Source organism: Mytilus trossulus, chromosome 9 (genome assembly GCF_036588685.1).
Source record: "Mytilus trossulus isolate FHL-02 chromosome 9, PNRI_Mtr1.1.1.hap1, whole genome shotgun sequence".
NCBI classification, from domain to species: Eukaryota; Metazoa; Mollusca; class Bivalvia; order Mytilida; family Mytilidae; genus Mytilus; species Mytilus trossulus.
Window position 1 is genome coordinate 51,670,334 of NC_086381.1, and position 62,409 is coordinate 51,732,742.

At 32.5% G+C, this 62,409-nt stretch overlaps 3 protein-coding genes across 5 annotated transcripts in view; 2 read left to right on the top strand and 1 right to left on the bottom strand.

The window, feature by feature from the left end:
* Positions 1-3,240, bottom strand: part of LOC134684741 (probable glutamate receptor) — a 19,373-nt gene extending 16,133 nt beyond the window's left edge. Inside the window, exon 1 of the mRNA XM_063544047.1 lies at positions 3,192-3,240. Within this exon, the coding sequence (XP_063400117.1) occupies positions 3,192-3,240 (49 nt within the window). The remainder of the gene's footprint in view (positions 1-3,191) is intronic.
* Positions 3,241-30,504: 27,264 nt separating this feature from the next.
* Positions 30,505-60,462, top strand: LOC134683084 (uncharacterized). 3 transcript variants are annotated; one of them, XM_063542145.1, is made up of 3 exons: positions 30,505-30,599; positions 56,429-56,513; positions 58,644-60,462. In XM_063542145.1, the coding sequence occupies exons 2-3, from the start codon at positions 56,443-56,445 to the stop codon at positions 60,400-60,402; spliced, it is 1,830 nt and encodes a 609-aa protein (XP_063398215.1). In that variant the 5' UTR covers positions 30,505-30,599; positions 56,429-56,442; the 3' UTR covers positions 60,403-60,462. The 3 variants fall into 3 exon arrangements, with proteins under 3 accessions (XP_063398215.1, XP_063398217.1, XP_063398216.1); XM_063542146.1 differs by lacking the exon at positions 30,505-30,599 and adding an exon at positions 52,092-52,214; XM_063542147.1 differs by lacking the exon at positions 56,429-56,513 and having other exon boundaries at positions 30,513-30,599.
* LOC134683083 (uncharacterized) lies at positions 39,320-42,160 on the top strand. Its single transcript, XM_063542144.1, has 3 exons — positions 39,320-39,869; positions 40,696-40,872; positions 41,241-42,160. The coding sequence occupies exons 1-3, from the start codon at positions 39,420-39,422 to the stop codon at positions 41,751-41,753; spliced, it is 1,140 nt and encodes a 379-aa protein (XP_063398214.1). The 5' UTR covers positions 39,320-39,419; the 3' UTR covers positions 41,754-42,160.
* Positions 60,463-62,409: the final 1,947 nt, after the last annotated feature.

Here is a 62,409-nt window from a genome sequence, read left to right on the forward strand (position 1 = left end):
CATCCTATTAAGATGGTGAAAAGGAATTGGTTCTCTTTGAACACACCAAATAATGAAATGTCTCAAAAAATATTGATAATGCTTGATTATAGATGCATGTTCTCCAAGATGAAGTGTAAATAATTTTGCAAATAATTCTGAAATCTCCTATTTATATTAAAGTGATTTCTGAGTATAATACACATGTTTTACCCTACTGCACAATCAACCCTTCAGGTGTTGGTTCACTTATATTTTTTACAATATACAGTTAAATTAAGTCTCTTCCTGACGGAAAGACATTATCTTCAGTATGCAACATTGTTACTTATTTTTATGCTTAGCAGTTTAACTGGCAAATAAATTAAAATTGGTCTTAGCAGAGAAACCCAACTCTGAGCAGGCCAAAAAGGATAATCAAAAGAGCCTTCTGAACTTTATAACTAACAATTTTCTTTATAATTATCCCCAACAATGAAAAATATGGGTCTTAATTCTGACCATGAAAAATACAAACATCTCTGAAAGGAGCTTGTTGGTCAAAAGACAATGAAGTAATTATCTACAGATTTGAAAATGAAAACATGATAACAACGAAACAAATATATCTTCTTTCAATTGCCATCCTTTTGAATCTGTAAATTCTTTAGACATATGATAAGCATAAAAATGTTCTTACCAGGAATATAAAGAGCTGTGATAAAAATGTTCTTTCTTGAACACCAAGACCAAATAATGAAATATTTGTAGTAAGCATGTTAAGTGACAAAGAGGTTATACCTCCTATTGCATAATAAAAGCTACTGAAATTGTATTTTCTGATTGTATAACTCTCTGTGACTAAAACTTTTTCTCCAAAAGAAAAATATAGCCAACAATACTATAAATCTATATGAAATGAGTGCATACTCTTAAAGAAGCTCCATCTACCAACAGAAACATTTTCTTCAAATTTGGATCTCAAATCCTTCTTGGTATCTGGTCAAATCCAAAAACTTCTTTGGATGGGTCTATAAATCAATTTTTTAATTTCTGATTTTAAATTGTTAAAAAATTTCACCTATTGATGATAACAAACACTGTAACAACTATGCAGTGTTTCAACATTATTTCTCGCCATGTTTCTGCAATGTAACATTCCCACAAATACTGCATTAAAAGCATTCGTCACAAGACCAATATATGATGTAAATCATCTATAATACAGTAACTCAATTCTATTTAAGAAGAATTTCCTAAGGGAGATAATTTTATCATTTCTCATCTGTCAGAAAAAACTTAAATAGCTCAGTATCAATAATGAGACAAAGGAAAACAATGTGCTTCCAAGGAATGAGTACCAACTTCTCAAAATTTATTCCGAAGCACAGCTTATCAAGCATTTGTGCCACTTCTTCTGTATTCACAATACAATCATCTAAACTCTGATCCATAATAAAAGAATCATCAATGTATAGACTATAGCATGTATATACTTCAAGTGACATTATTTCATAAATACATAGACAGGTTTTAAAACCTTAGTAAAAACTCTTGATGCAGAAGCCAATTCAAAACAAAAAACATAAATATCATATCAATGTCTTTTCCACATGAATCAGGAAATTGTGATATAATCATAAATGATACTTAAATATGCATCTGTGAGATCTATATATGTTAGCTCTCTCTATATATATATATAGATAATTAACCTAAAGAATTACATCTAAACAAAAGATAAATGGTCCTGCTTCAAATGCTGATTAGCCACAAGCTAAGTTTGTTTGAATTTTTCAAATAGATACAGGCCTTGATAACCAATCTTTCTTAGGAACTAAGAAAATATAGGAAATAAACTGATTTTCCATTGATCGATCAACCTCTTAAATAGCTCCCTTATCTATCAATTTTTGGACTTCTGAATTTAATTCATCCTTATGAAAGGTGAAATGTATTTAATTCAAAAATGATGAACCTTGTGGTACATCATTAAAAATAATTTTATAACCATTTCTTATTAAATCTAATATCAATAGATCATTAGTAACATTTTCCAAATCATAATATTTAAGTTATCTACTGTATATATAGCAACTGGTTGAGAAATGTGACCTCTTCGAGATTCTCTGTTCCCTTTTTTGAAACCTCTCCCTCTCAATGAAGGGAATTGCCTACTAGTATAGTCGCCCTGTTGACCAACAGAGCCTCTGCAGTTAAAAAAACCCTGATATTGCCTTTCCCATAACAGCAGGGATTAAATTAATTGCTAGACATACAACCTCTTCCAAGGAATCTAGAATTTGCTTTAGAATCTTTGTATAAACACTAAGTTTGCTTCATGCAATCATAACTAGAAACGTGATAAAGCAATTATCACAACAGAATTACAAATAAGTTTTATGATCTAAATATTTCTGAGCATCTCCTATGGGTTTAACCAGAAACCCATGGTCAAACAAACAAATAGAATTTTACAATAAAATCCTTGTATTATCAAGATCCAATGGCTCATTCTTACAACAAGAAATAGCCAACTGAACAATAGGGGTGATGATCAACCCCTTAATAAAGTATCTCTGGGTTTCCTGCATCTTTAAAACCATAGAGTGGGCCTGTCTAGGCAGTGCCATTTCGATTTTTTATTTATCCTAGACACACTAGGATTGTCACAGTTCTCAGTTTGATTATTATTTACCGTCACAGAAAGTCCAGAAGAAAACAGTTTTCTGCCTTTTTAAACAATTTTTGGATTTTCAAAGCAAAATCATGATTAAACTGTTCAACAAACAGGATGAGATAATGGACCATTAATCTCACTAAAAGAAGCCTTAAAGGCTTCTGAAAACCTTAATGCAGGATCAAAAGACGTATCAAATTCAACTCCGGCTGGACTTTCATCAGCCATGGCACAAACTCCAAAAGGAGGTACATACACAGTATCATTTCAGTAGTTCAGATCAAAATTTAGAACTAAATCTTCATTAAAGTAAGCCTCTAAAGGCAAAATTCAATTATAGCAGCAGGTTTCTCTACAAACTCTGCTTGAGTTGAAGGCAGTGAAACTGTCTCAAACCTCATGATTAATACAGGTTCTTAACTACATTAATAATAATGAGTCAATGTATCAATATACATGCCTATCTCAAATCTCAACAGCACTTTCGTGAGAAACATTCACAAATCAGGTAGATTTTGAAGCTATACAAGTAGCACCAGATTTTAAAACTTACTTTTTACAGGTTCTGTTGCTTTGTCAATTATTTCCAATTGCCATGCCATTATAATCTTGTATAAAACTACTAGGTTTTATAACTGTTGAAGAAGAGGATTTATTCAAAATACCTCTTGTTTTCCTATTAAATTTATCATCTTTAATTTCTAAAACATTCCAGAGGTGATGAAAATCATAAACACCACCCTTGTAAGTGTAAACATCATTCTAAACATCTTGCAAAAACAATACCTTTGCATAAACAAATTCAGCCATTGTAATACAAAAATGTGTACCTGTGCTGGTAAAACACGTGTAAATTGTGAAGAGTACTCACGACCTTCAGGTGAATAGAAAAACTTATCAATATCTACCTGTTCAACAAACAGGAGTATGAATTAAGTAACAAATGTGCCGTACATCGTACTAAAGCAAAAACTTAATAAATATATAAAATTGTCATACATCGTAGACAATAAAATATTTATTTAATTTCCATGAACACTTGTCATACATCGTAGACAAGAAATTTTTTAATTCATTTCCATCAACACTTGGCATACATCGTAGACAGTTGAGGAATAATTATTTCTAAATAACAAAATAACATTAGAACTTGTCGTACATCGTAGACAAGTTAATGTAACTTTAGTAACTTTCTCTTAAATTTAAGATAAAAACAAAATAACTAAAAAGGATTCAAGTGAAGTGTTCACTTCATACCCTCTAGAAAAATAATGACAAGTTATTATGGAACAGGTGCTTATATACTAGGGTCAAGGTCACTGTCCAGCTATGGTCTGGTGGGTATAGTTTGTTTCTTTAAACAGAGATACTATATGTAAGCTTCAACCCTCATAGAGAAGTTAAGCTAATTCATTACTTGAGACCGAAGGCGAAATATGAATAAGATAAAATTGAGAAAGGAAATGGAGATTCCGACGACCAATCATTCTTCCTATGGACCACCCGGGATTGGAAGAACTTAAAAACATCAATATCAGTGTTACCCATGTTGACATATTTAGAGCTGATTTTAACAAATTTGAATGCTTGTATTTAACAATAGGGAAATATCATGCATATTAAATACTTCTTTTCATATGTTTCACAGTTTCCTTTGTTATGTTTGTCCCGGAGTAAACTTACGTACAAATCAGTATAATACAATTATTGTCTGTTCTGTTCTGTTCTTTCGTTAGTTTTATTTATAAAACCACGCTATCTGTTCTCTGTGTATGCAGTTTTATTGTACGGCAATATTTTGCTTTGTGGTTTTCATTCGTATATATCCGATATCTCGTCTTATTTCCCTATACAATTATTAGAGTATAAGATTACCAAAACAATTAAGACAAACATTTTTTTTATTTGTATTTTTCAAGGTCTGTGTATTTTGTTATGAACTTATAAAGTGATGCAAAGTTGAAACACTTAAAAAAATTATAGGATTCATTTAAAATGTGATCATGCCAATATATTAAAAAAAAAAAGTCAACGTGAAAGTAGAAAAAACGTAGATCATTTTAGTCATAGATACAGTTGGCACTGATGTATGTATAACATCATTCACTTGTATGATTTACCGAATGTGTTCTCGTGAATTCGAAAAGATAAGCCCACATATTATAAAACTTTGCAGTAAATATGAGCTCTGTTTTGGAACATAACATCCAGCTTGTGTAATCAATAACCTCACATAAATTATTCAATACGTTTGTAATATAGAATGAAACAGTTCGCTGAGTGCTTTTAGAACAATTGCAAAACATAGACTTGTTATTTTAACACAAAACGTTGAAACAATAAGTATTCACTACTTTAGAGTATCATAATGATATACACACTAAAAAATACTAAAGAATTGATAGATAATTTAATTCGTTGATAAGTAAATGGTGGTGGAGAAACAGTTCTGGCGATCAAAACAAACAACTTCATGGAAAAAATTATGTAGCTGCTAAATTAAGAAATAAGTGATATGATCTTCAAATCAATCAACAATATGAAAAATGATCAACGAAAACGATAAAATTCCCGGTATTTATTATTAAATGCGTTTGTCCTTGTATTTATTGTAAGCTATTAACTATTCAATGGAGAATAAACAAAATATAATTATAAAAGTTCAAGTGATATACGACTATATGAAAGCATTGTAAGCGTTTTAGAGCGTAGCTCATGGAGATGTACTTTCAATAAAGACGGGCATTAAAAAGACCAGAATCAATAAATCTATTTTTCAGTTTTGATTTAAATTGTCCTTAGAGTCAAGTCTGTTCATTTCGCGTAGTAATTCAAACAAAACATGCAAGTAAAAATATCTAAGATTTAATAACTTCACAAACAAAAATTTTATGGAAAAAACGGGAGCATATCTTACAAAAGGGGAAGCATATATAAGCAACCGGTATAAAAAAAAATATGTAAACATTTAGAAACATGAGCTGAAGAAAAAAACTGAAATTGTCCCTTACTTATAAGATTTCAGATCAACCAAAAGGAGGATAGATAAGGAGTAGCAAGTGACATGTAATGTTTATAATTTGTTATCATTGATTTTACTGATATTTATGAACAAATCCACAAGTGGCGTGTGGTAAATGAAGACTGAACTAACATAGTGATTTTTTTAATTTTGCTAACGAATCTCAATTTCAACACCACATATTAAAAAAACGCTATATCAACCTAAAATTTTCAAAATTTGAAGCGAACATGTGTCGGAATAACTTCAGTTTATAATGTTCGTTCGTATGACTATAACATGAATGGGGGGATATCATTTATGAAATTTCGCGAAATTAAACCTTTTTCTAAAGCTTAAGCAATAGTTTATTTAAACTTTATACTTTTTTTTATGTATATTGAAAATATCTAATGTTGTAATACTAAAGAATATGAATTACAGTACTGTCAAATTTTGAAGATTTGTCGCAGTCTATTAAGGACTTGAACGTCGAAATAATATTGCAACTTACTTTCTAAAGTTACTACCAAAGTTATAAATATATTGTGTACAAGTAATCGCTTTGTACAAATAATAATTGTACAAATTGTGATTTGTGTTTTGACTTAATACAAAACGTGTTTGTATAAATTACAATTTGTACAAAATTTGACTGAAATTCACTTTTTACTTGGGATAATAATTTTGATAATGCGAGCATGCCAAGATATGGAAAAAAAATAAAGACAATAATGATAATAGTTTTTTTTCAGGTAAAGGCAATATTTATAATTACATATTACATCCCAGCTCCTTTGTTCAAACAGGGGTGATCTGAGCCGGATCACCCTTACCAGATCACCCCAGTTTGAGTTTCATTGATATGCATGCTTTCCTTTGTTCTGTAACAATTTGGCGGGAATGTCAAATTAACTTTAAAACTTTTAATTAAATATACAATTATACGGAAAAGACTGTCTATCAAAATTCACGAAGAAAAAATCCAGTGTATATGCTGGGATTCGAACTCAAGACCTTTAGCATACCAAGCCACGACACACACCACTACACCAGGACGACTTAATACGAAATATCAGTAATTTAACATACTTAAAAGAAGCAAGATATTTTTATAGTGGGGCAAGTTGGCAGACCTTTATCCAGTGAGGTGTAAACCCTTTTCGTAAATAAGAGAGTTGTCAGTGATTGTTTAATTTGATTTTACACTTTTTCAAAAATGGGGCGAGTCGGTAAACAAGAGTGGTCCGATTTTTTCATAAAGTGGCGATAAAGTGTGGGCCGATTGGCCAATGGGGCGAGTTGACCTTGTTTGATATCTACTCGTCGTGTTTGGGGTAAAAAAGGGTATAACATGTATAAATCATATAGTAATATACATTATAATGGTAATGTGTGGCGTTCTAAACTAGATTTTATGAAATGTAAATGGTGTTTCGTCTAATCTAAAACAGCTGGGATGTAATATAGTTATCCCAGTCGGACTTGGTGTGTCAGTGTTAGATCACCCTCTGGCCTCCGTACAATTTCAGTTTCAATAACCTGAAGTCTGTCCTTAAGTTTCTTGGATAAGCCTTCATACCAACAAGTAAATGCGTAATCAAGATGTCATTGTTTTAATGGTGTACACAATGTTTTTCTAGATTGTTGAGACAATCATTTTGATATATCTATACCAAAATTTAACTCGCTGATTAGCATTCTTTATAGTATTATCAATAACTTGCTCACCAGATAAAAATTTGTCTAAAATGATACCTAAATATTTCACATTTGATTTACTCTTAATTTTGATATCGTCATATTCTATTGAAAAATCATTTACATTTACATTCTGAAGTTTTTCTTTGGTCCAGATAACATGCGTTCAGTCTTTTCTAAATGTAGAGGCAATTTATTTTCAACAAGCCAATCATAACATGAATTCAACATAAGTGATTGTTTTCTAGAAATTTTTTGTGGATCTAAATGTGAAAAAAAACAATAGCTTTATAATTAGCAAATAATAAAACCTCACAATCAGTATCAATGCTAACTTGTAAATTATTCACATATATTAAAAATAAAAGCAGCCCAAATATACTACCTTGGGTTACACCAAAAGATACATCAAACACTTCAGAGTTTGTTTGGTTAATATCAATAATCCGTTTTCTGTTTGTCAAATATGCATAGAACCAAACTACAGATCTTATTCCTATCACATTAAGCTTATCACATAACACTTTGTGATCAACCGTATCAAATGCCTTCTGTAGATCGAGTAAAATCATGCCTGTAAAAAGACTTTTGGCTGTATTTGACGTTATATGATCTGTTAAATGTATGAAACAACCGTCGGTAGAAAATGAATTTCAAAAACCTGATTGAATTTCATATAAAATATTATTTTCTTCTTAAAATGTCTCTAATTGTACATATTCAACCTTTTCTACTATTTTTATTTCAAATTTACTGATATACGATAATTTCCAGTCTTTAATCGATCCCCTTTCTTTGTAAAAGGTTTTACTTTAACAAGCTTGGAATCATCAGGCACAGTTGCTTCTGTTATAAACATAGATTAAAAAATAATAGGAAACTTAATATAGGAGCTGCGTCTCTTAAAAATTTAGCTGGTTTACCATCTTAACCTGTACTTTTCGTAATATTACACAACTCTCTAAAAACAAAATCTTCAGAAATATGTTTTAACATTAATACATTTTCATTTGTTTCTCTCGTGGCATACATTTTTTCACAATACTAGATGCCGCTTGATAAAGTTTTTAGGATTCCGTAGTGTACTAACCAACTTTGCAGCATTGGTGGTAAAAAAGTTATTAAACTGTTGGCTATTTTAACATTGTCAAAGCAATTCTAGCCTTCAATGTTGAGAATGCCATTGCAATCAATTTAGTGTTTTGTTCATATCCAAGATTTTTAAATTGCGGCCACAGTTTCTTATGATTTCCTTCATTTGCTTCAATGCTATCGTTGAAGTATTAAGATTATGCTGTCTTGCATTGATTTTGCACTAAATTACGTAATTTACAATATGATTTACAGTCTTCTTTTTTTCCAATTTTTAAAAAGTTGCTAATTAAGAGTCCCTTTGATTGATGATGTCTAAAATCTCCTGGGTTATCCATGATTCTGTTTTCTGTTTCACACGAATTTCTTTTAACAGAAATAACTTGTCTTATATGTGTATAAACATGTTATTTATGCCAGCCATGCTTCGTTGATGTTACCCGAAAAGAAGCATTTACCCCAATCAGCTTGTGAAAGTAAGAACAGAAACTCCTCTTTATTGTAAAGGACAAGATATTCTACAGAAACATACATATAGAGCTGTACAGGTTGGTATCTATGCATGTGTATACAATGCACAACTCTAACTATTCATTTCTATTCAAATTTTGACAAATTGACTTACGAAACTTACTATATATAACAAGAACAGATAGTCACTAAAATACTTCATGTTACTGACGAAAGCTACACTTACCTAATCTAAAGATATTAAATCATCATAATGTATTACAATCTATTATACAGATGACTTTACTCAAAAGAAAATGTCAAACAGCATAGTGGTCTCGTGAAAGCATGGTCGCCTAGATAACGGGAGATTATGGATACAAACCTTGACAGGGCACACCAAAGATCATTCAATTGGAATTGGCTGCTTTGCTGCTTCTCCGCTTAACATGCATAATTATTAAGTAAGATCAAAGACTGGTTTGCTCCGGTAGAATGCAATGTCTACTTTTGAACTGCTACTTTATAGTTCAGCTCAGCGTTTCGGTCTAGTATACATTATTTAACAATAACATGATCCCGAGAGCGCATTTTACTCGATTGCTATTTTAAAAACATTAAACAGCCACGCACAAACTAAAAGACATCAATCATGCTTTACATGTATAAAGTATATCGTTGGAAGAAAAGCCCGACCATTTTATTATTTCTTCCAATAGTTCTAGAAATATAATATGATATGATTTGCTGTAACGTTTTTTCTATATCGATATGTATGATCATGTCAACGTTAAAGTAGAAAAAACGTAGATTATTTTAATAATAGGTTTAAGTGTCCCTGATGTATATATATATAAACCATTCAGTTATATGATTAAACGATTGCGTTCACAAGCATTCTACAATATAAGATCAGAAACCTTTAAAAAGGCAATAAAAAATAGTTTTGTTTTTGTACATCACCTGAAGCTCGTTCAATCTATAATCCTATATAAATTATTCAGTATACCTGTTATGGCTGTCATACAGATGTGACTTAGTTTTTCCTTTTGTCCTTGTAGAACAATTACAAACAATTATTGAAACACAAAACTAAAAAAACAATATAGACATCCGCTACTTGTGAATGTTTTTATAATCTACACACTTCAAAATACTTAATAACTGACAAATAATAAACGTAATAAACACATCTCTAATAGTGGAGATAAGGTTCGCGATCGAAGCAAACTATTTCACGAAAAAAACATAAAAGTTGCTACTTAATTCAAAATAAGTGAGAAGATCTTATTGTAATTGATTTTACAATCTAAGACAATTTTGAAAAAAACGATAAAATGTCATTTGAATTATTCACCCTTATAATAATTAAGACATTCACCAAGTACTACACGACTATTTGAAAGCATTATAAGCAAATTATAACTTTAATTGGGGAGATCTAGTTTGAAATAACGACTGGCATACAAGTGACCAGAACCAATAAATCTATGTTTTTTACGTATTTATGCTATCAATTTGTACATCAAATACGTGTAAAAATCTACAAGTTTCGTGTGAAGGCAGAAGACTGAGGTGACAAATTGATGTTCTAATTTATTTACTTACGCAATATAAATCGCAATTATAAAAACACATATTTGCAAAACACAATATCAAATTGATAAGTATCAAAATTGGAAGCGAACAAGAACCGTAATAACTTTAGGCTCAAGAGTTGCAGTCGTCAAAAAGGGTGTAACTATCGCAATAATATAATAATTGCAATTAACTTTTTAAAGTTTACCCCTTAGTTATGAATTTGTTGTTGTACAATGTGATTTGTATTTTTACTTTTTACAAATTATAAATTTATATAGCTTGCATAAATTCCAATTTGTTCAAAATTATTTTGTACAATATTTTTTTTATTTTTCCCAACAGCGAGATTTGAACCCCAGCTTCTGTCACATCATTTCAACAAAGCACGTACTGTGTCCAGCGTCCTAACCTTGGCCGTATAAAAGATAGCTTGCGTTATTGGAGTAATGCCTTTCATCGCTCGCTCAATATAGAGTTGAAACAGCGTACATGATGTCGATGTATAATGTATGATTGTGTTATCTTTATGAAAGTTTCTTCATAAAACTGCATATTACGATTCTGTGACGTCTAATCCGATAACCTGGATTAAATAACTTTGACCTGGACATATCACAGACGTCATAATGAATGAACCAATAATAAATGAATAAGTTTCTTTCGTACTTTCATGCAAACTTCATCTGTCACTTCAAATACTTCGATTATAAGTTTTTTTAATTTCATCATGCACACTTTAAAATGCTATATAAAAACGGATTTAGAATCTATTTTATGGTAGTTTATTGTTATATGTTCAATTTGATTGTTTTGTTTGCTGATGTGTTATTAAACCAGATATTTGATCTTATTTGTTTTCCTTTTCGCCAATTTAGAAAATAACTTGTGTTATTCTTTGCAAATATTGGAACCAACTGGCCAAGTAGGCTCAAGTGGTTTTTTGTTCTATTTAGCTCCTTGATGAAGGCCTCATTTTGATTTTGAGATAACGAACAGCAAATAAGAGCGGTTGCTTTGCTTATTGTGAGTGTTTTGCTGTGCATGTAACTATTTTGTTTCAAGGATGAACAAAAAAATCCTTCAGCTTAATATAAAGCTCAACAACCAATGCGTCTTAAATAATCTATCATGAATGCCAACTGTTGCAGCTGCGGTAGCTCCACCTGACCTATGCAAATTTAGCCTCTCTAAGCTCATTGATCCCTGATCTGTAAAATATGACACAGATATAATTCGACTCAATCTGTAAGATTTATTTTTTTACATAGTACATTGACCCATCGACGTGTTTTATTCCCAGGAATTCCAACAAATGGACTCCATAAGTTAATGGTGTCATGCAGCACAATCGCTAAATATCTGTTATTATTTCAATATCTCATATCGATGCATTGTTTCAATATAATTTAAGGAACTCTGTCCGTGATCGTTCATATACAATATACCAAAAAAGTTGGATGTGTACATAATTGCCAAAAAAAAGACATTCATTGACCATGTAACCTGTTTTCGAAAGTATTGTACAACTAAGACGTACAACTATAATATCGAATTCTCTAAACAAACAAAAGTTTACACTTACGTTCATGATACTTTTTGTATATTGTTAGACGTTGACGATACCGTTTGGGACGTAAGATAAAGACAGAATTTGTGATATTATTTGGATTTTACCATTTGGAAAGATAGAACCAAAGCAACCGTTAGTGCCGCGTAGGTATAAATAGAAAAAAAATAATACTTTTAAATTGTTTTGTTCTACAAAAACAGAACAAAATCAGTGTTATATGTAAGTGGTAATTATCTTTCTCGTTGTTGCTGGATTTCTACTTTCTAAAAGACATGTGAAAGAAATTCTTATCTCTTCGATATGCTTATCAATTTAAATATCCGTCCACACGAGAATTTAAGTTTAGGATTCTAAAAACATGCAATATATTATCAATAATATATTACTAAACTTTTTCCTAATTAAGAAATATTACAATATTTCACCGTTGAAATTGTACTTTGATGTGAATAAATGATCCAATTAGATCCAGATCAAATGATTCAAAGCATGATTCCATAATTTAAAATCTTGATAAATTTGTGTTCAGATTACTCTTCAAACTGTCAATATAAGGACACCACATGGCATATACATATTAAATGCAAAATTCTTTATTTTAGGATCCCCATCCCACATCTTTAATTTCAATATTATCATCTTTTTTGTATTCTTTGATCTCGGGATCCAAACTAATCTAAAAAAAAACATATATAATTCTGAACAGAACTTTTAGTAATTATAGCTATCTCCAGTAAATGTATTTTATGTAAAAAAAAAATTCAATGTACGGGAAGGCATTTATTGATATCTGCATGTCATTTGACATATGTATATCTTTATCTTTTCTTAAAAGACAATAACGTAAAACAGCTATAGTTCTCTTTACATAGAACTCTTAAAAGACCGTTTTTAAGACAGCATCTGATAAAATTATGTCACAGTTGATTTCTATTGAATAAGCTCCAGCACTATATACACTGCATATTTTCTATTTAGCCTCCTGTATCCGTCATCAGCCAAATACAAGCTCGTTGAATACGCAATCAAGACATTCTAAGGTTAACTTTCAATCTCACTTTACTCTATTTTCAATTGGTCAATGCTAATAACGGGTCAATAAACCAATAACGCATGACTGGACACAATAACATAACCGAAATTTGACTACCAATATTTAGCAGATTGGCTAAAATTAAGTTTCAATGGCATATCCGAAATTCGGTAACCCTAAAATACAATTATCTAAACATAATGAATGCAACTTTTTAGATTGTTATTTTAAAGTGGTCGTAGGAGTTTGTAGAAATCTAATAACCATTTTTGAAAATATAAATAACAAACTCATTTACATATATATCATGTATGTTTCCAGTACTGTATACATTAACGTAAGTTATTTTACACGTTTTGCAAAAGTGAATATATCTAAAATTATAAAACAATTGTATTTAATTTGTTATCGAAACAATTCAAACTGTATATGAGATAAGAAGAATAACAAAAACAATTAAAAACCAATTGTTCAGAGGACAATTGAAGGTCTTTCCACATAAAAGGAATTTTGAAAAGAAGCTAGTTACTATATACTGATGTGATACATACGAAGATTCGATATTCTTTTGAATGAAATAAGGGAGATAATTTGCTATTGTGAGGTAAATTTCTTCCAGTCACATATGATAGCTTCTTGCACACTGATACCAAATATATATAGCTTCTTTATCATTTTGCCTCAAAATCATTATTGGACACTTCCGGTTAATGAAAAGTCATTTCGAGTCTTGAGTGATAAGTTAATGAGTTCAAATAACAAAATGTATGAATATGAGTACTTTTTCATGAAAAAAGTGCAAAAATAGCTATTTCCGGTTTCTTGAAGGTCACTCCAGGTTGACATTTTTAAAGGTCATATGGCTTTATAATATGAACCTAGTTGACGAAATAATCAATTAACCTTATAATTGAACATTTCAGGGACAGTAACTTCTATAAGATGCCATTGGAATGTTTCGGATCGAATGTAAATTATGATGTTCTTTCACTAAACAATTCAAAATTTGGTGACTATGTGGAACGCATCTATCCCATCGAACTAGAGATAGAGGATACTACAGATGCAGTTAAGTCGGCTTCATATTTACTTACATCTAGAAATTGACAACGAGGGTCGGTTGAAAACAAAATTTACGCAAAAGAGATGATTTTAGCTTTCCAATTGTGAACTTTCCATTGCTAAGTAGCAACATTCCAGCAGCACCTGCTTACGGTGTATATATCTCCCAATTGATACGATATTCCTGTGCTTGCATTTCCTATCATGATTTTCTTGATAGAGGGTTGCTGCTCACAAGGAAGCTATTAAACCCAGAGTTCTAAATGGTGAAGTTGAATTGTTATCAAAGGTACCAGGATTATAATTTAGTACGCCAGATGAAATCATCCCTTCGTGAATTTTACGGACGCCATCACGAGTTGGTTGACCGTTTTGGAATAACCGTTTCACAAATGATATAGTATATGTTCCTTACGACGTAACTACAATCCCCTTCCCTTTCATGACTATGACCTACCGAATTAGACTATTTACCGGATTTGTTATCACATAAGCAACACGACGGGTGCTACATGTGGGGCAGGATCTGCTTACCCATCCGGAGCACCTGAAATCACCCCTAGTTTTTGGTGAAGGCCGTACGGTGACCTATAGTTGTTACTGTTTGTGTCATTTTTGTCTTTTGTGGATAGTTGTCTACTTGGCAATCATACCACATCTTCTTTTTTTATATTCGTGTTGTTTATTCTTTAGTTTTCTATGTTGTGTCATGTGTACTATTGTTTTTCTGTTTATTTGTTTTTCATTTTTAGCCATGACGTTGTCAGTTTGTTTTAGATTTATGAGTTTGACTGTCCCTTTGGTATCTTTCGTCACTCTTTTATCGTCATTACATAAAGGCAAACATTTTTCACTTGTTCTATTAAATATATCATAAAAAGTAATTTTTTGAGAAAATGCAAAAATAAGCCAAATTTAAAATTTAAAATATAACCTTGACCTAATTTTCCTTTTTTTTTTTTACTAGGGACCTCAAATCAAAAGCTCCTAGGTCTCTAGAACTTATGGTATACAAGATAGAAATGCATACCACTTATATCAAATGCATAAGGGGAAATAACTCTCATGTGGAGCGTTTGTATTGGATCGGTCGAAATAGGACAAATCATGCTAAGGATATAATGAGCAATTTTATAAAATAAAGCGCATAAACTGTTCGATATCATATACCAAATATCTAAGCGACATATTGCGAAACAAATATTTATCACAAGAACAAAATAAGGCGAAAGAAAAAAAAATAATTAGATGAAAAACAATAGGTCTTTCCACAGAAAAGTGGAAAGACTTAATTATTAACGAAATAAAGAGCGGTTAGTCTTATGAAGACAAATCTCCCGTCTGGCGGAAAAACAAAATTTGATCCTCAGGCTGGTATCTATGATGAGTTTATTTACAGCCAAACACTGGGTCCATGCCACTGCTGGTGGAGTTTAAATTTCCAGAGGGTATCATTAATCCAGTAGTCATATGACTGCTGAAAGCTTCAACAGAATTGTCTTTATTATTGTAAAATTTATAGACAAATTTGACATAATATTTTTGTTGTAGTTTTAATTTTGTTAAATATTATCGGTCATTCAGTTAGAATGAAGAAGATAATAATCCTTAATTAATGTTTATGAAGAAATATTTCATAATATTGGTGTTAGGTCTTATCATTCCTTACATTGGTAACATTCCCATTTCTTCGAATACGCCGTAATAACTGTCGTGGCAATTTCGACTTGTCTTTGCATCTTTCCTAGGTATGATGCCACAAATAGCTACAAACGCTAGTATATAGCAAGACGTATAATCCTTAAACAGTCTGGTTATTTTATTGCTGAATTGAATAGTATAGTCTTGGAGATAGAACCCAATCTGAAGGACGATATTTTAATTTATCGCAATGGTAATTGTCCATACATAGTGTTCCATACATAACAATTTTTGCGTATATTCTTTAAGCGATACCATGTTCTATGACTCTTAATTACCTTTTTGAAAGAAACGTCTTTTAAGTAACAATGAATTACAACTAGCCGACTTGTTTTTGTACTCGTATGAAACAAAATCCATAACAGCGTCTTTCCAAGACAGACAAAATAAATCATTAAAATGATTGTTGTAAATCTCACTTTCAAATATATCTATGATTTCGGATGAATGCATTCAGAAACCACAATTTCACTCGTGTAGCAATGTGTACATCGTAGTAAGGATACTATGAAAACAAAAAGGGAGCTGCCTCATATCTAGAACTTTCTGCAAAATTGACACAGATAGACGACATCAAAACAGAATAGAAATCAAGATAGTTTCAACCTTTTAATTATCAACTTTCAATTTCAGAACAGTAATATTCTCGATCCTCCTTTACATATGTCAACTGATTCTTTAGGATCGGACATGCTCACAATAAAGGGACTTCCTTTGAAAGGTGTGCTGCAAACCGAACAAAAACCGGGGAAATATGAGTCATGAGGAAAAACGACTGGCATCGTTTCACACCAATGTGATTGTCATAACAAACTGGTATATCGATACGATATGGATTGGTTCAACATACTAGCGACGCGGCAACTGTTTGACACTTTTAGATATTACTATACTAGAATGTGTAATTTTCTCTCTATCGTTTATTCCCGACCGCTCCATTTTAGCAAAGTTTTTAAGTCTTAATTAACATGGCCGTAGACACATGGCTGAATACAGCTTACAGAATACGCAGTTTAAATCGACGAACCTAGTCTGGATTCTTTTTTTGCAATATCCGGCGCAAAGATCATATCTGTTCCGTTCAATACTACGTAACACGGACCAACACAGAGGTCATATCAAAGGTAGTATTGCAGGGGATAACGTCGATAGTCCGACACTCAATGGTCCGACACTCAATAGTCCGACACTCATTAGTCCGACACTCAATGGTCCGACACTCAATAGTCCGACACTCATTTGTCCGACATTCGATCATTTTCCTTGTTTAATGAACCATAAATTAAGGTCAGAACCCTATAATTTTGTATACAATGCAGAAAGATCATATCGATTTTAATAAACATATGTACAGAGTTTCAAGTTGGTCTTCAATATCATTATACACTACCTTGAAAAACAAGAGTGGACACACTGAAATGTCTGACCTGTAAAACGTTAAATTCAAATTTAAATATTCAATGTCAGGGGCGGATCCAGCCATTTGTGGTTTATTATGAAGCAGTACTCGTATCAACTTGAAACTTAGTACACATGTTCCTTTGATGAGGTTTTTATTAATTGTATGATAAATTGGGGTTTATCTCAGTCTTATTGTTCACTTAACATAGAATTGGCATAATTTTTAGAAAGTACATTTCAAGGTTAAAATTAGTTAAGGCCGTAAGATGGCCTATAGTTGTTAATTACTGTGTTATTTGGTCTCCTGTGAAGAGTTGTCTCATTGAAAATTACATCACATCTTTTTGTATTTAGTGTCTCGCTTGCGACTTCTGTAACAGAAAGAGAGACTGAGATAGTTCAGATTTTTGCAATGTTAATTTCACTTTTATTATAAGTAATATGTTAACTATATTTGGAGTATTGAATGATTGTATATCTGGCCTTTGTCTTTCATTTATTTGTACATTAATTTGGCCGTTAGTTTTCTCGTTTGAATTTTTTTACATTTGTTATTTCGGGGCTTTTTATAGCTGACTATGCTTCATGGGCTTTGCTCATTGTTGAAGGCCGTACGGTGACCTATAGTTGTTAATTTCTGTGTCATTTGCCTCTTGTTTAGAGTTGTCTCATTGGCAAGTACACCAAATCTCCTTTTTTATTTATACACGTTTGTCTGAAAGGGGTTTACCTCACCTCGACCTCATGCGTGTGTGTGGGGGGGGGGCCTGGGTTGGACCCTTTTTTTGGCCGATCAATGCATTTGTATCGGGACATGTACCTTGGGTTGGGAACACAGACACCCCCTTTTTTAAATGACTGGATCCGCCCCTGACATTGATCATTTGAATTTAAGGTTATACAGGTAAGACATTTCAGGTGTGTCCACACTTGTTTTTCAAGGTAGTGGAAAATGATCGAGTGTCGGACTATTGAGTGTCGGACTATCGAGTGTCGGACTAATGAGTGTCGGACCAATCAGTGTCGGACTAATGCGTGTCGGACTATCGGGACGACCCCGTATTGCAGAGCATATATGGCACGGATATGAATTTTTGCGTCGGAGATTGCTTTTTGAAAAACTGCTGATTAAAGAGTTCTGAATGATAAAAAAAATAATAGGGTTTTACGCCAAGGAAAAATGAACTTACGATCGATATCACGAATGACCTCAAAGGTGTGCATTTGTTGTAACTATGATAAAAAAAAAAAAAGAACTCTGAGAAAAATTAAAAAAAAAAATCCTTATCAAATGGCAAAACCAAAAGGTCAAACACATCATATGAATGAAAACAACTGACTTGGTACAGACATTTTCCTATGTAGAAAATGGTGGACTAAACATTGTTTCATGGCTAGCTGAAACTTTCACTTGTATGATATTAAATTCCATTATATTAACAACGATGTGTGAACAAATCAAACAGACACAATTTGTAAAAATATATAAAAAATGGAGTACAGCAATCAACATTGTGTTTTAATCCTAATTACTAGTATTATAAAACAAACAAATATGTCAACAAAGAAAACAAATAGCGACGTGAATTTTCCGTCCCTGAATTAATTTTATTCGTGTTAACATATTCACACAATTATCTGACTGTACCGAGTCAGGAATTTGCCATTTGATTTGGGACTTTCCTTTTTGAATATTCCACGGAGTTCAGTTTTTTTTGTGTTTTTACTTTTTATTACCAAATGTTAAATGTTAAATTAAATTTGAACAAAACTGAACGATCTTTCCTAACATAGCTGAGATGTGGAATTCTTCCTTTGAGACTAGAGACGGGTAGATATAGCGGCGAGCAACCAAATGAACGCTTATGTAAGTTTTGTAACAGCAATTCTGTGGAGGACGAGTGTCACTTTATTCTCCAGTGCTCCTTATATAATGACTTGAGAGAATCTACTTTTAATGATATATTTTCTGGCAATGAACTAATAGATATGACAAACGATGAAAAATTTATCTTTTTGATGACAAACTATCCTAGAAAGCTGGTTAAGTATACAGTGAAAGCGTTCCGGCATAGACGTGAAGTGTTATATAATACATGAACAGTTTGATAAACAGTATATTGCAATTCGAGTTGACAGTATTGATTGTATTTGACTGTAATAAGGTTACGTCATGGTCAATCTAAAGATTTCCAGTTTCTTTATTATAAAAAATAATTTATTATGCATTCAACTTGACATTTACTAAATCGATTTTCTCATAACTTCATTTTTTATATAAGTTTGAATTTTTCATTATTAATTAATTATGCATTCAACTTGACATTTATTAAATCGATCTTCTAATAACTTCATTTTTAATTATTTATTTATATAAGTTTGAATTTTTCATTATTAATTGATTAATTAATCTTACTTTTCATTAATTTGTTTGAAATCCGTGATAAAAGAATTATGTTTTATTATTTGAAAGTGACTTATAGACCCAATGGGTCGGGTGTATTTTATTGTGTATGTAATATATTTGTACTTTATTGAAATGTGATTACACATGTCACTATAATAAACATTTACTTACTTACTTACTTACCAAATTTAAACAAATAATTAACAACAAAATGGTTGAAGGGTAACTGCTTATTTGTACTATCTTCTCATTTTAATGCTGTATGTGTTGGTAAATATTTGTTGTTATGAACAGTTTTTTTGCTCTATTTCTTTCGTTTTATCATTTTATCTGTCTCTTTTCTGCATGTTTTGAGAGCATTCTAGTTGTTTCTATACGTTTTCTTTATCATGTTAATTCACCGAATGGAAATTAAGAACATAAATGCGTTTCTTATTATCACTTGAGCTTATAAAAATTGAACATTAATGTTATCTGTCTCTTTTCTGTATGTTTTGAAAGCTTTCTAGTTGTTTCTTGTTGTTTCTATACGTTTTCTTTATCATGTTGATTCAACGAATGGAAATTTAGAACATAAATGCGTTTCTTTTAATCACTCGAGCTTATAAAAATTGAACATTTATGTTAATCATAATCATCTCCGAATTCATGAAATTATTCAACATGGTCATAATTTATGAAATTGACAATTTTGCACGTAAAACATAAATTCCTTTGTTGATAATAACAAAACATAAACAAAATACCACACATGTTTGGTTTTTTTTTTAAATCAAAGATATGTGTCAATCAAAGCAGCTTCAGTTTTGCATTCAAATTATGTTATACATCAAACTTCTTTAGTTCTGTTTCTCTCTATTTCAAAATTATTTTTGATGAATATTTTTTTTCTTCATTTTTTTAGCTGTATGTTTCACGGTCTCTATTTTGAGTCTATTGAACCATTGACACAGATATAATTTATTTTTATCATTTTTTTTATATATATATGTATTGGTATCATTTGTTTTTTATGCATTGTAAAGCGCTTAGAGTAAATGTTTATATAGATAAGCGCTATATAAGCACTGTAAATAATAATAATAATAACACTTACTTAAAGTGATAAATTGATAGTTGTCTGTTTTATATCTTTCACCTATATATTATATTATGCAAAAACGGTTATAACTTACTTGTATGTTAATTTGCAAATAAAACGATATTCATCAAAAATCAAACATACCTGTTTCTTTGTCGAAAATGATACATACAGACGTCCATTTTAAATTTATAACCACAGAGATCAGCATTAACACTGGTATATCTGGCTTATAGTAAATGGTTCCTGTGGTTCTAATGTTCTCTGTTACTGTAAGATAATCGGTCACCATCATTGTTTGATTTAAAGGCACCATGATATCTCGCATTATTTAAATCTCCTTGAAATAAAGCTTTCTGACAGAAAATAGAACAATACAAATTACTTATTTTTAGGTCTCTATTATCAATGTAAAATCATTAATTGCTCCAAACATTAAAAAAACATCCGTTTCAAAACTATATGTTTAAAACAAAGCAATAGTAGATTGTTTAAATAATTCATTATTTGAATTAGATAATCAATAAAGTATCATTTGACAGAGTTCCTTCATCTATTCATGAATAAACACAACATCAATTAAGATAAGCATCTATATAAAGTTATTTTAGCCTGAAAAACTACAGCTGTTTTTAAATTGGATAAATTAATTAATTTTCAATTCTCTTTGGTTGACATATTGAAGCCTTTTTGGAATTGAACAATGATGTTATAGTTCCATTGAGTGTTATAAGACTTCAAAAATGCATTACCAAAATCTTAAACTCATAGAATCCTATTCAAAACAGTGTGGTCCTGGCCATTGATTGACGACCTAAATTATCCCATTGACTGGGACAGATTAGGTGAACGTTTGTCTGTAACGACCATTGCTCACTTCTTACTTATTATAGAATTTAAACTGTGGGGTCACCAAAGGTTCTTAACGCCTTTAATAATAAAATAATTCGAAAAATTATTCAGGAATAACCTTTATGTTTTGATTTATATTATTGATATAAATCAACGCATCGTATTATTCCGGATTCGTTTTTCGAATTGCTTTGTTTAGGTGTTGAGAACCTTTGGTGACCCCACAGATTCAGTGTCTTCAACAAGTACATAGTGAGCAGTGATTGTTACCGACAAACGTTCACCTAATCTGTCCCAGTCAATGGGATAATTTAGGTCGTCAATTAATGGCCAGGACCACACTGTTTCGAATATGATTCTAATTGCTGGCTGAATTCATAATCAAACATGGTATCAAACTTTGATATGTGAACTATAGACATTTTGATCAGACTCTTTTTATAGATAAAGCAACTAGTTTTTTTTTAGTACATATGTATATTATACTTTAACACTATTAACGATGAATAGTTTATATTGAAAAACACATATTTTGTTTTAGATGCATGATTATTTTATTAGTTGTTATTGCCTGTTAGTAACTTCGAGTACTCTGAGATATATATTTCATGGCTTTTGTGTTTGGATGTATTTCTATTTGTATATATCTCATGAGTTCCTCCTTTTTCAAGTGTTTTATAGTAGGTTAGTATTATGCTGAATTGTTACATCACTGTCCCACGTCTGGTAGAGTGTTGAATCTCGCTTACATATCTAGCCCCGCAACATTGTGAACGTATGCGTCTGTCCTAAGACAGGAACCTGTAATTGAGTAGTTTTTGTTTGTTGGTGTGTTACATGTTTGTTAGTTGTTCATTTGTTCATCGACTAAATTAATTAATATTTAACATTTCGGGTCCTTTTAAGCTGACTATGCGGTATAGACTCTGCTCTTTGTTGCAGTCAGTACGGTGACCTACAGTTGTTAATTTCTAGGTCGTTTGGTATATTGTGATGAGTTGTCACTTTGGCAATCTTAACAGCTTCTTTAATATATGTTACTGCCATTAGCTTTTGCAAAACCGTTCACTCAAAGAGGGGCGAAAGATACCAGAGGGACAGTCAAACTCATAAATCGAAAATCAATAGACATCGCCATGGCTACAAATAAAAAATACAAACAGACAAATTTGACAAATTCCCCATTTCCATTCTCAATTTTAAACAATAGTACACATGACAGTCACACAACATAGAAAACTAAGGAATAAGCAACACTAACCCCACCAAAAACTTGGGCTGATCTCAGGTGCTCCGGAAAGGTAATTGCAAATGAAAAAGCTTGAACGAAGATGATCTCCCTTATATTTAAATTGAGATTTTGATTATAATTATTATATCACCTACACCTGAGCGTTGAATTAGAAATCCTCCATAAAAGATTAAAAATGTCAACCTTGAAAATAAAACTCTCACACACAGTTCAATATATTATACTTTGGAAATTATATCAAATATAAAAGAACGTTCATTCATAAATACACTCGAAAATCTGATACATACTATCGAGACCATGCATCGTAAATTGTGAATTTCATACTTTTAATGATGTGGATATAAGTTTAGAATCATATTAAAAACAGTGTGGTCCTGGCCATTGATTGACGACCTAAATTATCCCATTGACTGGGACAGATTAGGTGAACGTTTGTCGGTAACAATCACTGCTCACTATGTACACTAAATATGTGGGGTCACCAAAGGTTCTCAACTTCTAAATAAAGCAATTCGAAAAACGAATCCAGAATTATAGGATGTGTTGATTTATATCAATACTATAAATCAAAACATATAGGTTATTCCTGAATAATTTTTCGAATTATTTTATTATTAAAGGCGTTAAGAACCTTTGGTGACCCCACAGTTTAAATTCTATATATTAAGTAAGAAGTGAGCAATGGTCGTTACAGACAAACGTTCACCTAATCTGTCCCAGTCAATGGGATAATTTAGGTCGTCAATCAATGGTCAGGACCACACTGTTTTGAAAATGATTCTAAGTATGTAAACAAATTAAACAGGAAAATTGAAGTCCAATCGGGGAACATCAATTTATATTAACTTCATTAAATGTCCATTTAGGAGCTCAAAAGCGATAACTTACTCAACGTTTCCATTCCAAATTTTTTTTTTTTAAACCAATGAAAAATTCGTCCGTTTTCTAAAAAATTGGAAAATCAACCTTTTTTGCGACTCAATTGACATCGGTTGCGAGTTTCATTTCAATGTGGTTACAAGAAGACACTACCTTTAATAGCTTATTTGTGTTTTTTCGTTATCGTTTATTTTAAAGTCAATTAAAACACAAAACCGGTCACGATGTTTTGAGGGACTTGTGTGCTGAGTTTGTTTATTTCGCTGAAATCGAAGACTTTTTTATTAAAAATATTGTTGATTGAAGCACGTTTTGTATGTGGCGCACAATCAACACTTAAAACCACTATAAAATGACGAAAAAAGAACGAATAACTTCTAAGAATAATAGTATTGTGCTAATAAGACTGTAAATAAAGTTGCATTTATTTTTCCTGTGCACTTTTTTTGAGGAACGTGATATCACGAATGTTACATTTCATTTTGTGTTGGATGTTTATTTTGAATGACGTGCGATCGTTTTTAGTCAAATCAAACTAACGGTAATAATAGAAGTGTAATTATTTTTATTTGAACCTTCTATTTTAATTATGCATGAATAATTTAAGGACACAACACATGGCTTCTAATTTTAAATTAAGTGTCCGGATTATGTTTGTGACTGTATCCAATAGTTTATAAGATATATATATTTTATTATGATTATACATATCATATATCTTTGAGATGTTATTGCAGCCATCATATGAACGATTATCGTCAAAAAAGAGGGGCGAACGATACCAGATGAACAGTCAAACTCAAAGATATGGAACTTTCCGTTTTGAATTTTCCTCGGAGTACAGTATTTTTGTGATTTTACTTTTTTCAGAGATCGAAAATAGACTGAAAACGGCATGGCTAAAAAGGAAAAAAACGAAAATTAATAATACACAAGACACAACATAGAAAACTAGACATAGCGTATAATATCGACAATGTTGACTGCTGTACCCTTTCTTTTTGACATTTTTACGTATTATGTCTTTTTGTTTAGTTCCCGCATTGTTGTCACTATAATGGAATTTGATGCGACTGTGAGATATTTAGCTAGCTTTAAATCCACCATTTTCTCCCTCATAAGTGCATGTACCAAGTCAGGAATTCGACAAAAAAATGGGCTATTGCTTTTTGTATATTATGCTGCCAATGAACCTTATTTGTTTAATGTTTGTTTGTTTATCTGAGTATTAATTAGTTATAATTCTATAAATGAATTAATCAATTAAATACTTGTATATTCCAACTAATAAACTTTTGTCATGGATTTCCTCCGGATATAACTTATAAAGATATGTTATAAAAGCGTTGAATAATTTCATTCAACAAAAGTGAATCATTATTTCGGATGTTGTTCATTTTGACTAAAATAACGTAAAGAAATACAGTGGGGATTTTTTCTTTCAACAACTTCATTGACTAAACATTGTTATTTGCAATGCAAGAGAAACTATGACAATTCATGACACAAACACCGGATACAAATGCAACACTAAAGAGCAGATGTGGCGTGTCGATAAAATTGATTGAATATGTGAATTTAAAATAACACTCTTTGATGATTTTTTTTGAATATGTTAAACAAGAATTATCTTTAAAAAGGATACCCGACGTATTTAAATTTTAGTATAGGTTTAAAACTATCATTTCGATAACCTTCAGAAGCACAATGGCTTAATGATGCAGGACCTCTTTAATAAAATCTCCATCTGAATGTAACTACAAGAAATGCTTTACTAAGTCTGGTTATATTAAGGCAATAAAATATAAGAATATTGTGACGACACCTAACATTTGTATTTGTCAAAACATCTTGTGCAAAAAAAAAAAGAAACAAATATACATTTATTACTGTTTACATTAAACTTAAATCATGGTTAACAAAGCTAAAAACTATTGGTAGTATAAGTAGTATCTCTCTGTATACATGTTCCAAAACCCCGCAGAAATCTCACATGCGTAGGTGCGTTCTAAAAGTAATTTACGTTCGTACAACAAGTTTACATTAAAAATTATATAATTGTCCTGAATAAACAGCTGCCATGGATGCAAAAAGCTATCGGAGAAACAATTATTTTAATAAAAAATATAAATCTTTGTAAGATCTAGTTCAAATATTTTCAGTTTTTCACTTGCTTTCCATCACGATATAATTTTCGAGAGTTTTTTTCAAACACAACCAAATCACCCACCATGACAGCATTTTATCCAATCACAGAAAGGATTTTCGAGCATGCTTAGTCTATTGCCATAGTGAAGCGTCCTCAAGTTCAAAGTGCACAAACCGAAACTATACCGACTACGTCGGGAAAAAAAATATATATAACATCAGTGCATCTCCATGTTCAAGTGGGCGTGCAGTCGAAAACTAACAAAATTCAGTATTTTTGCAGAGTTTTCTAATCAAATACATGTATTGCATATGATAATCAAAACCATAATCAGAACTCTTCAAACATTGTTAAGTGTTGCTGAGCAAATGAGTTATATAGGACTTCCAATACAAGGATGGTTTACATTTTCTAATTGGTACACTGGGCTGAATTTCTAGATATTATCAAAATTAGTTACATTCAATAAGATATCAGTTGCATTCAATAAGATATCCGTTGCATTCAATAAGATATCAGATGCATTCAATAAAATATCAGTTGCATCCAGTAAGATATCAATTGCATTCAATTATATATCAGTTGCATTCAATAAGATATCAATTGCATTCAATTAGATATCAGTTGCATTCAATAAGATATCAGTTGCATCCAATAAGATATCAATTGCATTCAATTAGATATCAGTTGCATTCAATAAGATATCGGTTGCATCCAAAAAGATATTAGTTGCATTCAATTAGATATCATTTGCATTCAATAAGATATTAGTTGCATTCTATAAGATATCAGTTGCATTTAAAAAAGATATTAGTTGCATTCAATAAGATATTAGATACATCCAATACGATATCCGTTGCATTCAATAAGATATCAGATGCATTCAATAAGGTATCAGTTGCATTCAATAAAATATCAGTTGCATCCAATAAGATATTAATTGCATTCAATAAGATATCAGTTGCATTCAATAAGATATCAGTTGCATTCAATAAGATATCAGATGCATTCAATAAGATATCAGTTGCATTCAATTAGATATCAGTTGCATTCAATAAGATATCAGTTGCATTTAAAAAGATATTAGTTGCATCCAATAAGATATCAATTGCATTCAATAAGATATCAGTTGCATTCAATAAGATATCAGTTGCATTCAATAAGATATAGGTTGCATCCAAAAAGACATCAGTTGCATTTAAAAAGATATTAGTTGCATTCAATAATATATCAGTTGCATCCAATTAGATATCAGTTGCACTCAATAAGATATCAGTTGCATTCAATAAGATATCAGTTGCATTCAATAAGATATCAGTTGCTTTCAATAAGATATCAGTTGCATTTAAAAAGATATCAGTTTCATTCAATAAGATATCAGTTGCATTCAATAAGATATCAGTTGCATTTAAAAAGATGCTAGTTGCATCCAATAAGATATTAGTTGCATTCAATAAGAAATTAGTTTCATCCTAAGAAATATCAGTTGGTATCATTGACGAATTTAGTATTAATAACGGGACTGTTAGGCAATCCCCTAATTACAGGTATATCCATATACCATTTGAAAACTTAAAAAATGAGGAACACAAGCTATATATTGAATATAGTGCACATATTCGGTTTAAGGGGTATTGGGGCGCCCGAAAATAAAAAACGGCCGAAATCAAGAAAATCTACTTCCAAACGACGCTACGATCGAGTTTTGAACCCTTGAATCTCCTAATTACAGGTATATCCTATATACCATTAGAAAGCTTATAGAATGAGGAACACAAGCTATATAGTGAATATAGTGCACAGATTCGGTTTAAGGGGTATTGGGGCGCCCGAAAATAAAAAACGGCCGAAATCAAGAAAAATTACTTCCAAACGACGCTACGATCGAGTTTTGAACCCTTAAATCCCCTAATTACAGTTATATCCTACATACCATTAGAAAGCTTATAAAATGAGGAACACAATCTATATAGTGAATATAGTCCACAGATTCGGTTTAGGGGTTATTGCGACGCCCGAATATAAAAAACGGCCGAAATCAAGAAAAAATATTTCCAAACGACGCTCCGATCGAGTTTTGAACATTGAATCGCCTAATTACAGGTATATCCTATGTACCATTAGAAAGCTTATCAAATGAGGAACACAAGCTATATAGTGAATATAGTGCACAGATTCGGTTTAAGGGGTATTGGGGCGCCCAAAAATAAAAAACGGCCGAAATCAAGAAAAATTACTTCCAAACGACGTCTGGAAAAAAAACGCACCTGTGCACTATATTCACTATATAGTTTTTGTTCCTCATTTTATTAGCTTTCCTATGGTATCACTGTGTGTGCTTTATTAGCAAGCTTTATTATATTGAAGCCCGGGTGGTCGTGTGGTCTAGCGGGACGGCTACAGTGCAGGCGATTTGGTGTCACGATATCTCAGTAGCATGGGTTCGAATCCCGGCGAGGGAAGAACAAACAATTTGCGAAAGCAAATTAACAGATCTAACATTGTTAGGTTGATGTTAAGACGAGTTGTATACACATAATGTACACAGCCATGTATCAACATCACTGCTGGTGATCCCATATCCAGAAATCAACGCCACTTTGCTTATTTGAATATTATACTAAAGAAATCGGATACGGGTCACGGAAATTACATTAAAATGATAGGGAATTTTGAAGAAATGTCTGTTTTAATTTTAATTTAAGTGATAGACAGGTTGCCGGGACATTTTTTTTTTTATAAAACCTCTCCAAACAATATTTGCATATATAGGTATATAGATACAAAGTTGCCTTTGGTTTAGGCTCCATCTGATTTTGAAACGAAATTACGTCCTCCATGGATACATGTATACAGAAGTTCACAGTTAGCAAACTTTGCTTTTGATATATCATTTTTTCAGAACTACGTTTGTATAGTTGTATGAAATTTGAGTCTTGTTGTTAAATCAGATTCGTTTCAAACCCGGGCCATCCAAACTTTTAAATTTTTCACCCAAAACTAAATTGGTAATATGAATCTCTTCATCCTTTGTTCAAAGTATAATGACAGTTATGAGAGTAGGTGTGCAGTTAAATGCTGAGAAAAGGACACTGAAGGGACACTTTTCTCAGCCCGACTCGGTTCCCAACAACAAACCATTGAACTATAATTTTCACCTTTGACACTACTAATATGAAGTAAAATTGAGAATGGAAATGGGGAATTTGTCAACTTAAAAGCGACAACAGCCCGACTATAGTGCAGACAACAGCCACAATGGGTCTTCAGTGTAGCGATTAACTCTCGCACCCGGAGGCGTCCTTCAGCAAGCCCCTTAACAAATATGTATACTAGTTAAGTGATAATGGACGCTACGCTAAACTCCGAATTATACACAAGAAACTAAAATTAAAAATCATACAAGACTAACAAAGGCCAGAGGCTCCTGACTTGGGACAGTATCATTATTACAAGTATCATTTGGTCACAAAAGGTTCACATCAAAGAATTTATTTTTCGTGCAACGTTCATTACAGAAATTATTTCACGTTCAACGTGAAATTATGTCTTATTTCACGTTTTTTTTTTTTCGTGTAAGCACCGCCCTTTACCACCCTCTTAAATGCCATTATTAAACAAATTATAAGAGACAAATAGTAAAATTTCATCAAACAAAATATCATCTATAAAAGAACTATTTGAAGTCGTTTAATTGATAAGGCAGCAACCATTTGATTTTCTGGTTTTTTTTGTTTTTTTTCTGTGCAAACTTTTTTTTTCGCTTTCGGCGAAGAACAATCTATTTTTTTAGCAACAAACCGAAAACATTTTTTTTCTTTCAATTTTAGCATTACATATACTGGCAGCTGAGGGTGAAACAAACAAATTTTGTTTTCTCAGGGTCCAAAACAAATTATTTTTTTTCACCAAAACCTGGAAACAAACTTTTTTTCCAAAAAAAACCATAGCACCCCCCCCCCCCCCCTCCCCCAGAAAATAAAATGGTTGCTGTCTAAAAATCTATATCACATTTATATAATATGGACGTACTTTGAACAGCGTTGTACATTAAGACAAATATGTAACTTTATAGAAAAGGGTTATAAATATTCCAGGACAACGATAATTTACGACAGCTTGAAGAGGTCATTAAACGATTTCCTACGTATCTTATCAGTCCTCTTAGTTTGAACTCACTGTTTGAACTATAAAAAAAACCCTAAAAAAACACGCTTTTAATGATTTATATTGAATGAGGGGGGACAGGGGGTACCCTTCTCCCTTCTCCCACCCCTCTTCTCCTTTCTCCAACCCCTCTTCTCCTTATTTTATTTTTTTTAATTTACCGGAAAAAAGAGAGATATTTTATTTTTTCATATTTTATTTTTTTCTCCAACTTTTTCTCCTTTCTCCCAGCCATCCTCTCCTTTCTCCTATCCCCTTTCTCCCTGTCTCCCTTACCCCTGTCCTCCCCCTCTCCCCTTAAGTGTTATTAACTATTTAATTTTTTCATGATCAACTTGATTTTGAATATCGAACCGACTGCTTCACACTTCAACTTCACATACATTTGCATAATCATCGATTTGTCCTCTGTTACGTACACACCAATCACTGACACCAATATTATCATTTAAAACAATGTTGCTATTTATAGATCTTTAAAATTACTATGTATACACTTATACGACGTGTCAGTCTGCAAAACACACGCCATTTTATATGGGCCTTCTGCAGATTGTTAAAGATCATTTGTTAAGAAAAGTAAGTAACTTGTAATAAACTTATCTGTCGTGCAAAAGCTTTTTTTTTTTGGTTGGTGCTTGTGTGTCATAAAAAAAAAATAAACATAGGCGAACAAGCGTTCAAATAATATCATGAATATAGTATCAACATGTCCAAGGTTTATTTTGTATGACCTTTGGACATCTTGATACCTATATTCCCAAATAATCATGCATGTTTATTTTGTATGACCCTTGGAGACCTCGGACATCTTTAAATAATACCTATATTTTCGAATTGAACTATTTGAACGCTTGTTCGCCCTTGTTTATTATTTTTGTTATGATCCGGACACAAGTTTTCATTCAGTGTTTAGTTTGTAGATTTATCATCATTGTTTACTATTTATTCCCACAATTGTGTTTTGAATCCATATTGACAATGAGTCGTAGAAAAATTGGTTAGAACCGACTTCCAAATGACCCATGATAATTATAACAAATGAGCAAATATGGCCGTATTTTCACCTCAAAAACTACTCTGTGTACAAACTGACCTGTGCAGTTTGGAAAGTTTTGAAGGCCTGGCATTCATAAGATATATATATAAAAGTTATATGCATTTTGTGTTTCAGAAAGATAAAATCGTTTACGGAATTAGTCTACGAAATTTTCAAACTACAATAGTACAAAAATGTATAAAAACAGCAATATATAGATGGGCTATTATTCATATATACAAGCAAGGGAAAACTTCGTGCTTAGCATAATTATACCCGGGTGTACTGTTTAAACTGTCCGTCCGTCCGTCAGTTCGTCCGTTCCATGAATATTTTTCATCGCCTCTCTCTCGGGAACTACATTAATTACAAAATTTGGGTGCGGGGTTTATATAAGTCAGGTATACCTCGCCATTGTCAAGAATCAGTCCGGTCGACATTGCGCATGCGTGAATTCAGATTACCCTACATGGATACAATCGTTATATAGAAGTTGTATGGAAAATAATCTTTAACAGACGATATTCGATTTTCTTCTCAGTTCTTTTCTTCACTGTTGAGATCACCATAATCCTTAATGTGTCTTCTTTTTAATGATATAAATTATTTTAAATTAATGTTTAAACTTAATGCAACAAATTTAGATTTTTCATAAAGGGATGTCAAATGGCTTACATTTGCCGTTTTTCTTGCAGAAAATGTCATTTTTAGGAAAAGTGGTCAGTTTTGAAAAAATAAATTAAATACTTTTACTGATGACATTCCTTACCTGTTGAGACCAAGAGAAAGATGAAAAGTTATAGTTTAAAGTGGTGTAGTTTATTTTTAAATTGGTTATTGTCTACTTGCACCAAATTTGATTTAAAAGTAGGCGATTTTAAGTTTTTATTCTATCAATTTCTATTTGACAACAGGATACATTGTTTGTGTAAACAGATAGCAGCCTGTTACACAATCTTATTTATACAGTCACGCTGAGACATAATAATTCATGTGATATAGTTTAAACGACGTTTTGTATTGACTATGTTTAGGGCTGCAGGAATTACAAACACTAAATAATATGAAATTCACGTTTTTATGATTGTAGTTAATTATAATCAAAGTTTTTGTTTGTGTCTGTTTTCACGTGCTTATAACCGATATTAAATAAAGTATGAAGATGCAATCGTAATCTAAACGCATTGTATTCAAAAGATGCACGTTCAGCTGAGTGTTTTATCAATACACAATCACTTTTTTTTTAATTAATGGGATTAAATTGCTTCTATTCATATTTGGTAATAAAAAAAAAAGAAGTTCAGCAGTAGCTGTATGATTGCATATTGTCAATGAGACAACTCCCCCAGTGACTATAGTTGCATTTTAACTGGTCCTTTTGGCTCTTTTTGTAACAATACTTGTATAACCTTTTTAATGCTATTTTTATCACGATTTCAATACACAATCTGAATTCGACTACTTGATACGGCAATTTAAAATCAGATAACAGATCTTTCATCAAAACTAAGTTTCTGTTATTAATTTCCTAAAACCAAGGATTTGTATAGTGTAACTATACAAATCCTTGCTAAAACTAAATATACGAATAATGTGTGCCCACAATACATTAGAAAGTTAACACCTTTCAAGACACGTTTTACCATGATGATATAAAATAAAGAAACTTGTTGGTGACTTAAATAATCGAAACTAACATATATCTCTAAATACAACAGTGTTCTTGTATAAATTGAAAATAAACTACTGTTTATAGAATTGGTTTGTCATTTTATTTTATCATGGGCCCAAGCTCTTCAACTGAATTAAAATTCATTGAACCGAAACAATATTAAATAAAAAGTCAATAATTTCATAAAAAAAAACGATAACGATTGTTAGCTTTGAACAGGTACTTGCATGACAATTAACATGTCAGCTTCAGGCTATATACATGTGGATATATGGTGGAAACGATGCTGGAAGCTTGTACTATTTTATTGAAAACAGGAAAGGGTCAATAAATATAAAATTTCCGAGATTTCATTTTCAGACATAACTTTATTTAATTTTATAATTTTAACGGGATGACCTACTCTCCACCCACGAAATTCACAGGCTACTACTATATAGGGTTCTGTAAACTTTAATTGAATAATTTGACTATCATAATGTATGAAACACTTTCTGTTCCTTCATAAATGATTTAAACAGAGCCATAGATATATGTAAACTACTTATTTATATCTCTGGTTTAACTTAGAAGTTAATACGATAATTTACAAAATAAGACGAGGTGGTATGATTGGCAACGAGAATGGAAACGAAAAATGTGTAAAAAAGATAGACAACAATCCGACCAAAGAGCAAAAAACGGCCCAAATCCACAAATTGGTCTTAAATGCAACACAAGAATATTCCGCGTGCGCTAGTTTGACCCTATACACAAAATTGTTAACTATATTTCAGCAAAAAGAACGCCACACCAAACTCCGCAACATAAATGAACCAAAGTTTAAAAAAAAAAAACTTGCACGCACGCACACACACAAGACTAACAAAGGCCAGATGTTCCTTACTTGGGACAAGCACAAAAATGCGGTGGGTTAAACGTGCTATATAACAGATCTCATGTTAAATGTCGAAACAATGAAAATAGGGGGAAACCCAATTAAACGAACTGGTATATGCTGAATCAATAACACCAAGAAAATAAATATTTCAGACAGCAAGAAACGACAACCACATAGTTACAAGTAATTTGTTCCTGGCTTTATAAAACGGAACTAGAAACCGTGATATTCAGCAGGGTTAAAATGTTTGTGAGTGCTCAAATGTATATATGTGTTATGAAAGCACAACACACGACAAAACTGTTGAAATTAGTAGAAAAGGCTTCCTTGTCAGATTGGTATGAAACTTATCTACAGAATACAAAAGATCTAAAGTACCGATTTGAAGATAAATAATCCACCAGTACACATCCAAAAAAATATTTAAAAAAAACAAAGATATGTGGTATAATTGCCAATAAGACAACTATCCTCCAAAGTTCAAATGAAGTGGACGTATTTAATTATAGGCAACTGTACGGCCTTCAACAATGGGAAACACATACCATTTAATCGGCTATAAAAGGCCCCAACATAAAAATATATAAAAATTATTCAATTGAGAAGACTACATTCATAACAAAACAATTTACGAAAAAAAATATGACCGACATTAACCAACAACACTTTATTTTACTCGAGGAATTGTGTTGTTATCCGCACTCAAAGTATACTGTTAAATTTAATAATTTTGAACTGTCGATGAATGTTTGAAATTATATAAAATGAAAGACATTTCGAATTCTTGAGGTACCAGTTATAGATATAGGAAGATGTGGTATGAGTGCCTATTTTTATTTATATGCATCTTACATTTACCAATTGAGATCAAACATCGTGAGACGTTTTAACTGGGACTTATAATCTTCTTTAGAAGTCCCGGGTTTCAACATAGATCGAAGATCTCTCCGGCCTTCAATCAATTTAACAAACTGCAACAAAATACAGAAAACATGATTCGAAATTATCTTAAAGATAACATCTGGTATTGGTTTTCACTGAAATTATCTTTACAAAACAGCGGGTGTTCGACCCCTCAATTGTGCGTCTTATCGCACATGTCAAATTTTCAAGTAACCTCATGTGGAGCGAGGATGGGTTATCGTCCTTGTCGATACAATTAATTGTTATCAAATTGAGTTATCTCCCTTAAACCGGACAGATTCTTGGCAATGGATGCCTTTTCCTGTTTACTGAAAACTTCCGGTACCACGATTTCCCGAGAACTACGAGAAAAACGTATTATCCTGCAATTGGGTGTCCTACTATACAGATACAGCCCTACAGATATCGCTATGCTGTATCTGTATACTATACAGATATCGCTTCTAAGCTCCGCCCACTGCCGGACTGAGTATTGTTTGAACCTGTGTGACCTCAGAATGTGTATTCCACTTGCATTCCAATGACGATGACACTTGTCGATTTCAAAACTTGAATGTGTATGATTGTGTTACAAAATCAGCCATGTCAATTTCAGCATGCATGTTTAGTGAAAGTCAAGTCTGAAGCGTAGGACAACTCGTACACTTCTGTTTCAAATTGGACTATGTTTTGTTTTTAATTTTTACTGTTGAAATTAGTTGTTATGTTGAAATAGATATTTATTCACCTTGAGCGATGTATTATTATTGACCATTCGAGATTCTTTTTTTTGCGAATCCATCTTCAGCGTAATGTGTGATTTTGATATTACTACGCGGGCCTCAAGGGATTACAAATCGAAAATAAATGCTCAATATGTAAGTTTTTGTGTTTTTCAAAACACAAACAATTTACAGAAATAATTGCAGGATAAAGACAATAACTGTTTAGTGTCTTTAAATATCAGCTGTATTTGTACTCGGCTCGAAACAGGTGTAGTAGCTCGCTAAAAGCTCGCATACACCTTGTTTCCTAGCCTCGTACAAATACAGCTGATATTTAAAGACACTAAACAGTTATTGTCTATATATCCCGAAAACAAGATTATATATCCCGAGAACAAGATTTTTAATTGTGTTATAGGTGTTTTTATTGTGTTTTTACTACTTTATACATTAATAAAGAATACTAATAAGAGATATTACTCGTTTTTATTCATTAAAAATGCAATTTCAGGTCAAAAATTCGATTTCTATGTCTTGTATGCAAAATCCTTGTTGAACACAATATGGCGGACATTCTAAATGTAGACAACTTAAGGTTCATCATAACAAATGGACAAATATGGCCGTATTTTGACCTCAAAAACTACTCTGTGTACAGACTTACCTGTGCTGTTTGAAAAGTTTTAATGCCTAGCATCCACTAGATATATAAAAGTTAAATGCGTTTTGTGTTTAAGAAAGATAAAATCTTTCTTGGTTTTTGCTGGGCATTTGTTTTCCTTTCTTCAGAAGGTGCAAAAATAAACAAACACCTGCATTACTTTGATACTGTCCACTCACTGACTCAGATAAATTCTTTAACTCACCTATAGTTGTGAAGATACCTAGTGTCCATGTCAATTAAGGACAATGAAAACAATACAAACCGGTTTTTTACCTGAGGGAGCATCTCATAGTTGTTCCACAACTTAGTCAATTTTCACACCTTTTGCATGAAGGAAAAAAAATGCCCATCAAAATTCAAAAGAGATTTTATCTTTCTGAAGCACAAAATGGATTTAACTTATTTATATCTAGTGGATGCTAGGCATTAAAACTTTTCATACTTTACAGGTAAGTCTGTACTCAGAGTAATTTTTGGCATGTAAATACAGCCATATTTGTCCGTTTGTTATGATGAACCTTAAGGTTCATGTGGACCCTATGGCTAAAATGGCCGTATTTTCACCTCAAATTTTTCTCTGAGTACCGGCAAACCTGTGCACATGGAAAAGTTTTAAGGCATAGCATGCCCTAGATAAATAGAATTCAAATGCATTGTATGATTTAGAAAATTCATAACTTAACTGGATTTTGCCGTACACTTTTTTTCGTCTCTGCAGAAGATGATAAAATTAACAAACAGTTGAGTTTACCTTGATATGGTCCACTCGGGTACACAGTTTAAATAACCAATTATTGTCAGGTATCTATTGTCCATCTAATGTCCATGTCAATTAAAAATGCTCACTTTAATTTTTACCTGTGGGGAAGTTCTCAAACCAGTTTCCCAACTTAGTTTATTTTGGCACCTTCTGTAGGAATGAAAAAAAGTGCACGGCAAAATCCTGGTAAGTTTTTATTTTTCTAAAACATAAAACATACTTAAAATTCATTTATCTAGGGCATGCTATGCCTGAATTTTTTTACAGATGCGCTGATTTGTCTGTACTCAGAGTAAATTTTGAGGTGATAATACGGCCATTTTAGCCATAGGGTCCACATGAACCTTAAGAAAATCAAAGTATTAAAAGATCTTAGAAGAACTGACAGAAAAGAAAAGTATCAAATGTACTGAAAGAATAGATTCTATTAAAATCATAAACCAAAGACCATAAATAGTTGAATGACACTCTTAGGTTATACTTATAGGTTAAACAATAGTTGGTCATGTTTTATGAAGATTTAAGCCCAAGGCGAAGCTGAGGGCTTTTAAATCTTCATAAAACATTACCAAGTATTGTCTGACCAATTTAGAACATATTCATACTTTCGAGTGACCTTACAAAATTAGACTTTTCCATTGTGATATTCAAACCTTTAAAAGAGTTCACATTTTATAATGAACCAAATGTAAAACATAGGTAATCTTTAGAAAATTTATGAAAATTTGCAAAATTCAAAATAATTTGTTTTAATGTTTGCTCTTTCATCTTTAAACAGAAAACTTACAACATTTTACCCATGACATCAAGTTTGGAATTTTCACATTTTTCTCGAGGACTATATAACAAGAATTTCTGAAATTTGATGTAAAGAGGGAAAGTCAGCTTTACCGTCTGATGAGTTTTCAATTGCAAAATATGAGATTACAAAAGGAAAGGCTATGGAATTTCTATAAAATTCAATGTTTAGCGTTGAATCATCACAAGGGTACATAATCTTAGAGACATATTTATATATATATGTGTGTCTGATAATCCTTAAGGAAAACCACAATTACATGTACACATCCGTAAAAATCGAATAACCAACAAAGTTTTATTTATTTCTCCAAGTGATTAGAACAATTTTCCAACAGTCAATGTAAGTTTTTTTTTTTTTAGAAATTGATTCCTCTAACATATTTTTAAACATGTCTTTTTCATGTTTTTATTGACATTACATGACGAATTTTCTGTAGATTTTGAGTTTTTCTTTGATATACTGTTACCGACTGTTTCGTAGATAATTCCCTTTTCTTGGATACTTCAGTGACCGTGCCGTTTTTTGTATATTAATTTAAATATATATTATCAGCTATGTTTAGCTGATGTCAAATCATAAAAAAATACAAAATGTTAAGTCTATTAGAAATCTATTTTTGTCACACCGGCCTTCGACGTAAGTGACGGAAAGCGAGATATATATAGATTCTTACATTGATACCAGTGGATTATCGGATTTATCCAATCGAGATAGTTAAATTATCAATTTTAAAGTCCGAGCCGCCTCGGCGAGTACTTTAAAATTTATAATTTAACTATCGAGATTGGATAAATCCGATAATCCACGAGTTACTATGTAAGAATCTGTTTCTCTAATGATTAAAAAGTCATTTTCTTTTTTTGTTAACCGAAAATCCCCTTCGAGTGCCTTTCTCATTGCACGAAGTTGTCAATTTCATTTAGCATATTAATCTATTGCAATAAAAATTCATAATTTCAAATAAAATTTGTAGATTTAGCTAACTAAGTCCTTATATTTGTATAAAATAACATTCGTTTATAGTGGAACATTGTTAAAACAATGAATTAGCTGCAATCAAAATTTGCTTGCTAGTCCCTCTCTGTGATCACAAATAGTTAACTCTGGCTCATTTCCCAATCAATCTATCATGAAGGGAAGTAATTTCATGCTAATTTTATTCATAGTCTATTTCAAAAATAATAAAAAGTTCTTTATATTGGTATGTAAAAATTTTAAACGTTTCAAATTTATGAAATTATATTCGTACATCAATTGTTTTGATACATCAATAACAAAAACTGAAATATATTGCATTGATTCATTTTGTAATTATTCAAAATTATATCAGAAACCTAAACATAATTATAAAAAAAATGAACCTGTTAAGGGGAGACAATTCTCGTATAACTTTTTCGAATTGGCACATAATACCACGGAATGTCACTCATCATACAAATGGCACATCCATATAATTAATTAACTGCGCAATCGCGCTCCACCTTCAATGATGATTCTGAATTATAAATATAACCAAAAGTTGTTAATCTATAGATAGTGAAGACTAATGAAAGCTAACCCACTGTAAACATATTTTTTTGCACTTTTTTAAAACTTCCTCAGGAAAAATTCTCTGGTCACTTGACTTTCATAGCTCAAAATTAACGTTTTTACACAATATTTGAACAAAGTAGTTACAGATTATTCGCTTCTCAAAGTGTAAGACGCAATAAAAATCGTATGCTTGCACAATCTTACCGAAATACGGATTTAATTAAGTCCTAAACATTTTGACATTTCTTCGTATATTTTGATCGAAAACCGGTTTAAACAAATCACACGTACGTGTTAAGATCCGACTAAATACCTGGGCGAGTTTATTTATCTACTCTATACTTACTCTGGTTATGTTAATGCCTGTGCGCGCGCAGTCTTTTACGTGAACGGAAAACTCGATACTAGAGTAACTCTCAACATGGAGGACGAAGTTGACAACAACATGCAATGTTTCATGTTCATACAGAATATGACGGGCCTAGAAAATCTAGCAATGGCTAGACACACGCAACTGAATAATTTAGCTATAACAATAGCAGCATTGCTCCGTAGACCCCATGTTCCACGGATTACATGCTACGCAGAAACAGTTATTCCAACATTTGCTCCTGTTGATTTTCAATCTCATTTTAGGATCAGCGCAGAAACATTCGAACAAATATTAGATGTTTTAAAAAACGATCTCGTACCAGATATTGAGAGAGGGAAGGAGCCCATTGCACCAGACAAAAAACTTCTTATATTTTTATGTTATATGGCAAATATGGAGTCACATCGTGAAATTGGACACTATTTTGGTGTATGCAAGGCTTCAGTTTTTAACGTAATCAAGACAGTTGTAAATGCTATATTAAATAATCTCTGTTACGTAAGTTATCAGTCTAACTACAGACTAAGTATAGCTAGTCATAATAAGTAGATCTATATTATTGTCTAACCAAATTAAATGTACAGTGCTTATATAAATTTCTTTATCAAAAATACAATTTATATCGATGGCTCTGTAGAAAGCTTCAAACTTCAAGAAAAATGTTAAAAAAACACCATTTTACTTTGAGCATTATCATTTGCTTATTCTATTCTATCTCCCCGAGTTTTAGAGGATGCAACACACGGTTGTTCAGCTGCTAATCCCCGCCATCCGAAAACAGACTATAGATTAAAAGGGATATTTTTTTTTTTTGAAAATATAAAATACCACATACGTATTTCAAGGAGTTATACCTATCAATCGGAAGCATCTGGACCAAATAGTTAGGAAAATAGAGAACCAAAAAAAAGCTTTTATAAAAGAAGGACTCATAACCAAATATATCGAAATAGGAAGCCAATTCCAAGCACTTAGGACATCTACCGTTTACAATCAATGACTTTTCTGGGACCGGTGGCAACATACCACTCCCTTTCACAAACAGATAAATGTGGTATTAGGGTTAAAGATTGTATAAGTTCAAAAATTAAATAGTTATGTATGCTACTAGTATTACATATGCAGTGGCGGATGCAGGAATTTTCGAAAGGGGGGGTGCTAGCCCAGGGCAAAGGGGGGTGCAGGGGGGGTGCAAACATATGTCCCGATTCAAATGCATTGATCGGCCAAAATAAAGGGGGGGTGCGAACCCCCGGAACCCCCCCTCTGGATCCGCCACTGCATATGTATTATAAAATAAAATTCTTTTTATCTCTCTCTTCAGTTGATCAAGTGGCCAAATCTCCAAGAACAGGATAGCATAAGTAGAGAATTTCAGCTGAAAAGTGGAATGGTGGGAATCATTGGTGCAATGGACGGCAGTCATATTCGCCTAGCATCATGTCCAAAGGGGGATTCAGACTACATCAATCGAAAAGGCTTTCCGTCCATGCAGTTGCAGGTAATATCATATATGTGCATCATGTTAGATTTTACCATTTACCTAGAATTTCGATTAGGTGATGTGCAAATTTGAATACCAATGAAAATTATTTAAGGTGACTGAAACATAATTTAACTTAACCCCATATTTTTTTCAAATCTTACTGCATGTATTAGTGTTTACAATGTGATGAAAAATTCAGAAGCTGTCATGAATTTGTCCGAACTGGGACTCAACTTTGTTTGGAGAAAAGTATTTTTTCTAGTATATAACAATTTGCAATTCACACGGCGTTTTTAGGTTTTAATGTATTGTGATAAACGAATGTGGCACACATCAACTGAACGTATTACCTAGTCTTATTCAATTCTCATTCCTATTTTCAGGCTGTTGTGGATCATAATCTTATGTTCCGTGATGTATACGCAGGATGGCCAGGCTGTACACATGATGCCCGAGTTTTTAGAAACTCCTCATTATCAGACAGGGCAGAAAATGGGAGAATATTTGGTTGCAACAAATTCCTGATTGCTGACAGTGCATATCCAGTTAAACCCTATTTAATACCTCCATTTAAAGATAATGGACACCTTTCAAACTTGCAAAAGAAGTTCAACAAGGTTATTTCATCTGCAAGACAAGTAGTTGAAAGGGCATTTGGCCTTTTAAAGGGTCGCTTCAGGCGTCTCCGAGAAGTTACGTCACATGAACCTTCAGCAATTGTTGGCATTATTGTATGTGGATGTATACTTCATAATTTGACAATAATTAACCACGAGGACATTGAACAATTTATTGATGACAATCAAGATGGTCACCCCAATGGATTTCAAAATATTTTCAGAAATGATAATGCTGGAGTTAGAGTAAGGGAAAATCTTATGAGAACACTAGCATAAGTTTTCTGTGAGACAATATGGGTTTAAAATGTAGAGTTCATTCAGAATGGCATTAGAAAGTGTTTTTGATTCTGTACGATCATTTTTGAAAATTAATTTTCAAAAAGAAGACAAGCGCTCAAGAACTGTCTCTATAAAATGTGACCTTGATGTTTGACAAACATAATAATAATAGTAGATATCCCTTTTGTGACTGAAGCTTTTTTCTGTGCATTTATAATGAAAATCCATCCAGGCAAACTTCTTTTTTTTTAAAGTTTATTCTGTAAAAACATCTTCAATTTTTATCTCATTTTAGAAATGGTGACTTCTGTGGATAGAAATTTGGAGAGGGTATTTGTAGTACCTGTATTACCACCATATCTTCTTTTTAATAAACCAAATGACCTCTGACCTACAAGTCAATACATTTCTGTGTTCTTTTTAATTTAGCTTCCATGGTCGTCCATCTGTGCAGGTTTCATAAAAATCAATCAAAGAAAACTTGAGTTATGGTGCAGAAAACATAGTAAAATGACAGATGGCCAGAGGAGTCTAAAGTATCTTTTTTGCACAACAAAACTTATAAGCAAGTATTTGTTGTCAACTGAAGATGTTTTTATTTTTCCAAGTTTATACTAATATAAATAAGATGTGGTACGAGTGCCAATGAGACCACTATCCATCCAAGACACAATGTAGTTAAGTAAAGCAATTACAGTACGGCCTTCAACATGGAGCCTTGGCTTACACCAAGCAAGCTAAAAGGGCCCAAAAATGACAAGTGTTAAACAATTCAAACGGGGAAAACCTACGGTCTAATTTATATACTAGTATTGAAAACCAGAAACAAACCAGAGGCTCCCTGGAGCCTGTATCGCTCACCTGTATTCCCATGAGGTATCATTGGATAACATCCTTAAAAAAAGAAACATTTACACTCCTATAGGTTTGGTTCAGAACCACCCAAGGACAATAGCTGCCAAGTTTGGTTCAAATCGTGTCAGCAATTAGATTTTTTTGTGATTTTCCCATAGGGTCCTATGTTAAACTAAGTTTGGCATTGGCGGCCATCTCGAATGACAAACTGGGTCATCGAACACAAATCTGAAAGAGGACCACCCAAGGACCATTGCTGCCAAGTTTGGTTCAAATTGGCCCAGTGGTTTCAGAGAAGAAGTCCTTTAAGTGAAATGTTGACGGACGCCAAGTGATGAGAAAAGCTCACATGGCATTTTAGGCCAGGTGAGCTAAAAACATGTATGAAACACACCAACAAACGACAACCATTGACATAAGGCTCCTTTCTTAGGGCAGGTGCATATAATATGCAGCAGGTTTTGAATGTTTTAACAGGCACCATCTTTCATCATAACCTGAGACAGTAGTGTAACATTACAACATAAAAAAGACTCACTATAAAAAATTAATTGAAAGAGGCGTAACCATTGGTGGCCTTAGGTCTTGTACATTTTGGTTGTGTTGTTGTCTCTTAGACATTTCATACTGATCATTTATGCAACTTACATGGATTATATATTTATATATATATATATCTTATAATTTTCAAGAATAACACAGTAATCATGGAAATGTTTAATCAACAAAATGGAAAAAAAAACACATTTTAACAGTACATAAACATATCTAAAACAAAAGTAAAAATTATAACAAAACTTAAATATCCTGTTTTATCAACAATTTCTGCACAACCTCATCTCACCTGCAAATCAAAAATTAACCCAGCCCATAAATATCTGTGAGGATCTGAATTTGGTTAAACAAATTTATCAAAGTTTAAAAAACTTAAGCATAGTTAACATTAAAATAATCGCAAAAAAAAAGTCCAGATATCTGAAAAGTACCAAATAAACATATTAAAAGAAATATCCAGAGACAATCTTTCTGGTAATAATATTGTGTGCCAATTTTAAAAAGATGCCAGCATTACTTTGACAATTTTATGGCAGTTTATAAAACTTTAATTTAAGGGTTAACAAAGAATTTTGTAGCAAAAAAGCACTTTGTCCAGTTATCTGCTAAATTTCAGAAAATTGTGATTTTATTTTTTTTAAATTTGAATTTGGACACCATTCTTAATATAGGAAAAGTTTTGTGAATATCCAACAATGTTTAACGAAAACACTTTTTGAAAGTATAAAACTTTAACATCACAGTAGATTTTTTGATAATCTATCGTCGTTATGTCGCCTTCATGATTTTTCGTTACAGGCGAGACAAAGAGCAAAACATAAAATAAAACTAAATAAATTCTATCCGACACATACCCTGATTTTTTATCAAGAATAATACAAAAAAAAACAGGAAAAACATTTCAAAAAGCAAATATATAATTTTCGATTTAATCCATAAATCTATATTTTTAACCAAAAATAATCTCACTAAAACATATATAGCTTAGCTATGATAGAAGAAACAATTTAAAATCACAGCTCCTTTGCTTTCGACCGGAAAAATAAAATGAGAACCCTCAATGTCAAAATAATTCAATTTATTTCTGTCCTAATCAGTCTCATCATTTTTACCTTTACCAGAAATTGACTTTTCATAGAGATCCAGAAATCTATCAAGTTTTTGAAGCTGTTTCTCATTATGATTCTTTATTTCAATTAATGAATCCTGTGCATTATCATTAATTTTTTCAATAATGTCATACAGATCACCCCGTTTTCTTTTTTTGGCAGACTTTCCAACAGAATTTTTTCCAGAACAGGATGGTTTAGCAATATTGTTTTCTCCCTCGTTAGGTTTAGCATGTAATTGAGCTGATGCTCCTTGAAGACCCGAATCATAAGATGCTTGCAGTTTTGTGGAAGCTTTGTTCCCATACAATTCATTAAACTTGTCATAGTGCTTCCAACTAACAGCATTGTTTCCAGTTTTATTGTTTGCATCAATAACCTCCTTGTAACGTTTTTTCATATTTTTCCATTTGTTTATTATTTGAGCAACAGAAATTTTTACCCCTTGTTTTTCCATTTTCTTTTGAATTTCATTCCATAGTGTTTCATGAGCCTTGGCACCAACAAATTTCGACTCTATATCACTTCTCAAAGTAATCAACAGAACCTCTTCCGACTGTGTCCAGTTGTGAACCTGAAATATCAAAATAATTGTGTCAATCTATCTTCTGCGGTAGAAGTTTCTTCTTCTATGTCTCCTTCTTTTTGTCATAATTTTGACTTTTTTACAGGCAAGTTTTTTTGATACAACTTCTAAGAATTCTATTTGAGAAACAAATGTTGTGCTAGATATTTGAATGCCATTGACATTTAATTCCCCCATTGACGAAGAAATAGGAGAAATGTCCTCTGATGGAAAACATTTAGTGGATTCCTCGCTATCCCTTGAGTATGAGTACCCCTTTTGGACAAAAGGTTCTATTTCATTGCTATCTAATGATAACACTGAAATGTCAGTCTCTGAAGATGGTGAAATATTTCGATAAAATTTTTGCAGAAAAACATCACAATTTTTGTCCATCATTACTTTGTCTTCATAATTGGCCAACAAATTTGGGTCATGTAACTTTTTCTCCTAAAAATTAAAAAAAGGTACAAATGAATAAAGAATGTGACCATGGGACACAGATGATGCCCCTGCTTGCATATAATATAAGGGGCATAACTCATGGACAGTAAAACTGATGCCACCCAAATTTCAAATTGTACTGTGTTTTGTGGTAATAAGCATTGTGTAAAAGTTTCATAACATTTGGTTGAGGCAAACTAAAGTTGGAGAAAGGAAACAAATTATGGGAGGTACATTCAAACAGACGGACGGGCGTACATACTGACATAATAAACTTGATGCACCCTTCCTTTAGCTGCGGGGCATACAAAAAATAGTGTTAATTGGAAACTTTAAAATAAAAAAATTATCTGTACCAAAATTAAAAGTTGTTTGCCTCTTATTTATTGTGTACAACATTGTTTTGTACAATATGACTGATGAAATAACCTAAGGGGGATGGAAAAGACAATATTGTCAGTACTATTTATCTTAATTTTTTACTAATATCAAAACTGACTATCATACTGTTTCATTAAGTTTCCAATGCTGATGAATAAAATTAAACATATTTGTAGAAAACACACTCTTTTGCGAGTATTTATTTACCTTTCCAATACTACTACTATTACAACTTGCACCACTTGCAGCACTACATTCATTCTCATCTGATATTTTCGCCTCTGGTATTTTCTCATCTGGTATGTTGTTTTTCCCTTCAAAAACCGGTTCTAATACCTGCTGCTTTACAGTAGGATCTAAAAATAGACAAAAGACAAACATAAAAAATGTACATGTCTTTCATGTTAACCTTACAATTTTATTATAAGAGCCTGAGGGCAGCACTTTTGCTTTGGTTTTGCACATTTCTGCATGTTATAATCCTGCTGGCCATGTAATTTCTGGAGATCTTAACATAGTTAATAATTACAATTTCAGACAACTTTTGTCTTAGGAGTTTTATTGTTATTGTCTTCTGTAATCAGTTCTATGGTGTCTTACCCTTTTGGCCACACAACATTTGATTTAGGAAAAAAAGGGAGGGGTAAAAAAATAGATGTTCTGTCTGTGTTTACCCTTATTGCATTTGGTCTCAATTGACCTCTTGGAAGTCAAATGGTTCTTGTCTTGATCTAAGACATGTTAGCTCTATTTTTTTTTAATTCTTATTACATTTTGAGTGTCCATTTAATTTGGAAAAAGGTTGGTCTATGTTAAAAAAAAATTATTTAAAAAAAAAATCCAAAATTTAGTGAATAAATTGTGTGAACAAGTAGTTGACAAAAAAATATGAAGTCAGTTTTCCTGCATACATAATAATGTTAAATTTGAAGGGAAAAAATATTTATTCAAGTGTGCTTAATATAGTGCTTAACATGCATTATACATACCACATTCAGGGTGTTTCAGCATCTGCACTAATTCTTTTGACATCCTGCAGCTTTCTATATCCCCTTCAGGATTAGTCAATTGTACCATAATCCTACAAGATAAAAAAAACGATAAAACTTTTTTTCTGGATTGTTTTAAGAAAGAACAGCAGATTGTACATTAGTACTTTCTTTTCTTGTACAATGTTTCGGGAATTCCGGAATTTAGCAAAACGTAAATCATGGGCAAGGGGTCTAGCGACAAAAAATGTCCCACAGCAGGTCATGACAGAGCCTTTGGGCCATTATCGGAGAAGGGATAGAAGAAAAGGGGTAGCAGTTCCTAATTCAGTCATCCCTTTTGAACCCCATGTCTTAATACACTTACTACTAGTTCCCAACCTTCATACTTTTTGTTTGCCTCATCACCAATTTTATTTTATCTAAGAGTAAAACAGTGATTTCATAGCATTACATAATGTGTGTATTACAGTATGTAAAGTTCGAGCAGTGTGAATTCATAGGTGACAGGGGTCATACAACCGTAACAGGAACACACTGTCTCATTTTTGATTTAAAAAAAATCACACTGATATGATAATAGATTTTATCCAAAACAGTATTTCTAATGCACTGGGGGGCAAAATAAAAAATGTGTGTTTATCATCTTGTGCAGTTATATAGTAATATAAACAAATATTTCAATAAATACTTTTTACATCCGATCAGAAGATAGTGGAAATACGTGATCAGGGATTGCATGATGAAGTTAAAAATAATAAATATTCCACTTCACACGTATTTGATTTTTATCGAGTAAAATCGATAATCTGCAAAGATATTAGCATACTATGCAGATTTTAACAACTGCATCTTACATGTTTTCTTCTTCGGACGCCATCTTGGAACTCGAGGGATCGTGGTCCAGCGGTGGGTTGAAGAGAGTTAGTCGATGACGTCACTCGAGTGCGTACTCTATGCGTTTAATTTTCACTCGAGTTACTCCGGTACTTACCCTAGTAGATAAATAAACTCGCCCCCTATTTCCCGATATGGTCAGGTAAAATTGCTATTTCATTAACACCTGTTACAAGGGGTACAATCAAAATCACGTGATGGATATACACACACCGGAAGGAACAATCGAGCAGACCGCTTGAAAGGTAAGTAGTCGTATTTACTTGTTTATATCAATAAAATTTAATAAATAAGGTAGTGCACCGAATGTCGGATACTATCTAGTTTTGAAAAACACAATTATCCTTGCTGGAAAGCGTCCACTTAATGCTAACACTTCGACACAGTTCCAAAAGTTCACCAGATAACTGTGTCGAAGTGTTTGCAATAACTGCACGCTTTCTATCAAAAACAATGGTGTATTCTAAAACTACATACTATCCGACATTCGGTGTGCCAACTTATTAATCAAAATTTAATTGATAAAACAAGAAAATGCAACTACTAACCTTTCAGACGGCGAGTTCGACTGTAACTTCCGGTGTGTGTATATCCATCACGTGATTTTGATTGTACCCCTTGTGTTATCAAATCTTGATTCATCCAGTTAGTTAAAAAGGTCATGACCCTTAAATCATCCAATGATCTTTTGAGATCACCAGCAACCACACGTTGATTAAATTTTTTTATACAATGGGTTGGGAAAGGGATAAATTTCAATAGAATTAGAGAAATATATATCAGTGTATATAAAGTGCGAATCCAGCTAGTTCATTTTTACTGTTATATGCGGGTATGTCTATTGTAGAATAAAGGATCATGGGAAAACTGTATTTGTTAACGTTTTAAAAATATCAAGTTAAAGGATTTTAAGTTAAGTTTTAACATAATTTCATTGTGATATGTCTTTATAATATACAAACATAGCATCAAGTTCAAATAAGTGTTATAAAAGCATCATATTAATATAGCATATCAATTATTGAAAGCGATCCATTTTAACTATAGATGCGATGAATTATCACTGTTAGTGCAGTCATTATTAATGTAGAATTTTCAAAGATGCGCGGAATTTTTATTGTAGAATTATGTGATAAATACACTTGCAACAAATGAAAAAAAAATTAGTTGATGACTTTAGGATTTATGATATATGTATTTTCAAATTGAAATACAAACTCCTCATTCATTCTTCATCAAATATATAGCTTTTCAAACTTGTAACAAAAGCGATTCTCAAAATGTCATATTGTATTATTCAGATTACGTTTCTCCTTGATTTTAACTTATATAGGGAATCACTGGAGCGTGACATCAGCGGGCCCTCTTAGGCAGTCAGTGGGCCCCTACTTATGCAAAATTCTAGATCCGCGAATGGATACTACCGCAGAGGTAAAACCAAGCACATTTGGGTTATTGTACACGAAATGCATGCTACAATTCATTTTTGTTGATTTTAGACACTTTGGAACTCTATGTGGGCTATTTCATCTTCGCTAGCCAAGGGTTACGATCCACTCCCGCTCTCTTCGCGAAGAGAGCGGGAGTGGATCGTAACCCTTGGCTAGCGAAGATGGGGCTATTTTAGCAACTAGGCAAAAAATCCCCAAACTAGATACACGGTTAGATTCAGCATGTCAACGAATTCCAAATATCTACTAGTATATTAAAGGACTTTTGTCTATAAATTTGGACCCCGCAAAATTGAAAAAGGGACCAAAAAAAAATAAAAAATGCATGCATCGGATACATTTGTTATTGAAGGCATGACTGTAACAATTGGATGAATATACAAAAATATCTTATTCTGGGGTCTCATTGGGGGGGTTCTGATCCCGGATCCAGCTTACTGTTTTGGCAGATTCCCGTATTCCGCTTATTGTTTTGTCAGATTCCCGTATCCCGCTAATACTATGCAGTTCTAAATTTTTCTAATTATCCGTGTCCCGCTAGACTTCATTTCCCGTTTTTCACTACACAATCATTTGACTTTCAACTGTCACGCTTGCAAAAAATCGGCAATCCGGCGTGACGCTTATACCCAAATGCGACCCACTATTTTACTCTTTTTTGATTCATATTAAGCCCATTATAAATATATTAAAAAAGTAGCGTGGATTTTTATCCCTTTTTATCCCGTCTCGTTTCGTTTTTTATCCATATATAGATGTCGTATGTGACAATGAGACAACTCTCCATCCGAGTAACAATTTATAAAAGAAGACCATTATACGTCAAAATACGGTCTTCAACATAGAGTCTTGGCTCACACCGAACAGCAAGTTATAAAGGGCTCCAGTGTAAAACCTTTTAAACGGGAAAAACAAAGGTGCAATCTATATCAAGATGAACGTAATTAGTGGTGAAGTGTTAAGGAAATGGATAAAAAAATAAGTATAAAGATTCCTATACGCTTTATAAGAAACTAAATGGAATACATTTGAAATAAATGTTATTTCTCTTGAATTTATTAGAGTGTTTTAAAACCAAACTTTCCTCCGTAAGTTAAATTTTATCAAATCTTTCTCTTACTTTATCTATTGTTTGAGCAAGTCGGCTAATTAAAGGCTTTACAGCTAATTTCCTAATGCATGTAACGCAAAACTTTGGTTGGCTTGCTTGCTTTGTTTGTATAATTGTTTATACAAATTTTGTAAATAAGATAGACATTTTAAAACAATATGAATAGGTATAGTTTAACCTGTATTTTTAATATTTGAATTAAATTGGGTGTTATCATAACTATTATCCAATAAAAAAAAGCAAGCAAATCAACTTAAGTCTTGCTCTACATGCTTAAAGAAATGAGCTGTAATAGATACAAAAAAAATATACAGTAAAAATGCACCGCATATACAATACTAATGATTCGCTCCACAGTGAAAATGAAAGAATAGTATCATTATTCGACAGTAAACATGACTAGCATTTAATTTACGAAATCATCATAGTGGAATTTAGTTAAATATGAAGAAACTGAATGACAAAACATATTCTACGTTATACAACTTTAATAATTGTATTAAAATGAATATTTTTTACAGCAACAACATCTTACCTGTTAGTTATAAAGCACCTGCACGATCTGTTCGTGAAATGTCCTTAATATTCACCTATTTTGGTATATATTTCACAGCTGGATGGCTTTAGGCGCGATAAAAACCCGCTCGCATCTCTTACTTTGTTTTATTAGTATTATGTTTTTCTGAACATATACATTTTAACTAATTTTCTTCATTTTCTTAAAAAAATAAAAAAAGTTCGTTTGTTTATTTATCATTCTACATTAGACATTTATGGCATATACAGTAAAAATGATATTTTAGGATCCGCACTTTACATACACTGTATATATGGATTTATTTTCTGGCGACGACGGTTTCGGGTCCGTCTCCATAGTCAACAATTGTTAAGTTTTCTTCATCAGTTAGTTTGAAATGAACTGCTTGTGTTAGATTCTTAATAATTTACATTATAATCGGTATATCAGTTTCAGTTATTTCAAAGCCGTGTCCCTGTGCCATTGTCCAGTGACTTTCAATCAAATAACAATGTTCAATGTTAAGTTATAATAAGAACTACTCACAACAGACAATATATGTTATTAAGTTACATTTCTGTTTATATATCTCAGTTTGTCAACCATTTCGAGGTCCTGCCAACTAGTTGATCCAGCTACTCCAAATTGATTAACAATGATGCTGTCCATCAGCTGATCTTTTTTCTGAACTTTATGCAGAAAGGAAGTCATATTTCTGTGTGAACAGTATTTTTACGACCGCAAAAATTAAAAAAAAAATTGGTATCACTTCGTCGTCTTCGTCAGCGTCGTCCGAAGACAGATGGTTTTCCGGATAATAACTTGAGTAGAAGTAAATCAATAAAATTTTATTACAATGTTTTTGTAAACACAAAAGGTAGGTTTGGATTGATTTTGGGGGTCTTGGTCCCAAAGGTTTATGAATTAGGGGCCCAAATGGTCCCAAAGGTTTAGGAATTAGGGGCCCAAATTGTCCCAAATGTTTAAGAATTAGGAACCCAAAGGGGCTCAAAACAAACATTTATCTAGTGTCAGGACAATAAGTTGTGTATAAGTAATTCAATTGCTCTAAAATTGGACCACAATGTTCAATACCATAAGTAAAAGTATGTACGTATACTTTTTTCTGATTCTAAATTCTATAATTTATTCATATTTAGATCCAGGAAGCAATTCTCCCGACATATTTTCCGTATGCAAAGTGACCTCAGTGTGACCCATCTCGTAAAAATCCGGTGATCACAATACGCATGGATGTCCTTAAAATAAATTATTATACCTCAGTATGTTTTTTCTATATAAAAAATAATGAAATAGTTATTTCATTCCACAGGCCATTTGCCAGTCAATAGTTTCAAAGACTATTACCCCGGTTAATAGTTTCACAATCATCTTTCCCGTACTTTTTCATGCTTGTTTTTCATTGGACAATAATGATGTCATTGACTACTCTGCTTGGTTACGTATGCTTGGCAACGTCAAACTCTTGATATTGTAAACGGTGGAATCTGCTTGTGTTGATTGTAATTTCACTAACAAGAAGTTATTTTATAAAAGAGAAAGAAAATCTTCGCAGTACTTTTTGTAAGAACTAAAATATAGTACCTTATTCATAATATGGGGTTTGCTCTCCTTATATTAAAAGTGAATTTGCGTTTGGTGTACACGAGAATTTATTATAAGCACGGATATTTTAAGTTTTTCTAGTCTTGATTGAAATTAATGAAATATTTTCAAATATAATACGAATTATAAAAAAAAAGTATAGTTCATCATGTGCATGTAATCTTATGTGACATTTTTCTTTTCTTTCAGATGATATATATGCACTTTTAGAAAATTAGTCATTTGGTATATAAAAACATGTAATGGCTGTGTTGTTCAGAATAATAAAACACCTAATGACTGGTTGTGCGGGTAATACCAAGTTTGTTGTCCCTTCGCATACCAACTATTGGTCTCGGCTTTGCCTCGAGCAATAGTTGGTATCTCAGGGACAACAAACTTGCTATTACCCTCACACCTAGTCAATAGGTGTATACTATTATCTGAATTTACATGTTAAACACGTGCTCAATTACCGTGTTTTTTTGTTGATTTTTAGCTAACCTGGCCCGAAGGGCCAAGTGAGCTTTTCTCATAACTTGGCGACCGTCGTCCGTCGTCCGTCGTCGTCGTCGTTAACTTTTACAAAAATCTTCTCCTCTGAAACTACTGGGCCAAATTAAACCAAACTTGCCCACAATCATCATTGGGGTATCTAGTTTAAAAAATGTGTGGCGTGACCCGCCAAACCATCCAAGATGGCCGCCATGGCTAAAAATAGAACATAGGGGTAAAATGCAGTTTTTGGCTTATAACTCAAAAACCAAAGCATTTAGGGCAAATCTGACATGGGGTAAAATTGTTTATTAGGTTAAGATCTATCTGCCCTGAAATTTTCAGATGAATCAGAGAACCCGTTGTTGAATTGGTAATTTTAAGGAAATTTTGCTGTTTTTGGTTATTATATTGAATATAATAATAGATAGAGATATACTGTAAACAGCAATAATGTTCAGCAAAGTAAGATTTACAAATAAGTCAACATGACCAAAATGGTCAATTGACCCCTTTAGGAGTTATTGCCCTTTAAAGTCAATTTTTAACCAATTTTTCGTAAATTTTATATATCTTTTACAAAAATCTTCTCTGAAAATGCAGGGCCAAATAAATCCAAACTTGGCCACAATCATCTCTGGGGTATTTTGTTTAAAAAATGTGTGGCGTGACCCGCCAAACTAACCAAGATGGCTGCCATGGCTAAAAATAGAGAATAGGGGTAAAACGCAGTTTTTGGCTTATAACTCAAAAACCAAAGCAATTAGAGCAAATCTGACCGGGGTGAAATTGTTATCAGGTGAAGATCTATTTGCCCTGAAATTTTCAGATGAATCAGAGAACCCGTTGTTGGGTTGCTGCACCTGAATTTGTAATTTTAAGGAAATTTTGCTGTTTTTGGTTATTATCTTGAATATTATTATAGATAGAGATAAACTGTAAACAGCAATAATGTTCAGCAAAGTAAGATTTACAAATAAGTCAACATGACCAAAATGGTAATTGACCCCCTAAGGAGTTATTGTCCTTTATAGTCAATTTTAAACAATTGTTATAAAATTTGTAAATTTTACTACATAACATTTTCCACAAAAACTACTGGGCCAAGTTCATTATAGATAGTGATAATTGTAAGCAGCAAGAATGTTCAGTAAAGTAAGATGTACAAACATATCACCATCACCAAAACACAATTTTGTCATGAATCCATCTGCTTCCTTTGTTTAATATTCACAAAGACCAAGGTAAGCGACACAGGCTCTTTAGAGCCTCTAGTTTGTCGATTGTTGACAAACAGATGACAATCGTTAAACATCGGCTTCAAAACACGAACTTTAGTTACCTGCCATATTTTCACAACAACACTGACCAATTGAAAAAAAAACTGACGGTTATACGAAATTTACACGAAAAAAATGATAAATTCGTGCACAGAAGACTAAGTTTATGATGTTTGTATGCATTGGTTCAAGAATTGGAAGAACATTTTTTCCACCGGTCATTAGTTTCTTATGACTTTAAAAGCAAAACAAAATAAGTTCATTAGACCACATTAATTCTGTGTCCGAAATCTATGCTGTGTCAACTAGTTAATCACAATCCAAATTCAGAGCTGTTTCCAGCTTGAATGTTGTGTCCATATTGCCCCAACTGTTCAGGGTTCGACCTCTGCGATCGTATAAAGCTGCGCCCTGCGGAGCATCTGGTTTTTTTTTTCTAAATAGGTGCAATTTGGTTACTGTCACGGTATTTGTATTTATCACTTTAGTTTAGATCAGTTTTAGATCATGCTTTATTAAAATGTGTGCATCTATGAGTATTTATACCCCACGCAACGAGTTGCGGAGGGTATAATGTTTTTGACCAGTCCGTCCGTCAGTCCGTACGTCCGTCCGTCAGTCCTGTTTCTTGTCATCGCAACTCCTCTCAAACCACTCAACAGAATTTCACGAAACCTTTTCAGTTAATAAGGACATACTATGTAGTTGTGCATATCGACGGGAAATTGCGATTCAATTTTTTTTCTAGGAGTTACGCCCCTTTGAACTCATTTACTTAAATGTACTACTGCAACAGTTTGTCATCGCAACTCCTCTGAAACTACTCAACAGAATTTCACGAAACCTTTTCAGTTAATAAGGACATACTATATAGTTGTGCATATCGACGGGAAATTGCGATTCAATTTTTTTCTAGGAGTTACGCCCCTTGAACTTATTTACTTTAATATAATACTGCAACAGTTTGTCATCGCAACTCCTCTGAAACTACTCAACAGAATTTCATGAAACCTTTTCAGATAATAAGGACATACTATGTAGATGTGCATATCGACAGGAGATTACGATTCAATTTTTTTTCTAGGAGTTGCACCTGTTTAAACTTATTTGCTTTAAGGTACTACTTCCACGGTTTGTCATCTTAACTCCTCTCAAACCACACAACAGAATTTCATGAAACTTTGTAGATAATAAGGACATACTACGTAGATGTGCATTTCGACAACAAATTTTGATTCATTTTTTTTTCACGAAACCTTTTCAGATAATAAGGACATACTATGTAGTTGTGCATATCGACGGGAAATTGCGATTCAATTTTTATTCCAGGAGTTACGCCCCTTTGAACTTATTTGCTTCAATGTACTTCTGCAACAGTTTGTCATCTCAACTCCTCTGAAACCACACAACAGAATTTCATGTAATTTTGTTAACATACTATGCATGTAGATGTGGATATTGACAGGAAATTATTATTCAATATTTTTTCTTATACAATTTTTTTCCTTACACTTATTTAATTTCTCCAATGACAATGTGGCGACGTGGGGTATGTGAGCGTGCTCACTAAGGTTCTTTAATTATAAAAGGGAAGATGTGGTATGATTGCCAATGAGACAACTATCCACAAAGACCAAAATGACACAGATATTAACAACTATAGGTCACCGTACGGCCTTCAACAATGATTTAATGGTTTTGAAAAAAAGAGTTTTGTCTGAGCATTTAAACCCTCTCAGTGGCGGATCCAGGGATTTTCATAAGTGGGGGCCCACTGACTGACCTAAGAGGAGGCCGCCCCAGTCACGCTTCAGTGATTTCCTATATAAGCAACCAAATTTTTTCCCTAAATCCGCCTCTGCCTTTGTCATAACATTTCGTGTTGAAAATAAGTAAGACGTATATTTGCCGTCAAATGCGCTATATGCATTGTATATCGATATAATAATAAGAGGTGTGGTATGAATACCAATGAGACCAGAAGACCTTATGACGTAGATGTTAAAACAACTTTATTTAACTGAATAACGATTGTAAAATGATTCAAACGACATAACTAACGACGGCCTGTTCTATGTAAAACACGGTAAACAAAAACAAATATAATCAACAGCAACAAACGACAAACAATAAATTACATGTTCCTGACTTTGGACTGGCACATACAGAATTTCCAGAATAGAGCGTGTTTTTAAATATTTATTTGAGGATTATTTCTTCTTTCTTATCAATGTTTTCAGTCTTTTGCACCATATTTCTGCGAATGTTTTTCGACAAAATGACTTCTATGATTGTATATTTGTTTTATTAAGATCAACGAATCCAGTGTTCCATACACGAATGGCATGTGTACACAACACAAAAACATTGTATCTTGTCATGAACATTCAAATAAACATTATAATTATTATGTTACAGATATTCTCCAAATTATGGAGATTTCTTCCAAAGCGGATGTGGGAAGTACCAAAGAAGCCGAAATCTTTGATGTTTTAAATGCTGTGTAAGTTTATCTGAAAAGAAATAATAACAAAGAAATCTAAAAGTTGGCTCAAATCTGGCCTGGTCATCTTCAACAACGATTTCAAAAATCGTTTTTCGATTCGATTTTTTTATATGACCGCGTTTCGTATAAGACTATCAGTGGCAGATCCAGAAATTTTTCTAAAAGGGGGGGCGGGGCGATGACTGACCTAAGGGGAGGGCCGCTCCCGACATGCTTCAATGGTTCCCTATATAATCAACCCACGAAAGGGGCCCCGGGCCCCCAGCCCCTATCCCCTGGATCCGCCTATGCTTATCGTGTCGTCATCGTCGTTCGAAGACATATTTGGTTTCTAGACAATTACTTAACATTTGTTAGCTTGAATAAATGGATCTCTATCAAATTTCACCAGAAAGTTCAATACAACAAAATGAATATTTGGATTGATTTTGGGGGTTATGGTTTAGGAATAAGGGAAAACAAAACTTGTGTTTAAGGGTATGGATCTCAATGAAATTGTCATACAAGGTTCTATACCACAAAGGGAAGGTTCGGATTGAGTTTGGGGGTACTTATAAAAAAGGTCAAGAACTGAGGGCAAAAAAGAGACCAAAATAAGCCTTTTTAGGCAATGAAATGCAATCAAAACTGTAAAGGACTGAACTGACTTGATATCTAAATGTTCCAAGGCTCGTTTGAATTGTTTTACATTGTCTAATCAGGGCCTTTTATAGCTGACTATGCGGTATGGGCTTTGCTCATTGTTGAAGGCCGTACGGTGACCTATAGTTGTTAATGTATGTGTCATTTTGGACTTTTGTGGATAGCTGCCATGGCAATCATACCAAATCTTCTTTTTTTATATTATCAATACCTTTTTTGATACAGAAAATACAGTCCATTGATCCTAACATTCTATCCAACCTATCCATTAAAATTTCCAAAAATTATCAATGTAAAATATGCTCAGATATTCAAGGCAAAAAATAATGTTACACTTGTCAAGTTAATTACATTACTTTAGCAAGGTGCAGGAATCTAATATCTGTTCTAAAAAAAAGAATGATATCATTGTTAAAATATTCTTTAAAAAATTTTGAGTTACCTTCCTTTGTCTATAATTGCTGTTAAATTTACTTCAACCAAAGCAATAATTTATTTTACTTCTCACTGATAAATTGAAGCAATGTTTCAGTTTTGGTTGTGTCACTTTAACTGTTCTAGAGTTATGACCCTTTTACAAATGAAAAAATGCTTAAATTTGAGTTTCCGTTTTCTTACTTAAATTTGCTCAAACAAATGTTATGAAACTTATACACAATGCTTATTAACCACAAAATACAGATCAACTTTGAGTTTTGTTTGTTTCATTTTAATTGTTCTAGAGTGATGCCCCTTTACACATGAAAAAAATGCGGAATTTTGGGTTTTCATTCTTTTACTTTAGTTTGCTTAAATCAAATGTTATGGGGGTTCGTGTTGTTTATTCTTTAGTTTTATATGTTGTGTCATATGTACTATTGTTTTTCTGTTTGTCTTTTTCATTTTTAGCCATGGCGTTGTCAGTTTATTTTAGATTTACGAGTTTGACTGTCCCTTTGGTATCTTTCGTCCCTCTTTTATACACAATGCTTACTACCACAAAATACAGATCAAGTTTAAAGTATGGGTTTGTCACTTTAACCGTTCTAGAGTTTTTCCCCTTTACAAATAGAAAAATGCTCAATATTTAGTTTTCGTTATCTTTTTGGATAGCCTAAACCAACTCTTATAAAACTTAAATACAGATCAAGGTGAAATTTTGTGGTGTCACTATTACTGTTCAAGAGTTATGCTCCTTTACAAATGGAAAAATTGCCGAATTTTTCGTTTGTGTTTTCTTACTTAAGTTTGCCACAGCCAAATGTTTTAAAACGTATACACAATACTTTTTACCGTAAGACACATATCAAGTACAAATTTGAGTAGCGTCACTTTTACCGTTCAAGACTTATGTCCCTTCATAGATTTATGTGATATGTAAGACGGGGAATCATCTGTGTCGCATGGACACATTCTCCATTTATTTCATTTTCATTTTATAAGAAAGTTATATATGTCATTATGATAATCAATCATCTTTTTAACATTTTTTTTTAATATTAATAGAGAGTACTGCCTACCTTGTAAAGAGCAAGACAATGAAAAACAAGCAGAGTTTTGGTGTACCGACTGTCCTGAGTTATTATGTGAGAACTGCTATGGTCATCATAAAGTTCTAAAAGCAACCCGAAACCATAAAATGCTTAGCATAATCGATTACCACATGATAGGGAAAAGTATAGCGGAATTCGAATTCTACTGCCAGGTACACCCAGCAAAGGGGATTAAGTTTTACTGCGTTACTCATAATACGCCTTGTTGTAATATATGCAAAGAAGAGACACATGGTATAAAATGCAATGTGCAGTTAAAAGATGACATTTTGAAAATAACAGATGTCAGAGGAGATATGAACGCGATGGTTGAAGCAATGACGAAAATGGTTGAAAATATGCAAACAGAGATGCTTAAGGATCGCTGGAATGTCTCAGATTTGGAAAAGCAAAAGACTGTGTTTTATGATGAAATGAAAAACGGTAGACAACTAGTAGAAAACTTCCTTGACAAGTGTGAAAACGATGAAAAAGAAAAGTTTGAATTAGCCTTCTCTGCCGCCAAAGAAACGCTGTGTGACAATAAAAGGAAAATAAAACACAAACTTAATGTTGTACAGAAGAGGACAGAAACCACAGAAAAGATAAAAGAATCCGAATTCTCTGAGTTTAAAATGTTTCTCATTAAAACTAAATTTTATACAAACTATTTAGATGACCAAATGCAAATTGAAAGTCTCCTTACAGGAATGAAAGATGTTCTTGTTGTTGCCCGACCAACTTATGATTTGAATCACCAGACGAAACAAATAACCATCAGAAATGGATTTGAAGCGGAAAGTGTTGGTCAAAGTCATGTCGGTAAAAAGCAACCCGAGTTTGACGATATTGAGTTCAGTTCATCGACAGTAGAAGCAGAAGATGGTATTGTAGAAGAAAATGTCCAACCAGAGAGAGATATTCCATTAGATGGTGTCAAACTTACCTTCGACAACATGTTCCCTGTCAAATCTAACATATACCAGCTAAAGGAACATTTCTTTATTGAACGTCGTAATAAAGATATTAGTGTAAAATGCATAAGATTTCTCTCAAGTGATAAAATAGTTCTCACAGAAGATTCCGATTCCAGAATTCTTGTTTATAAGACAAATGGGTATAAGATAGGTGAGGTTGATTTTGAAGAGGATCCAGATGAAATTGCTGTCATTGACGAAACGCAGGTTGCTGTTTCTGTTAAGAAGAAAGTTATTTTTGTAGATACTGCTGAATTAGAGACTAAGATAGAGAAAAACCTCCGTGATTATATTTCAGGCCTTTCTTATGCAAATCAAAAAATATTTGCATGTTTACAACATAAAGGTGTTCTTATAATGGGACTTTCCGGAAAAGTAATTCGAACGATTCCATTTATTAAAGGAAGATTGTATATTTGTACAACAATTGACGAAATTATTTATTCTGTCAAATACGGAAAATCAAACATGTTCCAATGCTATGATATTAACAGAAACAAGAAAGAAATGTACTCTTTCAATCGTACGTTCAATGTTAATGGAATAACATGCGACATAGACGGGAATATATATCTTGCCATCGGTGGATCAGAAATTATCAAGGTTGATGCTACTACACGATTAATTTCAACTCTTTTTACGTCAAAGGAAGATTTGAAAAATCCTTATAACATTGATTGTTGTGAAAACGGAAATAGACTTTTAACAATTGACAATGGAAAAGAAGTAAAAATTTTCCAGACACTGAACAGTTAAAAGCACTAATTCGGTGGTCAACTAATGCTATCAAAATCATTAAATAGATATTAAGATAAAGTTACTCTTGTCATCTTAAATAGTAAGACATCATTAATCATTAATATTTTTACCTAACGTAAGGGTACCCAAATTGCACCGAGTACCCAAATTGCACCTATTTAGAAAAGATCGCTATCGGAAATCTTACAAGATTTCCTAGAGACTAAACAATTTGTATTTTAGTGATTAGATACTATGCACGTCTTTTATCATAGGTAAACATAGTTAGATATACACAAAACATTCACAGTATTTATCAACAGATGGACTGTTTACCGAAAAAGCAAAATGTACGAAAAGAGGGACGAAAGACACCAAAGGGACAGTCAAACTCGGAAATCTAAAACAAACTGACAACGCCATGGCTAAAAATGAAAAAGACAAACAGAAAAACAATAGTACACATGACACAACATAGAAAACTAAAGAATAAACAACACGAACCCCACCAAAAACTAGGGATGCGACGTCATCAAAACGTCATCTTTTTAAAATTAGCAAATACAATATATTAAAAGTATCCATTTCGTAAAATATGAAGAGTAAGCATGGACTTATATCCAATTGTTGAAAATATTTGAAAAAATAAACAAAAGCTAGGTTATTAGACTTTTGACGATGTGAATTTAAGCATAGATGCAATTTGGGTACTCCTCGTTACAGAATCATGGGTAGTTTGGAGGTTGATTCAAACCCATTTTTGTATGACTCAATATGGATTAAAAATCAAATTGGTGTACCCTATACAATAAAGAAGGATAGGGCTAGAAAATAAACAGTATGAACATTTTTTACTTGATCATTAAAAAACGTAGGTGGAAAAACTGTCAAAATAGGTGCAATTTGGGTACCGTTACACTCTGAGGCTTTATTTTATAATTAGTGTTTAATTGGAATTCTTTTACAAGTGAATCATCTGTGTACTTTAATAGTGTAAAACTGAGAATGGAAATGGGAATTGTGTCAAAGAGACAACAACCTGACCAAAGTACAGACAACAGCAGAGGGTCACCAAGGTGTTTGCTGGATTATGCCCTGTGTAGAAATTTCAATCAATTAAAAAAAAAGATTTCAATTGTAACATATACAATGTATTCTGATATAAACTATTTTATGAAAACAAAGTAGACGTACTTTCCAAAACAAGACCTATTTTCTATTGGAATGAAAGCGATTGTTTTCTTTTATTTTTAAATGTATGCTGTGTATGTTTCCCCTGGAATCCAGTAATGCATGATTTTGTACTTTTCTATCAAATAACATATTTCCAAACAAAATAAGTCTTTGATTAAAGACAAATTTAATTTACTTTAAATTCGATAGTATATTTACTGGTGGTGTTCTCATATATTTCATGATGGTACGATTCTAAACCTCCAACGGGAGGGATTGTACTTGATTAACATAGGACGAAGACATAATTTTTCAATCAGTTTAAAAGAGGTCAAGTCCCGGTATGTCAGTATCTCCTATTAGATCTTTGTTAATATATGTATGTATTGTCATTTTGCTTCTTGTTTCTATTCTCACCTCGTACTGGGACTTATTTTAAACCGAGTTTTGTTGTGTTTTTGTTTATTTTACATAAGTTAGAGGTATACAGAGAGGATTGAGCTATATATCACAAAACACGTTTAACCCAGCCGGTTTTTTTTTTCGCCTGTCCCAAGTCAGAACCCGCTGGCGTTTGCTAGTCTTGAATGGTTTTTTTTCATTTTAAGTTCCCATTTTCATTATAAATTTTACTTTGGTTCAAAACTGCTTTTACAATATAATTTTTGAAATTACTAGGGAATTGACACAATCGAACATTTAAATGTTGCAAGCGATAGTTTTAAGAAAAAATTAGCACAGCATTGTTTAAATGTCGCTGGCAATATCAACAATGTTTTGACGACATTTAACATTAAACAACATTGTCATCGTAATCACTGGGTATAATAATACAATGGAGGAATATTCAAC

Excerpts from the sequence above, each read along its gene's own strand:
- LOC134683083 (XM_063542144.1), top strand. The coding sequence starts at position 39,420 with ATGGAGGACGAAGTTGACAACAACATGCAATGTTTCATGTTCATACAG. Across the intron at positions 39,870-40,695 it reads TATTAAATAATCTCTGTTAC|TTGATCAAGTGGCCAAATCT; the intron begins GTAAGTTATCAG and ends CTCTCTCTTCAG. Across the intron at positions 40,873-41,240 it reads TTCCGTCCATGCAGTTGCAG|GCTGTTGTGGATCATAATCT; the intron begins GTAATATCATAT and ends TCCTATTTTCAG.
- LOC134683084 (XM_063542145.1), top strand. The coding sequence starts at position 56,443 with ATGGAGATTTCTTCCAAAGCGGATGTGGGAAGTACCAAAGAAGCCGAA. Across the intron at positions 56,514-58,643 it reads TTTGATGTTTTAAATGCTGT|AGAGTACTGCCTACCTTGTA; the intron begins GTAAGTTTATCT and ends TAATATTAATAG.